General features: G+C 41.1%; 2 protein-coding genes and 1 long non-coding RNA gene across 4 annotated transcripts in view; 2 read left to right on the forward strand and 1 right to left on the reverse strand.

Moving 5' to 3' along the window:
* Window positions 1–11,898, forward strand: part of tspan17 (tetraspanin 17) — a 20,684-nt gene extending 8,786 nt beyond the window's left edge. Inside the window, exons 3-8 of one of the 2 annotated variants that reach the window (XM_061786623.1) lie at window positions 3,507–3,653; window positions 4,269–4,439; window positions 4,831–4,956; window positions 5,386–5,430; window positions 8,409–8,525; window positions 8,747–11,898. In XM_061786623.1, the coding sequence (XP_061642607.1) occupies window positions 3,507–3,653; window positions 4,269–4,439; window positions 4,831–4,956; window positions 5,386–5,430; window positions 8,409–8,525; window positions 8,747–8,812 (672 nt within the window). In that variant the 3' untranslated portion in view covers window positions 8,813–11,898. The other variant, XM_061786624.1, reaches the window with a different exon arrangement.
* Window positions 11,899–24,215: 12,317 nt separating this feature from the next.
* LOC133484312 (uncharacterized) lies at window positions 24,216–42,769 on the forward strand. The gene is made up of 3 exons (XR_009790364.1): window positions 24,216–24,284; window positions 24,672–24,837; window positions 42,022–42,769. It is a non-coding gene; the product is annotated as an uncharacterized LOC133484312 (long non-coding RNA).
* Window positions 42,770–44,657: 1,888 nt separating this feature from the next.
* mchr2b (melanin concentrating hormone receptor 2b) lies at window positions 44,658–50,705 on the reverse strand. The gene is made up of 2 exons (XM_061786622.1): window positions 50,117–50,705; window positions 44,658–45,693 (listed from the first exon to the last, which is right to left on the reverse strand). Exons 1-2 carry the CDS (start codon window positions 50,509–50,511, stop codon window positions 45,054–45,056), a joined length of 1,035 nt encoding a protein of 344 aa, XP_061642606.1. The 5' UTR covers window positions 50,512–50,705; the 3' UTR covers window positions 44,658–45,053.
* Between the last annotated feature and the right edge of the window lie 21,384 nt (window positions 50,706–72,089).

Genomic DNA, 72,089 nt, shown 5'->3' on the forward strand with positions numbered 1-72,089 from the left:
TCTGTGCAAATTGCCTGCACCTGAGTCCCTTTGTGGAAAATCTTGCATACATTTAAAGGGATCAGGCTGAATGATGAATAGCAGGTACTGGACTGGAATAATGGTTGATTTGCATCTCAGGGTCTAAAATAATTATTTTCATCACAACTGCATTTAAGCTATGTAGTATGAATTTGTTATTACTCAGTATTTAAACTCTCATGAATGCTGTTTTTTTCCTCACCATTGCCTAAAATACCAACAACGATGAAAAAAAAAATAATAATAATACAAAAAAATCGGAATTGGTCTTTGAAGTATAAGATTGCCACTTCCTTTGCATTAGGAACAATTACAAGTCTTGGGTAAGGTCCGCGAGCCACTATTTTGATAAAGATTGACCTTTGCATGTTTGCAATTATAAAAATCTTAGCAATTCATTTTTGTTCTCCATCTGGGGAGGCTGATGTATACATTAGGTTCATAGTCTATCAGCAGCAAAGATTATTGTCATTTGGATTGCTTTTCCTTGTTTTGCTTGCGTGTGTTTGTATCAGTGCATGATATTTTAAGGTGATTGTAATCAAGGTCTCTTTCTTTTGTTGACGTCACACATTTCTCTCACTCAAGTAATTTGAATTGATCATATTATTGGAACCTTATTGTTTGTTAAACAAGTCTTATAGAACTCATAATAATTTTAAAAATACCCAGTGGGATTCTCTCTGGTTGTCTACCTCTGTTGCACAGGTACAATATGGCCATTTAAAAGAGGACGTGTAGTGGATTTTGTTTTTTAGCTTACCAGATTTTTTTTCACAGCATTAGATACCTCGGCTAAGTCTACCAGAAAAATTAGTCGATTCTTTTTTTTTAAGCGTGGGAGCAATAAAAAAAAAATAAAATACAAATTTTTAAGAAAAGCATATTCGCGCCGCCTGGAACCAATTTTTGCCGCCCGGAAACATTTGGCCACTGTCCATGTTTACCACACGAACATTAGTTGCAGACGGACGCACTGTTGGGCCAGTGAAAAACATTGCTAAAAAGGAGAGGAGTGTCTGTGATTTATTTATTTATTTGTTTATTTTTACAGTAGGCTGTTTAATGTACATATAACATGATGTATGAGTGAGCTAAATGGAAGTTATTTTTATTTATTTTTTTACGGAAATGGTAATCGCTAGCACGCAAATGCTAACTGTTTAGCAAAGGCTAATTTTGTTGTCTCAAATTCTGTACAGAGTTTATACCATACACTCCGTACCAAGATATGTAGTGTAAGGGGAGAAGTCCAGCCCTCATAAATGAGAAGAAAATGCATGTTAGTAATTAAAAAAAAGAAAAGAAAAAAAAAACAATTTTTTTTTTTTTATTGGGGGCAATTGCTCAAGTACTCTACGAAATAGCTATTGGATAACCAATTGTAAAAATATTTGATAGTGACAGCTCTAATCTTATGTATTTTATACCAAAATAACGTGACACACTAACATCACAAAAACTCACAGAGTCTGAGTGTGAAGACATACTACGAGAAGAAAACATGGTAGAGTGTGGCCCATTTGGGTAGGATGTGCAAACAGGCATTGGAAGAAACCTGTGAACTGTGCTGCTGATAAATGCTGTTTTGTTACGCAGCTTTGGCAGCTGAAGTGAAGCATGCCAGTTAAAATAATAAAACATGTTTTATTCCAAAAGCAACCATATTCCCTTATTTATTTGTTTACACTTTTGAGTCTTATCTATTTCATAATTAGAATTGTTATTTCTCTTTGAGGCGGCACGGTGGACGACTGGTTAGTGCGTCAGCCTCACAGTTCTGAGGACCCGGGTTCAATCCCCGGTCCTGCCTGTGTGGAGTTTGCATGTTCTCCCCGTGCCTGGGTGTGTTTTCTCCGGGCACTCCGGTTTCCTCCCACATCCCAAAAACATGCATTAATTGGAGACTCTAAATTGCCCGTAGGTGTGAATGTGAGTGCGAATGTTGTTTGTTTGTATGTGCCCTGCGATTGGCTGGCAACCAGTTCAGGGTGTACCCCGCCTCCTGCCCGATGACAGCTGGGATAGGCTCCAGCACGCCCGCGACCCTAGTGAGGAGAAGCGGCTCAGAAAATAGATGGATGGATTTCTCTTTGACATCCCACAGAAAAAAGTTAGGACATCTCTAGACTTTACACCGATTTTATCGGCCTGATCGGTATCGGCCGACAATTAGCATTTTATGCTGATCAGCTGATCGGCTTTAATGTCATAATTCGCCGGTCATTGATCGGCTCCGCAAAAGAAATTTACTCCGCGTCGCCATCGTGCACAGTATATTTGAATCCAAAAGCTAGTTTATTTTTAGCCTTGTCGCGTGTCTTTTGACATAGTACAGTAAATATCTGGCGGCCAATAAAGTTATTAAAAAAAATAAATAAACATGTCGGCGGTGTGGGACAGACAACACTTCTGAGACACACAAAACGTAATGCCCGGATCAGACTACAAAACAAATTTGCTCTTACACGATTGCACTAGGCGGCACGGTGGGCGACTGGTTAGAGCGTCAGCCTCACAGTTCTGAGGACCCGGGTTCAATCCCCGGCCCCGCCTGTGTGGAGTTTGCATGTTCTCCCCGTGCCTGCGTGGGTTTTCTCCGGGCACTCCGGTTTCCTCCCACATCCCAAAAACATGCATTAATTGGAGACTCTAAATTGCCCGTAGGCATGACTGTGAGTGCGAATGGTTGTTTGTTCCTATGTGCCCTGCGATTGGCTGGCAACCAGTTCAGGGTGTACCCCGCCTCCTGCCCAATGACAGCTGGGATAGGCTCCAGCACGCCCGCGACCCTAGTGAGGAGAAGCAGAAAATGGATGAATGGATGGACGATTGCACTATGTCAGACTACTGCAATAAAATTTTGTATTCCGATACCACCGCATCCCGTTTTTTACAATCATTGGGCTTTATCTTGTCAACTCAAATGTGACCGGATACACTCGTTACCGTGGCGACGACAACAAGAGTACATCGCGCTGACTGTACTATAAGGACCAAATGGGGAAAAACGTGTGTTGATGGTCACCGGTTGGTTTGACCTGACTGATTAGAATACACGATCTGACTATAGCAGTGATTTCCAACATATTTTACAATTGAAAAATCTCACAGCACACCAACAAACAAAAATGTCACAAAAAGTGGATACATTAATTACTGTATGTACTTCCTGCCATCTAATAGAAGACCATTCATTTGTTCTGTCGGTCACTGTGCCTCACTGGCATAAATAGATGAACAAACATACATTATTTATTGTAAATATGATTTTTTTTTTTAGCAATTAAGTACACAAGTATATACAGTAAATTAACAGGTCATTTAAATAGACACATTGCTCCATCTTGTGATCGGTTCGGTGATCGGTTATTGCTTTTTTTAAACTCTGTGATCGGCCCCAAAAATCCTGATCGTATAAAGCCTAGACATCTCATTTGATTACAATATCATTTTCACTGTCTTTTTGTCTCCTCCTCCCTCAGGGCGTGCTGTCCAATCTTTCATCCATCACAGATCTTGGCGGTTTCGACCCTGTTTGGCTCTTCATTGTTGTCGGCGGGGTCATGTTCGTCCTGGGCTTTGCTGGCTGCATTGGAGCACTACGAGAGAACACACTCCTGCTTAAATTTGTAAGCTGCCTTGTGACTTTCAAAGGCCACACACACCAGTCTAACCACTTGAGACCTCTTTGCAAGAGCAGTTCACGAGCAGAGCAGAGACTTTTGAAGTCACGGGTGTCACTGTGACTCACTTGAAGTGAAATGATGGTTGCATCATACAAAAAAAGTGCTGTCTTGTTGCCACACATCAAAGAAATGTGGATCCAAGCTTCCAAACATTGCTCTGTGACTTTTGGTGTGGGGAAGAAAAAAAAAAAACGGAACTGTTTTGAAGCCCAAATCAACAACTACATTTCCGGGGATGTATTTTTGTTCAGCTGACACAGACAAACCTGCTGCTTACAATTCTGAGTAGCTATTACCGTTAGCCGATTTCCATCAGCAGCAGTAAGTCAGCAGTCAGAAAGCGGAACTAATATGGTTCTGCTACATTACTCATATTCCTGTCTCCACCTACATTTGCTGTGAGGGGATGATTTAATGCTACTGCTGGGACTGGCATTTTGCCAAGAAAATTGAGACTAGTCTTCAACAAGACCATCTCACTAACAATGCTAGTAAAATAATATTAAGTGGTAGCGATTCTCCATGTGTACTGACTCTCTTGTGTGCGACCTTTTTTAGTTCTCCGTGTTCCTTGGTTTGATCTTCTTCTTGGAGCTCACCGCAGGAATCCTCGCCTTCGTCTTTAAGGATTGGATCAAAGACCAGCTCAACTTCTTCATTAATAACAATATCAAGGCTTACCGGGATGACATCGACTTGCAGAACCTCATTGACTTCGCTCAGGGATATGTGAGTATCACCCTGCTGCCTAAAACTAGTGTCCATGCAGATGTGCTCCTGCTTTTCTGGTCTTGTTTTGAGGCAGATGTTCTAGACCGAGGGCGCCAGGTTGCTATAAATGTAGAAATTAATGTAATTGTGTTTATCCAATTTTATGTGGTGGCAATGTTGAGATAATTGGTTCCCATCTGTAAACAATGGGCTTGGTTACTACATAAACCTGATTAGCTTGTCTCGTCTGTTATCTGTAGCCACTATCTTTCCACATTAGCTGCCAACCCATGCAAGCTGTGCCTGGGCTGCCTCTCGGAGCCTTTTCAAGACTAGATCAAACAAAAGCTGTGTCAGTTGGTTGTTTGCTAATTGCCGGTTACATTTCTGCCTGGTGTTCTATTCTTAGTGGTCATGCTGTGGCGCTCACGGGCCCGATGACTGGAACTTGAACATGTACTTCAACTGCACTGACCAGAACCACAGTAGGGAACGCTGTGGTGTTCCTTTGTCTTGCTGTGTCAAGGACCCTGTGGTGAGACAATGAAACCAATTAATACACCATAGATTTAGTTTAGTTGCCCCTCTGAGGTCAAACACAATCTATTCTGGAATTAACCTCCAATTTGTTAATTTTTAGATTCAGTTTAAGATAATAGTGGTAAGTGAATTAATCACTTAGGTTATAAATCTATGATTAACTGCAGGCAAAATAAGAAATGTACAAAACATAATTACAATAAAACATTTACTCTTCGCTTGGAGTTTCATGACCTCAGGGTATTTCTGGACTTTAGGTGTCTTTTTCCTGAAAATTTGGGTCAAATTCTGAATTGCACAACTTTATTGGCATTTGACTTTAGAGTTTCAACTGATTAATATATGATTTTGTGTTTCCTAAGTCATGCAACTGTAAAATTCCTGTAAGCAGATGACTTTTTTCCCCTTTTGTTTACCTCAATAGGGCGTCATCAACACACAGTGTGGATATGATGTTCGACGTGAAGAGGTAGGTTTTTTTAGATGTTTTGGGGTTTCTTTCAACCTGTTTTTTTCTTTTGACTTGACTCTGCAATCCTGATGGGTATAGTAATCGATTAAGTGATTGTTAACAATTCTGTCGATTGTGTGGAACAGTTTGTTGTGAAACCTTGTGAATCAATTGAAAAAAAAAAAATGCAGTACTCTGCTGCAACCAGCAGCAGCACAGTTGATTCAGTCACAACTCATCCAAACCAGTGGTTCTGAACTGTTGTCACACCAGGGCCAGCATTTTCCTATTGTCCACATGTGGCAACTCACTAATAAAAGTTAAACATCCAGTAACTATTTTTTTTTCTAAATACATTATACATGTCTGAAGTGCTGAAAACGTGCAAAGACTGAGAACACTTGGTCTCGGACTGGCCGGACTCTGGTTTTTCCGTTGAGACCATCACTGATCTTGCTATTCTTTAATTTCATTAATGTGGTAATAAGGAGAGGCACATACAAATACCTTCAATTCATGTTACTAACCCCCCACCACCTCCGTAATGACAGCAACCTTCACGGTGTTGTGGCTGAGGGACACCCCTCAGACCCCCGCACACAAGCGTAAGTGAAAGGTGCGAGACGTACAAAACTGAGCGAGGAGAGCCCAAAGCAAGGTTTTCACTAACTCAACAGTAAGTAAATTTGGCTTCCACAACCTCAAAGACTTCATATGTAAAACAACATGCAAAAGAAAACTTTCTGCAGTTGCAAATTCTGTGGTCTTGAACTCACTGAAACGGTGAGGAAAACATCGAACTTTAGCTGGCATCTCAAAAGAAAACACACACAGGCGTGGTAATGTTAACTGTAAGTAATACCTGCGAATCTAATTTTGTCTTTCTGAGATGAATAGTTCTGGAAAGGGGTTTTAATTTCACCTTAAATTGGTTTTATTTAACAGTATTATACTTTGCCTGTAGCTTATGCCAAATTAACAAATTGGTTATTTTTTTCCTCTTTGTACCGTTAGCAGCACTGGTAAACTTTTTTTAACCTGTCCCGTTCAGCTGCATGGCCTAGCAGAATGGTCGATCTGTATGCCTTTTGTGCTGGAACAGTTTTGCTGTGCAACAGGGGAGTTTGAAATACTCCCTCTGCTTATTTTTAAATTTTTTAATTATTATATATATTATTATATCTTGAAACTCACCGGGTGTGAACATCATGGTTTCCACTCCCACCCACTCCCGGTGACTTTCTTGTCAAAGTTCCCACCCTTGCTCGCTCCCGGTGACTTTCGCTCCAACCCAATGACGTGATTAATGGTGAAATTTATTCCATCCCGCGGGACCCACGAGAATCCCGAAAAAAAATGTCAGCCACTAGTCCTCTATAACATACCAATACATTTCAAACCCACTAACAAAACATAACAAAAAAAGCTGGTTCATCCCAAGAATATATTCCAGGGAAGCAAACTCAGCAATGTTGTACACAGACCCATGTCACAGCATCAACAGGCGGCTTCTTCGGGTGCAGAATCAGCGCTTCATTAGCATCTGAAGAAGGGACATTTCTTTTAGGACGACAGTCCATAGTCCAAATTCTGAATAGGGAGGATCGCTGGTTTGAAAGAGGTGTAAAAGAAGGCATCTGTAAAACAAGAAAAAGCCATCTCTAAACAGAGGAGGTGGTTTAAGGCATCACCTATCGTTTGCCTATAACAAAGTTCTCCTGACACCTCTCCCCCCAAAGATCGCCTCATTCAATGGGAAGAGTGGCCTTTTGGAGCTGTTTTGCCACAAGACGAGTGAACGACTGACTGGTATGCAGGACAGTCGCTTCACCAACCACACTGGGCAACAACACCCTATTGTTGACCACCCCAAAGGAACACACCTACCGAGGAATAATTAGATTGGATTAAAGGTGATATGTCTTCAATAAACAAGAACAGTCCAGTTGCCTTGATTCAACCTTTGCGGATCTGATGGATAGCACGGGGCAGACCATTTTTTTGCAGCAATCACAAGCTTCTGAGTGAATATGCTCACAAGGTTGAGGTGATTGAAATGACTTGAGCAGACAAGGGTGAAGTGGCAGGTCATTTTAGGTTTTACTGGGATTTGAATAACTAATATCAATATCAAAATAAAATTCAACAAAGAGAAATGCCCAAAACATCAGGAGCACATCACAGCAGAACTTGAGAATCTACAGATTTAATTACCCAGGCTCCTCTGCACGCTTCCTGCCTTAATAACAGATTTTTCCTCTAGCAGGTATAATTAGCCTCCCATTATAGCCTGGAGTGCAGCCTTACGCCACTCTGTAATTGGCAATCGGCTGGGTTATGCCAGGCCGCTCTCTTGTGTGTGGGTGTGGCAGTCCGACAGATTGCTTGTTGCTAGGCACACTGCGGCACGGGGAACCGCTGGCCACTGAGTAGGTATGAATTGTGTGTTTACGCCCTGGTGAATGATATTTTGGTGGAGCTATCAGTGATTTGCGGCTTGTTTATGGAGAGACACGGCGAAGCCAGCAGTATGACCCAATGAAATAGCTTCTGAGAAAGTTAACCACCTGAACAACTAGCTGCTTTTTAAAATTGGCTACAAAGTAGCACCCTTCATCCAATATTGGTTAAAAGATATTGTAAGTTTGTGCTTGTGAACAGTAGTTTTCTAATGTGATGCAGCACTTTTTATGTCCCGTTTTTCCGATTAGTGAACACAGTACTGTCAGGCAGAGGAAGCAGCCTCTTTTGGTTTGTTGAGGCCTGACAGTGCCCTCTGTGAAACACGTGTTCTAATGGAGAGAGTGACTCAACCATCACTCACATTTTCCTGTGACAGAGGAGTCAAACGTTCTTTTCCATGTTTGTTTAGTCCTCCTTTAGTCATAGGTCAGAGTTCAGCAGGTTGTTGTCCTGTCAGAGCAGATCACTAATGTGCTTTTATGTTTTTGGTGCCATCTAACTGGGCCTTTGTTTTTCCCTTTTGCGATGTATAGAAGCTGGATCAACAAAAATACATCTATACCAAAGGCTGTGTGGGGCAGTTTGAAAAGTGGCTGCAGGACAACCTTATTATTGTTGCTGGCACCTTTGTCGGGATTGCACTTTTACAGGTAAGGTCATTTTGGTTGTGCATTCATGTAGCTTGAACACCAAAGGTAAATCAGTGGCCAAGCTCACGTTAGCGGGCTGTGATTTTGATTCATCACTGCCACCTTGTGGCAAGATCCCCACCGTCGAGCAATTCCCCGCAGAGCAGCACAGTCTGTCCCTTTTTTCCCCCCAATATGACCGTCCTTAATTCTCTTATTTCCTGTGTGGCTTTCCTCTCCAGATTTTTGGAATCTGCCTTGCTCAAAACCTGGTCAGTGACATCAAAGCTGTCAAAGCCAACTGGTGACTGGGGAAGAGGTGTGAGGAGTCTCGTCCCTCAGAACCCCTGCAGGTCTTTGAGGCAGCCCTCCTCTCTGATGTGTAACTGCACTCTGAGCACATCCGCAAAACTGCACAAAACTGTTTCTTTGTTTGGTAGAGTGTGGGAAACTGTCAGAATTGAACATTTTTAAAACAATATCTTGTTTTCCCCTCAACTGGGATATTATGGAGATCCTCCTTAATGAAGACCCTGCACACTTCTTTTCTGCACCGTTTCATTCTCAGACAAGTGTGTTTATGGTGAAATATTGCACAATAATGCTTGTCAGATGGTAGATTAAAAGACATGGAAGGGACTACAAGAAAGGAAAGTGACCCCTTCCTTTAGGTGAAACGTTACATTGTCAATACTCGCTGCTCAGCAAGGGACCTATCACTGAACGCGTGGATTACTCAGTCGTCTCAGTGGTGACCCCTGAGCTCTAGCTGGTCATGCCTGGCACTTCAGATGTTTCGGGACATTTAAAGCCCAAGTCGAAATGTAAAAAGTGCCATTAATTTCCAGTGATTGTCCTCCTGTTTGCAACAAGCCCGCAATACCTCAGGGCCTGTCTTAAAATCAATTGTGTTGGCTTTGTTTAAAACATATTTCTCTTTTCGTCCATGTATGGTGAATTATATTGGACGTACTTTATGCAGAGAGACATCAATTTAGGAACTGATAATGTGATGGGGATGGCCTGGTTAGTCACCATAGACTTTTTTTCTCACGGCATCCCTCAGGCACATGGGATTGCTGGTTTGGGGCCTTTCACCACATTTGTTTTATGCTTAAATTCTAACTTCAACTATGTGTTTTAGCTTACATATTTTTTCTTTCGTATAAATATGTAGAGAGATTTTTTTAATCCTGGGTTTATTAGACCAAGCAGTTGGTAACAAAATGGCAAATTTTGAGTCTGACCCAATAATATCAGTAGCCCAAAAGCAAATGTTTTCAACTTTTTAATTATTCAGGAAGATATTAGTATTAGCATTTCTAGATATGAATGTACTGTCCCTTTTAATTTAGGGAAGCATCAATTTATGAGAGAATGAACGTACTTGTAACAATATATCCTATTTATCATCCATGCAGTCATGTCATTGTGTTTGGGCTGGTTTTAAATGGATACGGTAATAAGTTACATTTGAATATTGTCAATATGAATGCTGCTTGAACTTGAACTAGATTATTACAGTGTAATGCATATTGTCATTTTACCATGTTATTGGCCTCAGGCTAATGAATTATACAGATTATTTGTTTCAATTTGCACCTCACTCATTTATGTCTTGCCTCATCTTGTCTTGAGTTTAATTTGACTGCTTGTCAGCAGACCATCACGGCACGTGGATTGTCATCATGGCGAGATGTTTGTGTCTCTTTGCAAGTAATACAGTGCACTGTTACCATGTTGGTGGGATGCACTCAAGTATATGGCCAAAAAAGAAAAACATGAAAGATGTTCTGCCTTGATATTCTGGGAGCAGCACAGCAACACTTTTTGCCTGTGGAATATGTATATGGATCTTCACTCTGTCATGCAGTGTGTACATGTCACAAGGCACGCTTGCCTACGCACCCGTCTTTGGTAGCCTTTCATCCGGTTGTATTTTTGCACGGTTTGTTTGTTTCAGCAACAAGATTAAGTAACAGCAAGTTACTTGTTTTCAAACTAAATTCTCTCAACCATGGCATTTTTCTCGTTGCTGATAAATGTTTTTTTTTTTGCTTGGAGGGTTGGTGTCATCAGTGGGTAAGCGTGAGAGAACACAGATTCACCGTTACCTTCAGAGCCAATGTAGATTTTTTTTTCAGTGCATCAAACACAGCTTGTAGCACACCAAATAATTCAGAATTTGCCTGATGTGACAGTGTTGTATTTACTTTCAATAACTTCCACAGACCAGCACCCCCCTCCCCCTGCCTTCCTTTGTTTGATCATCTTCAAAGTTCTTGACATGCAATGCAATAAATCATTAGTTGTTTTGTTCAGAAAGCGCTTGAAAGTGTTTGCTCAAGGGTTGAAACCCCCATACCTCACATCGCGTTTGAGTGTGGTAGGAGAGCTTGTTTGTGTCTGGATAAAAAGAGGAACTCTTGGGGAATTCTTACTTTTGATAAATGTGGCAGTGTGGAGTGTCTAGCACGAGGCATACAGGCTATGGGGTTTTCTCTAGATGGACAGATCATGCTATATAATTGTGTAGCAGTGTTTTCTGAATTCTCTAAAGTTGTGGGTGACTTATTTTTTTCCCCCTTGCATATTCTGTCTTTGTATGCCTTTTAATATAGGAGGGCCCGGGAACAATGTGCCTTCTATTTTATCCTTTTATTAAATTGGTCTTGCATGAACTAGCTTGTTAATTTTCAGCTTTCCCGGTGGGTATTTAAATCATTCCCATGGAGGAGCCATATGCATCCCATGAATGTGTAAGTGTGAAACAGCATGGACCTAGTGCACGTTCCTCACGCCACATGTTAGCTTTATGCAGTGCACCGCAAAAATGAGTAATGTAAATAGGTTTTGTCAGTGGTATATGTGTGTATATATATATATATATATATTTTTTTTTTGGTCAAGATTTAAGACTGTGGAAGCAGTTGATCATTCCGTTCCTTGCGTTTCCAGGCATTGACATTTTTATTTTGCAAAGAAGCCATTGTCCTCCCATGCTTTTTAAAGTCTCTTCAGGCAATGGGTTATTAGAAACGGGAACATCATCATCAGGGGCATACCTCAACGGGGGTCAACCGAGGCCACCTTCGGGCCTGATCGGCATGATTGTTGTTGTTAACCACAGAAATTCACGCGTCAGTAATCTATTGGAATTTGGTCCACCTCATGATGGTTTTTCAATTTAGACAAGACTCATCCGGTCATAAATATTTTTTGGCTTGCAGAAACTGAATATTCTAAACACGGCTTGGATTAGGTGCACCACCTTCTGATGGCTTTATAAAGAAATCCTGTCAGCAAATATGAAAACTGTGGGACATGGTCTGTTACACTGTATATTGTGTTGAAATGTGCTTTTTTCATATATTAAAGGATTTGTATCATAAGACCTACCTTATGTGTTTTTTTTTGTAAATACATTCATCAAGGGATTGATTGTCTTATGCTTGACTATTTCACTAGTTTAGTGCTATGTCACTGGTTTTGTACGCTAAATACGCCACAGTAAGTCACACCATTATGTACACCTAAATATTCATGGTTTACAAGCAACTTCTGTGGTATTTTAGCAGCTTTCTTTTTTTCTTTGAACCCAATTAAGAGTTTCCTTGGCAGTATGTTTTGGATCATTATCCTGCTTAAATTTCCACCCTTGTTTCATTTTCATCATCCTCGTAGATGGAAGCATATTTTTGTCAAGAAATGCCCATTGGTCCTTCAATAATGTGAAGTTTACCAATACAATTTGCTGAAAATCAGCCCCACACCATCATGTTCTCACCTCTGAACTTCACTGTTGGTATGGTGTTTTTAGGGTGATGTGCAGGGCCATTTCTCCTCCAAACGTAGCGTGCATTGTGGCATCCAAACAGTTCAATTTTGCTCTCATCATACCATATTCTCCCAGTATTTAACTGTCTCGTCCAAATGTTTTTCAGCAAACTTTAAACAAGATTTAATATGCTTTTTTTTAGCAATGGGGTCTTGCAGGTTGAACGTGCATACTGGCCATGGTGGCGGAGTGCATTACTCACTGTTTTCCTTGTGACAACAGTACCTGCTAATTCCAGGTCTTTTTTAAGCTCTCCACAGGTGGTCCTTGGCTCTTGGACAACTCTGATTATTCTTTGCACTCCTCTGTCAGAAATCTTGCGAGGAACACCTAATCGAGGCAAATCTATGGTGGTATGATTGGCTTTCCACTTTCGTATTATGGCCCCAATCGTGCTCACTGGAACATTCAGACGCTTAGATAAACTTTGCTAAAAAAAAAACACCGGAAGGATTCCAAGATGGTGAGAAAGTCAACCATTACTGCAGCCCTCCACCAGTCGGGGCTTGATGCCAGAGTGGCCCGACGGAAGCATCTCCTCAGTGCAAAACACATGAAAGCCGGCATGGAGTTTGCTATAAAACACCTGAAGGACTCCAAGATGGTGATAAATAAGATTCTCTGGTCTGATGAGAGAGAACTTTTTGGCCTTAATTCTAAGCGGCATGTGTGGAGAAAACCAGGCACTGCTCATCACCTGTCCAATACAGTCCCAACAGTGAAGCATGGTGGTGGCAGCATCATGCTGTGGGGCTGTTTTTCAGCTGCAGGGACAGGACGACTGGTTGCAATCGAAGGAAGGATGAATGCGGCCAAGTACAGGGATATCCTGGACGAAAACCTTTTCCAAAGTCCCCATGACCTCAGGCTTGGCCGGAGGTTCACCTTCCAACAAGACAATGACCCGAAGCACACAGCTAAAATAACAAAGAAGTGGCTTCAGAACAACTCAGTGACTGTTCTTGAATGGCCCAGCCAGAGCCCTGACTTAAACCCAATTACATCTCTGGAGAGACCTGAAAATGGCTGTCCACCAACGTTAACCATCCAACCTGACAGAACCGAAGAGGATCTCCAGGGAGGATCCCCAAATCCAGGTGTGAAAAACTTATTACATCATTCCCCAAAAGACTCATGGCTGTATTAGCTCAAAAAGGGTGCTACTACTAAATACTGAGCAAAGGGTCTGAATACTTGTGGCTGTGTGATATTTCAGTTTTTCTTTTTTAATAAATCTGCAAAAATTCCAACAATTCTGTTTTTTCCTGTCAGTATGGGGTCCTGTGTGTACATTGAGGGGAAAAAATAATCAAATGATTTTAGCAAATGGCTGCAATATAACAAAGAGTGAAAAATTTAAGGAGGTCTGACTACTTTCCGTACCCACCGTACTCAAAAGTTAATTTGCTAATAAATTCTTTAAAAATCAGACAATGTGATTTTCTGGATTTTTTTAAATTGTATTTATTATTATTTTTTTTCTCATTTTGTCTCTCATCGGTGAGGTATACCTATGATGAAAATTACAAAGTGGCTGATGAAATACTTTTTTTGCCCCGCTGTATGCACCTCTAACCAATGCCATTGTTATGATTTGCAACAATTAGTTTGCGATGGTCTTGGGATACCTTTTTGCTCTTACCCATCATGAGATGTATCTTGACTAATACCTTGGCAATGAGATCTTTTTGTAGACCATCAATTAGGACTGAAGCAGCTGATATTCATTTGCACTGACAAGGGGCTGCATTGCTATTTGATTATTGATAGAATTTAGGTGTTGTCTTGGCTTTCCATGCCTTTTTGCACCTCCCTTTCATGTGTTCAATACCTTTCCCGTATCGTTTCACATTAACACGCTAACCAGTCGTCCACCGTGCCGCTTGTACTTAATCCAATAACATAAATACAATGGAACCTTAGAGTTGAACATGATACATTCTGAACTTTTGTCCCCGTAATGGAAATTTAAACAGTCTGTTCCAGGGCCAAAGCGTAAAACCGTTCTTAACCGTACAGGCCATTTTAAAGTAACATTTTAACCTTTTTAACTCTCGCACAAGTGTAAAAAGAAGTGAACTGTTTTCCAGTAACTGCTGCAGTAATGTAAAGTGGGAAGATTATTATGCGTCTGGGAGGTAATATAAAATACAAAATAAAATCAAAAACAATGATAACCAGTTGATCTCAAAAGGTTCAGAAAATGAATGGATGGATATTAGTGATTTAAAAAAAATAATCATGTTACGAGTATTTGGAATATAATAAATGTGATTAGAAAGTAATTAGGGTAAAAGAGGTAAGCTGTTTATTGAGCTCCAGAAAGCATTCAATGCCATAAATTACGATATATTGATTTAAAAAAATAAAATAAAAATTGGAACACTATGGGTTTAGGGGTGTTGCCTTGAATTGGCTCAGAAGCTACTTAACAACAACAATAAAAAAGGCAACAGTTTTTGAAGTTGAGTGAGCATAACTAAATGCTTGGATATTGTGTATGGCGAGCCACAGAGGTCAATGTTGGGAACAAAATTCTTCATCTTATGTAACGGTTCGCTGTAATTGAACATTGTGTTGTTTGCAGATGACAAATATTCTGGTTAGTGATGCAAAACCGCATCATATCTTAATCGCTCAGATAATTACAAGTAAAAACACGTTTTGATTTAAAAAAAAAAAAAAAAAAAAAAAAACCTTAATTAAAAGGACAACATGGTATTTGGAAATTTTAAATCAAGCAACCAAGTAAATGTACGAATAGAGTGTATAAATATAGAAAAAGTAAAGGAAATCAAATTCCTCTGTGTAACAATTGCCAGCAAAATCTGATGAAAATCTCACATGGGCAACATAACCAATCCAAATTTACAAGAAGAATTCCTGTCCTGGCGAGAGCAAAACATGCCGTCAACCAGGGGCGGGCTGGGGTACGATGGAACCGTGGATTTCCCTGGTGGGCCAACGGGCCGGTCTGGGCCACGAGTCAGAATTAAAAAAAAATATGGGGTAAGTCTAGCGCAACGCCCAACAGCTTTCTTGTCCACTAGGAATAGGTGTTGGGGGGGGGTGCAACTTGGTGGTTGTGATAGGCTACACTGTACCAGTGTTCATGTATCACTGCTGACGCTGATCCAATCAAATACAGACCACGTGGGTATGTCCCACCCATTTCCTTGGGATGATAAGACGGTCACCTGCCAATCACTCAGTGCTTACTTGTACATAGCGAACCAGCGTGAAAAGATGGAAGAAAAAAAAACCCACCATGAAAACAGAAAAGAGGTGCTGAAAACCCGAGGGATTAAAAGGAAAAAAAAAATCAATCGAGGAAGTGGCCGCAACACATACAGTATGAAAATTTCGGATTTATTTAGTGGTCGTTTGGGTTTAGCAAGACAGGTCCGTTGCCAGAGCCAGCACGAGCAACCCGTTACTGTCTTTGGGCTGACTTTCAAACTAAATGAATATGGATGAATAATTGGCAGCAAAATTGGCAGCATGTTACAATGGAATTGTAAGTTTAAGAAGTAAATGGCAAGGGGGAGAAGCTGTTGGAAAGTCTGCTAGTTTTAGTTTGCATTGGTAGATAGCGCCTACCTGAGGGAAGGAGCTGGAAGAGGTGGTGACCAGGATGTGGAGGGTCTAAGAGGATTTTGCATCCTATTGTCTTAGTTCTGGCAGCATGCAAGTCCTCAAGGGTGAGTAGGGGGGTACTGACAATTTTTTCTGCAGTTTTGATCGTCCGTTGCAGTCAGAGTTTGTCCTTTTTTGTGGCAGCACCAAACCAGACTGTGATGGATGAACACAGGACTGATTCGATGACTGCTGTGTATAACTAACTGCCTCAACAGCTCCTGTTGCAGACCATGCTTCCTCAGAAGCCGCAGGAAGTACATCCTCTGCTTGGCCTTTTTGAGGGTGGAGTTGATGTTGGTCTCCCACTTCAGGTCCTGAGAGACTGTAATTCCCAGGAACTTGAAGGTCTCAACGGTTGACACAGGGCAGTTGGACAGTGTCAGGGGCAGCTGTGGCGAAGGATGACTCCTGAAGTCCACAATCATCTCCACAGTCTTGAGCGTGTTCAGCTCCAGGTTGTGTCGGCCGCTTGCGGGTGTCAAAATTAAAAACTCAAAGTCACTGGTTGATCGCAAGTGCTGGTGATCGTATGCTAATTTACTTTGGGTACTGACTATTTTTGATGTCGCAGGCAATAATTTTGGTCAAAATAGCCATGATTGTCACGAGCCAATACAACGGCAGTCACTGGCATCCAGTGCGCCACGGAATGGGACGGCTCTTATCGGTCCAGTTTTTTTCGATATCGGATCAGTTTGACATCTTTTCCTATATCGTTTCAATAATTATTACTCCCGATAGTTATCATGCATCATTCCCTAACATACAGTGGTTCCTTGAGATACAAATGCCTTGACTTACTTTTTCTTTTTTCTTTTTGAGAAACGAAAAATTTGAGAGATGCGTGCACTTCAGACCCCCACTGCTAGATGGCGCCAACAAATTTCACAACATCCGGCCACCATCAATTCACCTTGGTTTCTTTGCAGTGGAAGGACAATATCAGTTGGTAGTTGTAATGCACCATTTAGCTGGTTAGCCAACTGCCAACAGAAGAACAAGTACAATTGTGTTTGGTGCTTGTATTTTCTGTTAGCAGGTTATGTGGAGAGCAAATGTTATTACTGTATTTACAGTACAAAACTGGTGAGTGCAAACGTTCTTAGGAAAAAAAAAAAAAAAAGAATTTTCTGGAACAGATGAATTATATTTCCATTCATTTCGATGGGGAAAGGTGATTTGAGATAAGTCTTTTGCGATATGAAAGTGGTCACGGAGTGGATTAAACTCGTAGCTCAAGGCACCATTGCATAATATGATACCACAGGTACCTTGGGGCTCATCTATCCAAGGACCTTACCTGGACCCGCAGCACTTTCTGTCTGGTCAACAAGGCATACCAGCATCTTTACCTTTTTAGGAAACTGTGACATGCCAGATTATGGAGCTCTGCCCTTAGGAGCTTCTACAAATGTGTGGTGGAGAGCACCCTGAGCATCAGCATCACGGCGTGGCACAGCAGGTGCTCAGCTGCAGTGATGAAGGCAATGCAGAGCGTGGTGAAGGCAGCACAGAGGATTTTGGGGAGCAGACTTCCCACCACCATATACATTCACCAGCAGATGCAGAAAAATGTCTCTGCATCAACAAGGACTCCACCCACCTCGCACACCTGATCTTTGATCCTCTCCTCTCAAGCAGGAGGCTGCGGAGCATCTGGTGTAGGACCACCAGGCATAATCAAGGACATTAGAGTATGTGTGTTTACCATCGGTGGCCAAGGATCATGAGATGGGCTGCTTTTGAAAAGTTGTTAATCGAAGAAAACATGTCTGATAAATACATGAAAATCATCTGAGAGTTTGCCTGAAAATAAAAGGCCATCTGGGCTCAGAAGTTCACCTGACAGTAGAACAAAAAAAAAATCAGTCTTGTATGTATGGTGCTGTGGCTCTAATGTTGTGGTTTCTTTCCTCGGAATTATTTGTTATCCAAGGTGCGCCTGATAATTTATAGATTTGGTGGTGTACCTGTGAACATAAACCAAGCTGTTTTATAGCTGCAAGGACAGCAGCTTCCATTCAGATTGCTCCTGTTGATTTGATTTGAGCAGACTATCTCTTTCGACATTATCTGTCCAATAAATATGCCTTTTGTTTTTATATGTGCTCAAGGAAACAATGAGGGAAGTTAGTTACAAACTACCTAATTGAATAATGTTTATTAGCCACAGCATGATATAGCTGCTGCTCCAATTCCTTACCTGTTCAGCAAATTCATCCTTTGTCTGCCGTACATGTTCTTTTTGTATTTTGGCCTGGTGCACCGGGTGGTGTTTTTGCTACCTCACTCACTCCAACAAACCAATCTCACACCGATTTGTTATCTGTAGTATTTTTATATGCTTAAATTCTTGGCCTTTTCATTATTAAATGGTTCAGCCTGCTTTATTATTAGATTTTGGTGAAATCTAAGTTAAAAACTGCATCTTCTTGCTTGTGGGTATTATGTTTGCTTGATTTAATGTTTTTACCGGCTCATCTGTCTTGTGGTTGACCGAGCATGCTGATGCTTTAACAATGTTGAGCGCATAGATCACAATTTCAAAATACATCTTTATAAAAGATCATGTGAGGGTTCACGCTCATTTGTCGCATTTGATTCATTTCTTAAGGTGATGATTTATGAGGTGTAAAGGGAAGACAATATATCATTTAACTGTTACTGATTTGAGATGAGTAATAGTCTAAGGATTATGATCACCCTTTTAATTGAAGATGATAGTTTTCAGTGATGTTTAACCGTACTGCTTCCGGACAGCTTCGAAGAAATTCTGGTCTACCATCCAACGTCTCAGGAGGGGGAAGCTATGCACCATCAACACTGTGTATAATGGGGATGGGGCGCTGCTGGTCTCGATTTGAGACGTTGTGAGTCGGTGGGGAGAATACTTCAAAGACCTCCTCAATTCCACTGACACGCCTTCCCATTAGGAAGCGGAGTCTGGGATCTCTGAGGCGGGCTCTCCTATCTCAGGAGTTGAGGTCAGCGATTTTGTTAAAAAGCTCCCCAGTGGCAGGACACCGTGGGTGGATGAGATACGCCCGGAGTTCCTAAAGGCTCTGGATGTTGTGGGGCTGTACCGGTTAACACGCCTCTGCAACTGTGGACTTCGGGGACAGTGCTTCTGGATTAGCAGACTGGGATGGTGGTCCCCCTTTTTAAGAAGGTAGTGTTCCAACTCCAGGGGGATTACACCTCCCTGGTAAAGTCTATTCAGGGGTGCTGAAGAGGAGGGTCCGTCGGGAAGTCGAATCTCTTATTCAGGAAAAGCAGTGTGATGTTCGTCCTGGCCGTGGAACAGTAGGCTAGCTCAACACCCTCAGCAGGGTCCTTCAGGGTGCGTGGGAGTTTGCCCAACCATTCTTCATGTGTTTTGTGGAGTTGGAGAATGCGTTCTACCGTGTCCCTCGGGGAGTCCTGTGGGGGATGCTTTGGGAGTATGGGTTACCGAACCCCTTGATATGACTATTTGGTCCCTGTACGACCCGGGTTAGCGTTGTGCCAGAATTGCTGGCAGTAAGTCGGATTTGTTTCCAGTGAGGATTGGACTCGGCCAAGGCTGCCCTTTGTCACCGATTCTGTTCATAACTTTTATAGAAAGAATTTCTAGGCACAGCCAATGCTTAGGGGGGTCCGGTTTGGTGGCCTCAGTGTTGCATCAATGCTTTTTGCAGATGATGTGGTTCTGTTGGCTTCATCAAGCCGTGATCTCCAACTCTTACTGGAGCGGTGGTTGGGATGAAAATCAGCACTTACAAATCTGAGACCATGGTCCTCAGTCAGAAAAGGGTAGCGTGCCCTCTCCAGGTCGGGGATGATATCCTGCACCAAGCGGAGGAGTTCAAGTATCTTGGGGTCTTGTTCACGAGTAAGGGAAGAACGGAATGGGAGGTCGACAGGCGGATCGGTGCAGCGTCGGCAGTGATGCGGACTTTGTATCGGTCCGTTGTGGTGAAGAAGGAGCAGCTCTTAATTTACTAGTCGATCTACGTTCCTACCCTCACCTATGGTCACAAGCTTTGGGTTGTGACCGAAAGAACAAGATTTCGGATAAAAGCGGCCGAAATTAGTTTCCTCTGCAGGGTGTTCGGGCTCTACCTAAGAGAGAGGGTGAGAAGCTGGGTCATCCGGGAGAGGCTCAGAGTAGAGCCACTGCTTCTCCGCATTGAGAGGAGCCAGATGAGGTGGTCTGGGTATCTGATTAGTATGCCTCCTGGATGCCTCCCTGATGAGGTGTACCGGGACGAGACCCCAGGGACGACCCAGGACACACTGAAGAGTCTATGTCTCCCGGCTGGCCTGGGAATACCTCGGTATCCCCCTGAAAGAGCTCAATGAAGTGGCTAGTGAGAGGTAAGTCTGGGCTTCCCTGCTAAAAGTACTGCCCATGCGACCTGACCTCGGATAAGTAGAACAAAATGGATGGATGATAGCTTAAAGTGACCAAATGTTTTCTAAATGTAATGTGTGTAGTTATTACACTAAATATATGACTTTTTGTACTTATCGAATTTATTTTCCTGTCTTTAAATGTCAAATTGGAAGTTAACGATACTTAAAACCTGAATTTTTCAACAAAAATCTATCTTAATGGGAAAAAAAAAAAACAATGATAAAATAATAATGTTACCTTGTGTAGACACCTTAAGGGATGGTTACCAAGTAATTCATCCTAAAATAATGATTAGAAATTTATACATATTTTGGTAAATATTTGGTTGCGACACCTGACTTTTTGTTGTCGGTGATGTTAAAAATGAGTTAAATCAGTTAGAATGGTTATTTAATAAATGAGACTTGTTCAAACACATTGTGCCTGGCTTGTTACTCTGGACCTTCTAGGTGGCTGAATAACGAAACATACAGTACAGTTAGGGTTACAAATCTGGTATATAAATGGGTAAAAACGGAATTGCATTTTGATTGACTACTAAAAGCAGGATAAATGTTAGCAAGCCAGATGTAAATACAACAAATAATAAAAGCATCATTCCTACTACTAAATCATTTGTCGTAATATTAACTGTGCATTGCTTTACATTTGAATCTACTGAATGTTAATTTCCCATGGGAGTGAACACTTCCAGTGTTGGAAAGCGAGCCACAGCCTGACATGCAGACAGACCCTAACAAGTAGCCCTGATAGAATTCTAGCAACAACAGATAGCGAGGCAACTCCCTGTGGGTTTCCACAAGGAGAAGGCCCACAGTAGCCTTCAGATAAGGCTCTTAGCAAATGATTTTACTGATGCCTACTGGCTCGGCCAAGCTGTCAAAGGCTCCCATTCACGAGCTGGTCATGTTACATCTGCGTCATCCAACATGGCCAAACAGACATCACATGACAGCATTCAGCTTGTCAGCCTATTCATGTGCTTGCAACACATGCACTTCAAGAAAATAACGATCCTCTTCATTTCTACTCTGTAATTAGGTTGCAGTAAAAACCTCCTTTGTGCGGTAGAGGTCAAACATTTTCAAACTCCTTGAACTTTGCGCTTTTCCATTACATGATCCTAAACAGTGGACTGTAACACCACTGAAGTCATACAATTCAGAATTCTCGATATATTTTTTAGAAAAAAATATGCCTCTATATTCTCATTAAGATATTTCTTTGGATTTTTTTTTTTGCGCAATATTATTGAAAATCAATGACTAGTCTCAAAAAGTGTTAAGCAAAGAAGAACATACAGTACACCCAAATTTACGTGCTGTGAGCAGACTCAACACAATATGACTACAGCTAGGGGTGCACGCTATATGCGGTAGACGGTATAAATTATATTAATTTGGCCTACGGTAGAGATTTGGACACTACTGACGAATTGTGATAACATTTGCTATTGACGTCACCGAATCTGCCTCAGAGTGCCAATGGCTTCAAGCACAAAGACCATGGAGTAGAATGATCTGGTTACAAAAAAAAACGGTGCTACATCACTCAATGATTTGAATTTGGTTCGGATTTAGAAAGTGAGCAGAAAAAATGTGATATGCAAGTTGTCAAGTGACAGTGCCTGCAAACAAAATAACAAGCAATGTTTGTCATATCAAATCCAACTTTATTTGTAGAGCACTTTCATGCAATGATTTGCATCGTAAAGTGTTTTACATGATTAAAATCAATCCCCTCTCACTCCTCATCCACACAGACACATACAGTACATGGGCACACGTACATATACACTCACACACATTGATAAACTAAGAAAATAAATGATCTATGGCCGTGCACAAAGAAACCAAGTGGTAAACACCATCTCAGGGAGCCGTCTGCACCCAGAGCAAGAGAAGACCATGGCCACAGAACACCAGCATTGAGTGTGGTGGGACAAGGGGAGCTATTTGTGGCATTTTGTAGTTTTTATTTGTGGCATTTTGTAGTTTTTATGTTTTTTGACAGTGGCCTCTTGGAAAAGTAATTTCAGCCCTCTGTATATTACACATATATTGAGGACTGACAATAAATCATACCATACCATACATCATCATTTGTTAGCGAGGTTAAAGTTCAGTTGTTTTACTTTGACCTTTTATACTGGATAACTCCCTTTTTACATTTGTGTGAAAACTAAGAATTTTTAAAAAATTGCTTTTGTGCCTTGTGTCATTCAAATTTAATCAGAAGACACGAAAGTAACGTGTTTTAATACACTCTGCTCCCTCGACTCTCTCTGGAAATGGCAGTTTTTAAAATCTGGGTTTCTATAATCGTGTGCAAGGTATTTTGCAAAACCAGGTCAAATATGTTCTTTTTTTTACAGAACAATTCTTTGTTTTATGTCAGAATTAGTTTTGGATCCAATTGAATGCAAAAGGACCACTGCAAATCATCCCATATATGAGTAGCCAAATTTTTACACATTGAGAAATTTATCCAGTGGGGGAAAAAAATAAATAAAAATATATATATATATATATATGTGTATATATATATATATATATATAGTACCTGTTGGATTAGAGGAGAACTGATATCCTGCTTGAAATTACAAAAGTCAGAAGCTATCCTTTGACTTTTCTTAGTCTCACTGCTTATAGTTGTATTTTTGTAAGAATTGGCATTAAGTTTTGTTGGTCTCTTGACAATATTTTTGGAGAAGTAAGCCGCCTACTTTTTTTCTTTTTTTTTAACCCCCATAAGGATACATTACAGACTATAAGTACATCCTGGATATACTGTACCAATATCTTTTGTCCAAAATTGAAGATATTAAAGTGTTAAAGCAAATAAACATATTTATTATTTAAATCAACAACCGACGAGAATCGATGAGAATTGATTAGGATAAGCAGTATTGATAATGGAATCGTAATTGTTAAATTCATATCAATTCCTATCCCTACTTGTTTGACAGTTAAGAATGTGAAAATCTTTTAAAACGTGACCTGTACAGGTAATATAGGGTTTACTATCGCAACAGTTTGACCCTGAAATAGATTATTTCTATTTCAATTATTTCCTGATGGAAAAAACGATTGCCTTTGTCGTTTATGGTTCTGCCATAATTGTTCTGTCGTATTCCAACGTCTGACTTGACCTATCTGTCATGTTCCTAACAGGCCTCATTGCTTGATGGCCTAATTGAATGAGTGGCCACAATTATATGGCAAAACAGAGATCGAATGTAATCCATTGAAGGAAAGATTATGGCCCAGGGAGAAAACTTTGTCTGCCAGCGACTCAGCACGAGGAGTGTCCTTTGGGGTTAAAATGAAGCAGGAAGCGGATCAGGACAGATCGTAAGTCACCAGAGTGCCTCTGCTTTCCAGACACAATCGCAGCACAGCCATCTTAGCCCAATATATATCTACACTGTATATTGCAACTGTGTTTCGAAGGTGCTTGACAAGAGAAGCAGTGTGCATGGGTTTGCTGCCTTGAACTTGAACACATTTTTCCATGCATGCACCTTTCTGGAAGACATCACAACAGTTGCACTGCGTACACTAAACCCTCGCCCCCATAGACTCTCTTAGATTAGGGCAGGGGTATCACATGTACGGCCTAAAACAAAAACTTGCCTGACGGGCAGAACAATGCCTGCGGGCCGGATTGGACCCCCTGACGAGCCGGTTCTGGCCTGCAGGCATTGTTCTGCCTGTCAGGCAAGCTTTAGTTCATTTATACATATAGACTCTTATTCTCAAACTCATGCTTTTATTTTGACACAAGCACCATAGAACCGGACGTGCTGTGAGTCGCAGGATGTAATGAAGATAATGATGATGATGATGCACGAAGCGAAGATAGAAAAGATCAGGCCGGTGGGGCTTGCCTCCAATTCATATACAGTGTAAGAGTGAGACTTTTTGTGAAGCAATGCCAATATATCAACCATATTATATATTGTTTGTTGAGTAATTTCATGTTGGGTTACATCAGACAAGCAAATCATGCGAGTGACTAGCTGTTGCTGAGACCTCTGACAGGAAAAAGCTGAAAGTCACTTCTTCAAAGTTACACGTAGGCTACAAACTAATTTGATGCATGCTAATAGTTGCAGACTAATGCTAACCTCATATAGATTCATTTTTTTGTGTTTTCATCTTTTTATGGCAAGCTACTGAATGACTATTAAATAATCAGCTAATTTCAGTTTTGTATTTTGCACTTCCTGTGAATATGTATGTTCTTAATAGACATGGCTAATACATTTATTTTGTTCTTCTTTTTTTTTTAGTGTTACTCTGTCAGTCTGCCTGTATATATTTACAAGGCAGGGGGATAACTACACTTTCATTCTGAAAAGTGGCAGCAAATCCGGCCTTGCCTGTATGGAGTTTCCATGTTCTCCCTGTGCCTGCATGGATTTCTCCGCGGACTCTGCTTTCCTCCCACAATAAAAGGTAATTCTTCTCTCTCTCTCTCGTCTCACATTCTAAAAACATACATGGTAGGTTAACTGTGAAGACTTTAAATTGCCCATAAGTGTAAATGTGGGTGCGAATGACTGTTTGTCTATCTGTGCCCTGCGATTGGCTGATGACCAGCTCAGGGTGTACCCCGCCTCTCGCCTAAAGTCAGCTGAGATGGGCGCCAGTACGCCCGCGACCTTAGTGAGGATAAACGGTTCGGAAAATGGATGGTTGGATGGATATTTTGCAGCTTCACAGCCTGAATAACTGCTAATTTGATGCCATTTATTTACATTTCTAGATGATGAATTGCATCAGCTGATTGTCTGCCTTCTCATCTAAAACTCCCCTCTGAACTACATTCCCTTCAATTAAAGTTACCTTTTATTAAAGTAAATTGACATTTACCTTTTTATAAGGCATTAGATATCTACCATACTACATTCTTTAAAGGTCTTCATAAAATTAGATAATTCTGCTATTTAGTCTGAGGTACAGGCTAACCTTTAGGTGTTCAATTCAAGGTACGGTTTACCTCTCATTGCCAGGAATGAGGAGAATCACCGTCAATGATACTGTCCAGTGTGTTGTACACTATGGCCACACTTCCAGGTGATTTAAAGGCAGACAAAGATGTATTACTTTGTCTCACACAGCAGAACAGCTCTCAGCTTCTAACGTACATGCCACGCTTCCATCCAAAACACACAAATTTAGATGTTCTCTCTGGATGCTTAAATCAGTCTTTATGTCTTCCAGAGCCGACAAATTAAACTGTAAAAGCATGAATGGTGTTAATGAACGGGTAATGATCACGTCGCTGGGATATTTATTGATCATGTCCACTGTGAAGGAATCAGCTAATGGCACCGTGAAACAGCTGAACGTGAGGCTGTAAAAGTCCTGACACGTTGTGTACCAATGAAGTTTATGCTGCGTCAAATGTGACCATGGTCCGATGCTTATAAACCCATCAACCCTTGATACTGTATGTCTTCATGCAGGCTTGCATAACAGATATCAATTATTGAGTACACAGCTGAAAAAGTCATCTTTTTTAGGTTTAAGAAAGAACTCCTAACGTGATTATGAAGGAGCATGGACAAAAACATATACTGTAGTACGTCAAGAACATCACCGGACACTCATTTACTTGCTGTGAGAGACAATGCACTTCACTGATGGCTCACAATTTCATTACAGTACAGTACTTAGTCTTTATTGTAATTTCCAATGACTAAGTTGTCTTTGTCATGTCTGTACATGAACATTTGGGGAACCAGGAGGAAGTCATGATTCAAGATACTAACATTTACATAAGCAATAAGCAAATAACAGCCATTAATATTGAAGAGGTAGATACGACATGACCCTTTTGAGCTGTGTGCCTACGGCGACGCCAATAATGCCCAAGCATTGCCTTTGATGGGAACGTCGCGCCTGCCAACATGGCCGCCACATAGTCACGTTGGTTAGCCGGATCTAGTCTTCATATCTGTGACAACAGCGGCACAACCCAGAAATACAGTTACCAGTCGCTGTCTGGTAATTGCGCCAGTCAACAACAGCTGCCAATTCTGGAACTACGACTTTGTCCGTTAGAAAGGGATGTTTTCAGTTCTAACCAGACACTATTTTCTGTCTGTTAAATTTGAAGTCCGTTGGTTCCGGGTCCTTTAAATCGAGGTTCCACTGTACAAGTTCAACTCCATGTTCATAATCTACAGACCATAAATTCACAGATAGTAGGTTTTTTTTTTTTTGTTTTTTTTAAATGTGTTTTATGTGTAGGCCTACTGGAACTGGAGTTTAAAGTAAAAAAATAGAGAGACAGACTGACAGACGCTTCATTCATCCACAAGAGAAATCCATTTGAATTCAAATAATAAGGACTATTCAGGAGACTTGCAAAGAAACCACAAGGACCAAGGCAAACTGGGTGAAACTAATCACAAAGCTCGGAACATAAACACAAAATTGCAAAGCGATTACATTTCTGAGTGTATTGGGATGCGAATCAACCACATTATATAAGTCTCCTTTAGTTCATCTGACACTGTTTAAGTGCCAATTGTAGGTGCTCCTGTGTTGCTTATCAACAGCAATTAACAGTGTCCATGTGTTGAACAAGTGTTTTTTATGAAGTGAGATGATTACACTTGCTGTTTGTTTGTTTGTTTTTGTTTTATCTTGACCTTGTGACTAACTGAGCACGTCTTAATACAACCACAATTCCAATGAAGATGGGACGTTGTGTTTAACATAAATAAAAACAGAATACAATGATTTGCAAATCATGTTCGACCTATATTTAATTGAATACACGACAAAGACAAGATATTTAATGTTCAAACTGATCAACTTGATTGTTTTTAGCAAATAATCATTAACTTAGAATGTTATGGCTGCAACACGTTCCAAAAAAGATGGGACAGGTGGCAAAAAAGACTGAGAAAGTTGAGGAATGCTCATCAAACACCTGTTTGGAACATCGCACAGGTGAAGATGCTAATTGGGAACAGGTGGGTGCCATGATTGTTTATAAAAGGATCTTTCCTGAATTGCTTAGTCATTCACACGCAAAGATGGTGCAAGGTTCACCTCTTTGTGAACAAGGGAGTGAGAAAATAGTCAAACAGTTTAAGGACAATGTTCCTCAATGTACAATTGCAAGGAATTAGGAATTTCATCATCTACGGTCCATAATATCATCAAAAGGTTCAGAGAATCTGGAGAAATCACTGTATGTAAGCGGGAAGGCTGAAAACCAACATTGAATGCCCGTGAACATCGATCCCTCAGGCGGCACTGCATCAAAAACCGACATCAATGTGTAAAGGATATCACCACATGGGCTCAGGAACACTTCAGAAAACCAATGTCAGTAAATACAGTTCGGCGCTACATCCGTAAGTGCAACTTGAAACTCTACTATGCAAAGCAAAAGCCATTTATCAACAACACACAGAAACGCCGTCGGCTTCTCTGGGCCCGAGCTCATCTAAGATGGACTGACGCAAAGTGGAAAAGTGTTCTGTGGTCGGACGAGTCCACATTTCAAATTGTTTTTGGAAATTGTGGACGTCATGTCCTCCAGGCCAAAGAGGAAAATACGTAAAGTTCAAAAGCCAGCATCTGTGATGGTATGGGGCTATGTTAGTGCCAATGGCATGGGTAACTTACACATCTATGAAGGCACCATTAATGCTGAAAGGTACATACAGGTTTTGGAGAAACATATGCTGCCATCCAAGCGACGTCTTTTTCATGGACGCCCCTGCTTATTTCAGCAAGACAATGCCAAACCACATTCTGCACGTGTTACAACAGCGTGGCTTCGTAGTAAAAGAGTGCGGGTACTAGACTGGACTGCCTGCAGTCCAGACCTGTCTCCCATGTGACAATGTGTGGTGCATTATGAAGCGTAAAATACGACAACGGAGACCCCGGACTGTTTAACAGCTGAAGCTGTACATCGAGCAAGAATGGGATAGAATTCCACCTACAATGCTTCAACTATTAGTGTCCTCAGTTCCCAAACGTGTATTGAATGTTGTTAAAAGAAAAGGTGATGTAACACAGTGGTAAACATGACCCTGTCCCAGCTTTTTTGGAACGTTTTGCAGCCATAAAATTCTAAGTTCATGATTATTTGCTAAAAACAATAAAGTTGATCAGTTTGAACATTAAGTATCTTGTCTTTGTAGTGTATTCAATTAAATATACTTTGAACATGATTTTCAAATCATTGTATTCTGTTTTTATTTATGTTTAACACAACATTGTAAATCGAACTATGAAATCGCACGTAGGTTTAAATGCAGTTGAAGGAGTGGTTAGCATGTTCGCCTCAGTTCTGAGGTCTACCCGTGCTTGTGCGGGTTTCATCTGAACCTGAACAGGGTAGGTTGTATTTTAAAAACTGGATGGATTTTTCAGTAATGTCTCACAGTAGAAAGTGACAAATAGAATCACAAATGATCTTCCATAATCTCTCCTATCTCTTCAGTCACGTAGTCGAGTGTTTACTTTGCTTCCACCCTCATGTGGGTCTATTAAGATCAGGTGTCCGTGATGTCAAAACAACAAATCACCTTTTGTTGATTTAGTAGAGCCAAGCTGCTCTGCTCTCCTCCAATTATGGTACAGTACATGTATGACAGTGGCTTATAGCTCATTATACAGAATTCTACGCGTGCCGGTGTTTTCCTGCTCTCATAGCATCATTTCAGCTCAAAATCAGTGCTTTGAGAGAAGCATGGATTGAAGTAGCCAACAACTGAGCAGAGTGGAGCATGAATCGAGTAGGATTATTTTCATTGTAACTGAAGAAATCACTTCACAAATACTTTCCAAGTAGTGGCTCCACTGAGAATTTGACATTTACATGTGAAACAATGATCTGAGGCAAAAGTTTTTCTCACATCACATGGCACTTGGTTCACAAAGCGCATAGAAAATACATTATGCTTTCATGGCTTTTTTTGTCAGCCACTATCATGCGCTGCTTGACCTCTTTGTTACTCGCAGCACATTTTCACACTGCTCTTTCATGCTGGGAATATCAGTGCTGCTCTCATTCTTTATCATCCTTAGCCTGATGGATAAGTAGATGACTAAATGGATAGATGTATAGATAGAAGGCCAGCCGCTGATACATTTTAAAGCCTGATGTCCAGGCGGACAAAAGATTTTCAAGACAGTTTGTGGAGCAGGTCACAGACAGTTTTGCTGAACGTCATCCTCTGCCTGATCAGAGTCTGGTGTATTAGTTGCAGGGTGTTGTCCAAGATGGACAGGATGCAGATGCAGTAGTTTGCCCAGCAGCGTCCCCTGAAGTCCTCCACCAGGTTTTTATGTAAAGATTTATGTAAATGTTGCTCTCAAGATTCTTAAAGGCTCATTGTAATCAAAATTTACTGCTTGACCTTTATCTGTTGCATGAACATTAGTCTCTTTCATTCAGAGGTTATATAGTACAGAAGTGTTCCATAACACTAACATCAGTGCTGATATTATCAATAGCATTCTGTCCCATTTGCACATCCAGTGAACCTCCATTTATCGCACGTAATGTTCTGGTATGTTCCAGACCACCGGCAATAGGTCAAAATTGTCAATATAGAGAGGCCATTTTTAAAAACCCTTTTAAACAGTTGAGCCAGTAAAATAGTCATACAGACAAAAAAAAAAGAAGAGTTTCACATCTACTGTATACATGCCTGTAAGTATTAATATATTGCCTGTCTACATGTGTTGCTGCACCCTTTGGGTTAAAATATCTGTTGCTTAAAGTGTTCTAACATCCCTAAATAGATGCTGTTCGTTATTCTGCCTCGAGCAATTCCCATGTGTTTTAAGTACAAAACCTTTGACAGTAAACTTCAACTGGGAGTGGCATCTTTTTGAAGACCTCTTCACTGCCATCATTTGCCAAAGTTTTGCTTGGAAGTCAAAGCATAAAAATCAACCGAACGACGGCTCATATCGCGAAAATGTCATGTCGGGTCATTTGAATCTCAAGGCATCACTGTATATTTAAATAACAAAATGTTAAACCAAACCATATAATTTTATCTAATGAACGTCCGCTAGCTTAATACTAATTTGAAAAGCAATGGACAGGTTAACGTAAATTTGCATGGTTATTATGGTAATTATTAATCCTCAGACAACTGCTATAATGTAAAGTCATTGCTGTATTTTGTTCCTAACTACAGTAAATATGTTTAAAGATAAGTGCTGAAAACCTACAAAGACTGAAAACAATTTAGTATTGAATTGTTGGGAGAAAGCATTCAACTGGTTTTCACCATTTCAGTTGTCTGTATTTTTGGGGCGGAGCTGAAAACAATTGCCAGTTAGTTAATTGGCCTAATAATACTGTAACTTCCATCCCATTTCTACCACTACAGTGTTCAGTTTAAATCTGTGATATAGGGGATAGGGTGCGCGAACGATAAACTACGAAAAACACCACCACCAAAACAGTAAAATGTTTGTAAAGAAAGATGGGTAAATTGACTTTTTTTAAACACATCAGCCAGGCCTCTCATCTCCTTGGCCTTCTTTTGGAAACTTATCACAACAGGTACAACTTGTCCACAGGAATCAGTGTGAATTGGATTGTGTGTTTCATTTAATATTTTTAGTCAACAGTAAGCTGCCATGGTTTTTAAAGTGCATGGGTACACCGCTATCTACATTCGCGGTATTTGATTGGCAGTTAACAGTTGAGTGGTGCGTGGTTTCAGTGCATTCAGGAGACGAGCGTTGAGAGTGGAGACAATGGCTTCATTTTTCACAAATTTTAAGACCCATTTGACATGTTTTGCAATGTTTTAATCATTCTAATTTTGTGGGGTTGTTAACAACGCTCTTCTCCATGGTTTATCAAATATACAACATATCGTTATTTTTGCATCACAATGAATCAGTCCGCAGTTCACTGGTCGGATACAGTCGACGACCGGTCTCAAGTCTCCACCGTCTTTTTGTTGCTGGATTGCTTAGTTGAGAATTGGGAAAAACACATCTTTTCAACTCTTGGCCTCAGCAGGAATCCCTTTCAGCAAGACAAACAACCCAGTGTCTGACTGTACTCGTGAAAGCTAAAGTATGTTTTTGATCTGAAGTTAAATGTCAAAATCAATGTGTAGATTGTGTTTGGGTATTGCTGAGAAATGTCATCAACATTAGGGTAGATGTGAAATGGGAGATGGTTCCAGCAGGATGTATAATGAGGAGCCGCTAATCAATATGCCTCGCACATGTGCAACACTTTGTTAAAAATACTGCTGACAAAGTCCTATTGAACTTTAAAATAAAATGTTTTTTGCACTTTCTGGCTAAAACAAAGGCTCAGCTCTTTTTATCATAAACACACTCACACCTTTTTAATACATTCATAACAATTATGTTTTGGACCAGGCTTTTTGGCACGTAACAGATGATTTTATGATTTTACCGTTATACAATAGCACAATCAGGATGGGGTGGCAGAATAGACCCACCTTCCGCTTTATTTTAGCGGTTTAGGATATGTTTAGAAGTAGCAGCCCTTTTCTGCTGAATTTTCAAGGCTCTAAGTATTCGAATGTTCAACGTGATTATACAACATTGTAGATATACTGTAGCCACAGTTTTTAATACTTGGTTAAAGATTCTCAGTCAATGTCTGCCCAATGTCTAGAGCCAATGAACATGACCAATTTATGATTTTCATTGGTCCCTGCTCCCGTTGTTTTTAATATGCATCTGACAATAAAAATCTTGAATATTTTTCATATTAGGCACAAATAGCAGTGACAAAAGCAGTCTTGACTACACTCCATATGTAAATATATTATATACATATAATGTAAAGGCAAGTTGGATTTAAATTTAATTATTGAGGAATTTATTGTTATGCATGTACAAATGTTTTACAATAAAACCTTACAGAACATTAGTCTGGATGTTGCAGGCTGGCCAAAAGTTGCGGATACACGTGTGCATGGATTTGGGTCCCATTCAGTGATATGGGGCGACAAGGACAGCCACCCGACGGTGGCATTCTTCATTCACCCCTCCCTAGTTCAATATGTAGTTTAAATGTATTAGTTTCGGCATTGAACCGACAGCTGGTTAAAAAAACGGTGACGGCATCTCCGTGACCAGACATGCATGAGCCATTTTTTATACTGACACATATACAACCCCAATTCCAATGAAGTTGGGACGTTGTGTTAAACATAAATAAAAACAGAATACAATGACTTGCAAAGCATGTCCAACCTATATTTAATTGAATACACTACAAAGACAAGATATTTCATGTTCAAACTGATAAACTTGATTGTTTTTCACAAATAATCATGAACTTAGAATGTTAAATGAACAGCTGTTAAACACCTGTTTGGAACATCCCACAGGTGAACAGGCTAATTGGGAACAGGTGGGTGCCATGATTGGGTATAAAAGGAGCTTCCCTGACTTGCTCACAAGCAAAGATGGGGTGAGGTTCACATAGAGAGTGCATGACAAAATAGTTGAACAGTTTAACGACAATGTTCCTCAACGTACAATTGCAAGGAATTTGAGGGATTTCATCATCTACGGTCCATATCATCATCAAAAGGTTCAGAGAATTTGGAGAAATCAGTTTGATCAGTTTGAACATTAAATATCTTGTCTTTGTAGTGTATTCAATTAAATATAGGTCGAACATGATTTGCAAATCATTGTATTCTGTTTTTATTTATGTTTAACACAACGTCCCAACTTCATTGGAATTGTGGTTGTATTAAGACGTGCTCCAGTTAGTCACAAGGTCAAGATAAAACAAAAACAAACAAACAAACAGTAAGTATAATCATCTCACTTCATAAAAAACACTTGTTCAACACATGGACACTGTTAATTGCTGTTGATAAGCAACACAGGAGCACCTACAATTGGCACTTAAACAGTGTCAGATGAACTAAAGGAGACTTATATAATGTGGTTGATTCGCATCCCAATACACTCTGAAATGTAATCGCTTTGCAATTTTGTGTTTATGTTCCGAGCTTTGTGATTAGTTTCACCCAGTTTGCCTTGGTCCTTGTGGTTTATTTGCAAGTCTGCTGAATAGTCCTTATTATTTGAACTCAAATGGATTTCTCTTGTGGATGAATGAAGCGTCTGTCAGTCTGTCTCTCTATTTTTTTTTTTTACTTTAAACTCCAGTTCCAGTAGGCCTACACATAAAACACATTTTAAAAAAACAAAACTACTATCTGTGAATTTATGGTCGGTAGATTATGAACATGGAGTTGAACTTGTACAGTGGAACCTCGATTTAAAGAACCCGGATCCAACGGACTTCAAATTTAACGGACAGAAAATAGTGTCTGGTTAGAACTGAAAACATCCCTTTCTAACGGACAAAGTCGTAGTTCCAGAATTGGCACCTGTTGTTGACTGGCGCAATTACCAGACAGCGACTGGTAACTGTATTTCAGGGTTGTGCCGCTGTTGTCACGGATATGAAGACTAGATCCGGCTAACCAACGTGACTATGTGGCGGCCATGTTGGCAGGGGCGATGTTCACATCAAAGGCAATGCTTGGGCATTATTGGCGTCGCCGTAGGCACACAGCTCAAAAGGGTCATGTATTAAGTATTGAAAATGATGTTTTAATTTTTTTAAATTTTGTTCTAGTACCTTTAAATTAATCTGCATATAATGGTTGTAATTTTTTAAAATAAATTGTACTTTAGTTATACCTCTAAACCAGTGGGTCTTAACCTGGGTTCAATAGACCCCAGGGGTTTGGTGAGTCATTCTCAGGGGTTCAGCAGACATTAAGATCACCCCACTCACATACTTTGGGACAATACAACAACACTCTCAACCTTTTGGTGTCACCAAATTGCAGCATAACCTCTTATTGCCAAGAAAGCCCTTGAGATAGTCATACCATTTGCTACAGCGTATTTTTGCAGGCACTCCTTTACGAAGATAGTAGACTTAAAAACGAAGAATAGGAATAGACTTTGTTGTGAAAATTGTGGCTTCAGTACATCCAACAAGGTAAAAAAACAAACAAATAAAAAACATTGCTCTAAAGTTCAAGTTGAAAGCCTACACAGTTGAATGACAGGTGTGCATAAAGGCTAAAATAAATAAATAATACTTCTGGACTTAAGTGTCTGTGCACATGTGAGTGTGTTGAGTATCAGACACTCCACAGGTGAGCTTGCAACTCTTGTCATCACTCATTGTTTCTCACACAGTAGGCGAGCAAACGGGTTTGGGTGTGTTGATTTTTAGGTGCCTTGGAGCGCCAGAGAAGCATCTGATCAATATTCATTCTCACTTGTTTCTTTCCACATTACTATCTCATATAGAGCTGCTCAATTGAGTGCAGTAGGAAAACATTGTTCATTTAGGTGAACTTAGTTACAATTTTTGAATTATGAACTCAAGTAGTTCATTTTTGGAACAGTGAACTGAATTTTGAACTAGTTTGCGTAGAAAATGAACTTTCCCAACACTGACAATTGTGCCATGATTTTGCATGGTTCAATAAAAAGGAATATGGTACAGTACTTTGTATGTGGAGCTTCAAAACCTGATACAGGGTCACAGTTTTTCCTTTGCATTGCGCTGGTAGATGTGTGGTACCAATTGCTACAAGTACGGTGAAGAAGTGCGGTGGGTATTTTGCAATTGCACCGGTTAAGCACTGATCGGACATTGACATCCACATTGATGAAAATTGCATTGCAAGAAATCCAAGCTCAGTCTTTGTTGACGTACAGGAAATAAAGGAAATCATAGACATAGTGAACAAATGTAAGCATAAAACATGAACTGACTGATGGAATTATCAGGATACTTGTCAGGAGAGTCATTGAAAGTATTGCAAACACTGAGAACGAGGAGCGACACTGGAGTCAAAAAGGGAACGAGGAATAGTGTGGTTTACATGAGGCAGGTGGACCGTGGTAGCACTTGAAGAAGCTGCAATACTTTGGCGAGGACTTCCGGGAGCAGCCAGGCTTCTATGCAGGTGACGACGAGGGCTGATTGGTGACAGGTGCGTGGCTTGAGGAAGGTGCCGAAAGAGAGGGGAGGGGAGAGAGAGGAAAGCGCCCTCCAGGCTCCAACAACAGTACTGCAGGGCAGTTCATGACACTTATCTTTAACAACCAGAATATTTCCACAAAATGAGGACACGAAGAATGCAGACCAATGCAACGGTAACGGTTATAGGAGTATGGATTATTATGCTGGTTTTACAACACTATATGTAGTTGGTGTTTTCCCCTCAGCCAAATCCTACTCTGCCCTGTTGTACATGAACCACCACGTCCCAGTGTCTTTGCCTCTGTTGCTGCTTCAAGTGTATTCCATTTCCTCCCTGTTGCTTGGGCAGACGCAGCACCTCAAATAAATGGATCCTGGGATTCTGTGAGGGTCATCTACAGACTTGCTTTGCCACACTTGTACTCCTCTATGAGGCTAGATATCGGCAGAGAGAGGGGTCCATCCCCACACAGGCTCATGTTGCTAAGAAATCTCCTCAGCCAAAGCCACTTCTTCACTTATGCTTTCACAAATCTTTCCAGTCGACTGGCATGGGATATTGTGAACCTCATTGATGGAAAAGGGAAGCAGTCCAAACTGGAAACATCAGAGTTTCAGCTTTACTGGAAGAGCAGTGTTCATTTGTTTGAGGTCATTGATGGTATCCCGGCTCAATTGTTTCACTTGATTGGGTGTGTGTGTGTGTGTGTGTGTGTGTGTGTGTGTGTGGATGAGTGGTGGGTGCGGGCAATGATTTTAACTGTGTAAAGCACTTTGAGATGCATATCATCGTATGAAAAATCCTCCATAAATAAAGTTTGATTGATTGGTTGAATGCACCTTGGCCAGTGATGAACTTATGAAGGAATGCAAGTGTTTGATGAACTGTCAAACTAAACTACTAAATGCCAAAATATAAGGAGAAAAAAAGATTAAAGTTGATTTGTTATCGAATGAAATCCAGATACAATGTTTGTTAGATGAATCCATCTTCTTCAAGTGGGGAAGCTGCATGTTTACAATGACTTGACAACTGAAATGGAAAAGGTAACATCGGTTCAAATGTAAAGCAATTCCCAAAATGGACGAGCTTCATCTATTGCGATATTAGCCATTCGAACTGAGGACTCTGCATCTTTTTGCACAATTGTTGTTTGTTGTTGTTTTTTGTTAATGTCTTTATGTCTCCAAAGTGTTCTGTAAATTGACTGTCTGTTGTACTAGAGCGGCTCCAACTACCGGAGACAAATTCCTTGTGTGTTTTGGACATACTTGGCAAATAAAGATGATTCTGATTCTGATTCTGATATCAGTACAAATTGAATAACAAACGTCTCGCCCACCCCCTCCTCCGGCTAATCGTGATCAGTACTTTCTCGCTCTCTGTGGGGCGAGGGGTATTGATGCGAATCAAGAGAAGTTTGTAAACATGTCAACACTTCCTAAACTGTCTGGAACAAAGGCCAAAAAAAATAAGAAAGAAAAAAAACATGTTTTGTTTGTCCCATCAGCGGGTTGCTGCAGCAAGTCACTCACAAGATTTGTTTGACAGTGAAGAACAGTACAGATACATGAGGGAAATTAAGGACTGTTTTTTAATAGATTTCAAATTTGGTGACATGTTATAAACTGAAGACTGTATTTAAAAAAAACAACAAAAAAAACCACTTTGATTTCTTTTTTAAGCGTATGTAAATTGCTGATGGGGGCGAAGGGTGGGGGATCTCTCCTAGGGTGCCAGATTGGGAAGAGCCAGCTCACACGTGGCCCTAATGAGGACAAGCGCTGTAGAAAATGGACGGATGGAAGAAGCAAACAAGATCTAATCTCAACCCCTCAGGTTTTATTGAATAATGTCGACTTGAATCAACTAACAACAACTGCATAGATTCAGGGTAATATAGAAAAGGAAGTTTACATACTTGTGCTGTAATGCTACAGTGTTTCCATCCCTTTATCATCAGATTTGGCAGCAGTGTTTCAATTGACTTTGTAAATTTACTTGAGATTGCATGGAGTGCATGTGTTGACTTCAGCTGCCTCCTGACATTTTTCACAGCCTTAATGGTACTCATTGAACATAAGCAGAAAATGGATTGATTTTACAGCCTTTGAATTGTTAGTGCACATATATAGTATGTTCATGGCGTTGAGGAAATAATTATGAGAGCAATGCTAGTTGTTGTTTGTAGCAACAGAGAGGGCATGACTTATGATTCCAGGTTCATGGACCTATTCATAAGTGCAACAAGATGGTCCTTTGAAGCTAACTGTAAACCAACACAATTGTTAGGCTCCTGCCTCTTTTAGTGTTACTGCAATCACTGAGGGAAGAAGTATATGTTTTCCACGGACAAAATAATAGAGCACTGTGATCTCTTGAACTGTTTAGTGCATTTATTTGCATGTTATACAGCAGAGCAAACATCCTAACATGCATTCATTCTTTAAACCATACAGACCCTAACTTCACCCATGCCTACATTTGTTTCTGTAGCTCGTGCTTGGTCTGATAATATGGAGAAGTAAACAAAAGACAGACAGAGTATAAATCTTGACGCTTTACACAACTCTTACCCACGCTGACAAAATACTATAATTGTAATAGTTGGAATTATAGTCAAATTCATCCCTCACTACACTGACAGTCAAAATCATTGTTGCTGTAATGAAAAGCATTTCTCCAAATTACTGTATGTGATCCAGCCACCCCCCCACACCTCCCTCCCTACTCTCTTTCATTAGCCACAAAGTGTCATGAGCTGCTTGAAAAGTGAGTTGGAATGTGTGACTTCAAAAATGGGAAAACAAACAGATCAATGTGATGACTTTGATAGGCTTCAACTGCACCACGGGGTCGTCATGTCATCTCCACATTGTAATGCAGCACAGCTGAAATGTAATTGGGAAAAAAACTCTATACTGTACACGAATGGAAGCTGGGCAGCCAAGACATGCTGTGAAATGAAGACAAAAGACTGAGATAAATTAATATACAATTGAAAATTCATTAATATAAAATTAAAAATAAATGTATATTTGTACACATATATGTGTGTGTGTGTATATATATATAGAGAGAGAGAGAGAGAGAGAGAGAGAGAGAGAGAGAGAGAGAGAGAGAGAGAGAGAGAGAGAGAGAGAGAGAGAGAGAGAGAGAGAGAGAGAGACATATTAATGTAGCATGATCAACATTATCCATGTGTTAGTCTTATTAGTTGAAATGTGATTTTTAAACAGGCTATTTTCAGATTTTTCAAAGGCGGCATCCGCTCGACCCATCTCATTTTCCGGTTCAAACTGAGAACAAGTGCATTGTCACAATGACATCAAACTTCACAGAAAACAAGAAATATAATAGTACATCACGGACATGCTGTATAGTTTTCTATCGCGGTCGAATCTTATGTATGTGTGATTTTCCACGCTGCAATCGAGGAATATTTTCATCTTTGCCAGAACCAGAAAAAAAAATCTCATCTGAATTAAAACATTAAAAAATTAGGTGGTAAAGGGATTTCCCAACAATGCAATCTGAAAAGAACAAGGATTACCTGACGCGAAACAATGACAAAACGTGATTTTGGTGGACTTCTGCTAAATCGACATGCCCAAAATCCAGCACAAAATGGAAAGCAAATGGTGTTTTTCTGCATTTAGTAACAAACTTACAATATTGGTAGCGGGAGCGTCAAGTGATAACGGAGTTGCATGAGGTCAATCCTCAAGTACTTGATGATCGCTGACTGATAATGGATTTAATAAGAAGAACAGGACAAACCTGATGAGCATAAATCTCGCAGCGGCTTTGTAACTCTACATAATGAACGAGCCGCGATAACCAGGAACACCAAAACGATACAGGCAAAACGGTCTCAGCACACAGTACTGATAAACCGATCATATGCCAAGATGGACCAAAGCTAGAAATCCCACAATACCACATTCCACAAAGAGTACAAATTTGTCGCAAAGTTCAGATAAAATCATAAAATCATTACAAAAGCCGGAGAGCAGCGGCAGCTAATTAAGATAGGATAACACCAGCAGTTGATTACAGAAACATTGTGAAAGCTGTAAATAAAGTCCCAAAACATCTGATAGCGACAACCAACAATCTCAAGAGGGCAGGAGTGAAGCGATCACAGGGTTACACTGGAAGTGACAAACTACTTATTAAGAGGAACAGGAAGGCTGAGATGAATTTTGTGAGAAAAGTAGAGACGAGCCTCAAATCCTCTTGGGAAAGGTTTTATAGCCTGAAATAAAGATTAACCTTTACCAATGTGATGGAAAGGCTAAACCTTTGAGAAACAAAGGATCTGCTCATGATCCCAGACTTACCAGCTCATGTGTGAAACAAAGTGGTGGTAATGTTCTGGCTTGGTCTTGCATGGCTATTTCTTGGATTATTTCATTAATCCTCACTGATGATCAAAAGTCATCAGAAACAAATTGGGTCTCATTTACTTTTAAATGCGTGGATGTATCCTTACTCTGCGTACAAGTTGAGCATATACGCAAAATCACTGTCAGATTCATTACACTTGCGTATCGGCCAATTGTCTTCGCACCACCATGCGGATGTTAATCAATCAGGATCCATTCCAAATGACGCACTCGTGCCCAGGGCACTCCACACTGCATAAACAGCTATTTTCCTATAAAAGGGCATCCGTTTGACACATTTCAGCCAATGCGCAAAGGTTGAAAGTTGCGAGACATGGCCCCAACATGTTAAAGTAGAGAATGCTGCACACAAAACATGCATAGAAAAAATACATTAAGAGCCGAGAAGGAATAAACATTGCACAAGTTGTTAAAATGGATAGTAATTGATAAATATAGCACAGCAAAGAGGCAATTGTCGTGATGAAATTGATTAAATTGGTGTTGGAAGCCTGCGATTGACTGGCAACCAGTTCAGGGTGTACCCCGCCTCCTGCCCGGTGATAGCTAGGGTAGGCTCCAGCACGCCCGTGACCTTAGTGAAGAGAAGCGGCTCAGAAAATGGATGGCTGGTGTTGGAAGCGAGTTACGTTACAAGCAAGCCAGCGCTGATCTTCTTGGCAGTTGATTGTCATCTCATACATACAGCATTTACAAGCATGTAAAAGTAATGAGAAGTGTCCTTTTCACGGTTAGGACATTAGGAAATTGACCAGGAAATTCCCGATTTAAGTTTTTATCATTAAAATGATTCTTACTATTTTTATGAATGACTGTACGCTGGGCATTTTGGGTCAAAGATGTGTGTTGGATGTTTTTTTCAAAGGTGATCATTCTGCGAATGCATGGTCTGAGGATGTTCTAAATTTGTTCACAGAGTATGAAGAAAAACAAGTCACAACATACTGGTAAAATGCAGAGTTGTGTGTCAAACGAGCGTAGACACGATTTAAGCATGAATCTGTGCACCACGGTAAGTAAATGAGGCCCATTGTTTCCCAAGACAGATGCAACAAAACTGATTGGGTGATCATTCATTATGCAGCAAGATAATGGTCTAAGACACACTGCCAAAACAACAAAGGAGTTTATTATTCACACTCATCATTATACACGCAAAAAGAATCGGAAGGCTTGATTGGATTTTGCAAAGTACAGAGATGAGCCACAAACGTTTTGGAAAAAAGTTTTCTGGACTGAAGAAACCAAGATTAATCTCTCCCAAAGTGATGGAAAGGCCAAAGTATGGTGAAAGAAAAACACAAAAGCTCATCTCTGAAGCATGGTGGAGGTAATGTCATGGCTTGGACTTGCATGGCTGCTTCTGGAATGGCCTCACTAGTCTTTATTGATGATGTAACACATGATGTTAGCAGCAGAATTAATTCTGAAGCCTACAAAACCATTTTGTCTGGCAATTTACAGAAAAATGCATCCAAAGTAATCAGGAGAAGCTTCATCATGCAACAAGACAGTGACCCGAAACACACTTCCAACACAACAAAATACTTCATCAGGGGGAAAAAGTGGAAGTTTCTTAGACTGGCCAAGTCAATCACCGGACCGTAACCAATAGAACATGCATTTTACCTCCTGAAAAAGAGACTTAAGGAAGAAACCCCCAGAAACAAGAACTGAAAGAGGCTGCAGTAAAGGCCTGGAAAAGCATTTCAAATGAAGACTGTAGTGAAGTCAATGAGTCACAGGCTTGGTGCAGTTATTGCAAGTAAGGGTTATGCTACCAAATATAAAAAGGTTTTTCACTTTAAGTTAATTAAATCATGTCTATTCCAGTACTTTTGCTCACGTGAAAAGTGGGTGGCTTCAAACAAAAGCTGCTCCGTCCCAAGTGGTTTAACACATTTACATGTAAATACCATGAAATAAAAGCTGGAATTCTGAACTTTTGTCTCATATTCATCTTTTGATCTGAAACCCAAATATCTGCAGTATACAACAAAAAGAAAAGGAATTGACCTTACCGTCCCAACACGTTTGGATGGTACTGTAATTCTACAGCAATGGAAATATCCCCACTGTTCCAATACATTTGGAGGGGAGTGTACATGCCAGTCAATGCACACCATATGAGGGATTTCATGCACTGTTTTAAGGGTATATGTCAATTTTATAAATATATATATATATATATATGTATATACCCCTCCTAGAAGCCGTCAGGGAAGTCTGGGCGTCCCTGCTAAAGCTCCTGCCCCTGCGACCCGACCTCGGATAAGCGGTAGATAATGGATCGATGGATAGATGGATATCCCGATCACCAGCTCTTCCAGCTCCTTCCCTCAGGTAGGCGCTACCGATCAATGGAAACTGGAACTAGCAGACATTCCAACAGCTTCTTCCCTCTTGCAATCAACTTCTTAAACAGCTAACCTACAATTCCATTACAACATGCTGGCAATTTTTTGACTTGAGTTTGTTGTCACATTTCTGTGGGGCCAATTATACGTTACTCATGCACTCACTGTAGTAGTCTCACCACGCTGCACTATTTGCATATCTGTTGTTGACCAATACTGGCCACTCATGCCAGAGTAGCATCTGCTCCATTTGCACACTGATTGAAGAGTATCTGCAACATTTGCACAATCAACATTGTCCCAGATTATCGCACTACTCGCTTGAAGTCTTGACGCCCTTTGCACAATGGTCATTGCACCGGACTATTGCAATATTAGTCATATTAGTAAAATGCTCCCTGGGTGCTTCAGCTTCCCCCTGCTCCAGTGTGTTCCACTAACATGTGTATGTGTTCACTGTGTTGGGTTAAATGCAGAGAACAAATTTCATGTGCATGCATGCATGTTCATGACAATAAAAAGTGATTCTTCTTCTTCTTCTCCTCCTCCATCATCGCTTTTTTTTTGCCTGAATTCCTGCATTGAATCAAACACTGATAGCCTAAATAATTCCAATTACCTTTGACAAATTTTGAGAACATGGTAATAAGAATTTCCTTTCTGCAATGCTCAGTTCTCCACTGAGGCATGAAATCTTTTACGTGTGGGGCTGAAAGCAGAATGAGCACTTGGCCCTCCTATGGTTATCTGGAACCCTTAGGTCGGGGCTCTCTTTGCTTGGGATCTTCATACTTTGACCAAAACTTTGTTGAACTCAACTTAGATTGAATTTTTGTGTTTCATTTGCACAAATGCATCACTCCAATGACACACGATAACAAGCAATAATAGTTTTCCAAATTGATATGACCTACATGTTCTAGAAATGTTCATCTTTTCATTGATGAAGCCTTTCACCATTTTAGTTGCTATTGTATTCCCATGGCCCCCTTGTCACAGATATGACACTTCAATACCTAAAGTATGAATAGAGTTCCTGAGTGGAGTCTTTCAGTGAAAATAACACGAGTATTGCCACAATTAGCAACATTGTCTAAATGAAGTTTCAAGTTAGTAGACTGTTAGTTGGAAATGAATTCACAAAAAACACTGAAAGTCGTACTTTCCTATTAGCCATTTGATTACGTTTTTGATTCAATGATACTTAGATACTGTTGTTTTCTACAATACATCATATCGCTTTACTGTAGCTTTACATTGCCAGTGGATCAGTTTTTAACTTCCATCGCTGCCAATAGCGATCTGGACCTTTCTCTGCATCATCTTGAGATGTTTATCATTGGCTTTATTTGGTGTCAACCCAACAAGGAGCCTTGCCTACCTGTCTAACCTCTATTGGAACCTTCCATTGCGCTGCTATTTGCAGTCAAGCCGGACGGCTATCAGTTGGTGGCAAACACTGGTTCCTCCGCTAACATGGCGCTCATGAGTTATTGTTAAAAGCCCTTGGCTCCACTGAAAAGCACTGTATAAATCTAAGGTCTTATTATTATTATTATTATTGCTGTTATTATTATTAATAGTCTCATGCAGCGTTGAATGAATACAAAGTGGTTCTTCTGTTGTCTCCTCAGTAATTACCAGTGAATCTTTGTGACAATCTTTCTTCTCAAGTCCAGTGGACGCAACAATTATTTTACACCAGCTGCAGCGAATGTACTCAAGTACAAGCAGAATATTGTACAAAAGAGTAATGTGAACTCATTAAAAAAGATTTGCTGTTCAAAAATGTTTCTCTTGCTCATTTTTGTATTAAACAGCTTCGAACCACATTTTTTAAAATCAGTTTTCCTGATCACATCCCCAAAACATGCATGGCAGGTTGATTGAAGACTCTAAATTGCCCGTAGGTGTGAATGTGAGTGCGAATGGTTGTTTGTTTCTAGGTCCCCTGCGATTGACTGCCTCCTGCCCGAAGATAGCTGGGATAGGCTCCAGCACTCCCGCGATCCTTGTGAGGATAAGCGGCTCAGAGAATGGATGGATTAATCAACCATAAACAGCCAAAGAAACTATTAATGATACCAAGAACTACAAATAGTGTTGACACATGACCGCTTTTAAGTGAAAACACAATTAAAACTGTGCTATGTAGCTTCTTCTTCTGTACCCTAGGCTGGAATTCTGCATTACAACACCAGGCCGTTGTTGTTTCCTACATGGTCTCCCATCCAAGTACTAAGCAGGGCCAACACTGCTTAGCTGCTGAGATCAGACGAGATCGGCATTCTCAGGGTAGTACGGGGAAACAGCATCTATACAACTACAAAACATATTAACCTTCCCCTGGTCACATAAACTCCCTAACTGACATCTTTATTAATAGTAACATGATATCATAATTAACTAAACAACTACAACCCCAATTCCAATGAAGTTGGGAGTTTGTAGTGTTTTCAATTAAATATAGATTGAACATGATTTGCAAATCATTGTATTCTGTTTTTATTTATGTTTCACACAATGTCCCAACTCATTGGAATTGGGGTTGTATATGACAACTAAATTGTTTCAGCATTTGAGCAAGGACATGTTGTCTTGGCAAATATCCCACGTTTTTAGTCAGACAGAACGGAGCTGAATTTGTTCGATTATGACATCCTTAAAGTCACATTTGAGCAGTACCTCTGCATCGCTTCTTACATAGTTTGCATGCTTGGAAACCAGTGCTAACATTCCCTCGATAAAGACACATGTTTTTCCTCTCTCACTGAACATGACTCTCTTAGTATGGTTTCTACTTATGCACATTTCACAGGCAACATTATCTTGTCCATTTGAACAAACAGCAACATGTCTATATCTCTATGCAGAAATGTTTGTTACTAAATGGCAGTACAACGATAAGTGGGGTTAGTAGCCACACTGGAACCCTCCATTTTGACCACAGTCACCTTGGATGAGTGTTGGGAACTGTTCAGCATGTTTCTGCGACAAAGACGTTCACGGTAATTTTGGGCAAAGATGAGCAACATAAGTGGGTTAATGCAGCTATGGGAGTAGCTGAGGCAGATACTGATGTTGTAGGCATAGATAAAGGTGACGGTCGGGGAGTTGTTGCTCAGGTTGATCACCTGGATGACGTGGTACGGCGACCAGCAGATCAGGAACAGAGCGATCACCATCAGCACCATCTTGGTGGCCCTTTTGGCCCACACAGTCTGCTTGCGTTTCACCCGACGGATGGAGCTGAACACGTAGTAGAGCGTGAGCGAGTAGAAGGTGCTGATGATGATGAGCGGGATGATGAAGCCCAGGATGGACTGGTAGAGGGTATACCAGTACATGTCCTCAGGTCCGTCTAGGTACATCATGCAGATCTCCAAATGTTGTCTCCGTACAACTTTCGCATACATCATGACCGGCACAGTGAGGAGGAAGCTGCCAATCCACACCAGCACGTTGATGATGATGGTCCACTGAATGGTCCTCCGCTCTGAGGTGGGGTGCACGATGGCAATGTACCTATGGGTAAGAAATTATATTTTTAGAGTCATACCACAATCTGAAACGCAGGCGATAAGCGGAATGTTGCTAGACTTGGAATGACCAACATTACTTTAATCCCTGATACCTCACTGAAGAAAATCTGAGGTGGCTTTTATGTGATGTACTCTCAGCACATAATTTGGCCACCGAAGGAATAAATGGAGTTAAATATAGAAAAGAGCACACAAATAGGATTGGCACTAAATCGATAACAGACCTCCACCAAGACCGCCAATCCCAAGCATGTTCAGCAAAATTCCCATGTAACACATAAAGTTGAGCTCCCTCACTGCCCCAGTGCTAGTAGACTGTAACACCCAAAAGCGAGAATAATATGGTTTTAATTCATCCATCCATCCATAGATGTATTTTCGATGCCGCTTATCCTCGTTAGGGTTGTGGGTGAGCTCGAGCCGATCCCAGTTTAGGAGGAAGGGTACACCCTGCAATGGTTGTACCATCATAGGGCACATATGGACAAACAACCATTCACACTCACATTAGAATAATTTAGAGTCTTTAATTAACTTAACATGCATGTTTGTGGAATGTGGAAGGAGTACCCAGAGAAAATCCTCGCAAACACGTGGAGAACATGCAAACTCCACACGGGAAGGCCAGAGCCCAGATTTGAACCCCCAACCTCAGAACTGTAAGGCAGATGTACGTACCACTCATTTACCATGCAACCCTTTTTCATTCCTATATTGGCACTACATACAGTACAGTACAGTAGCCAATACATAGGCTACTGTAATGCTCATGTTTTTTTCACAACAAATCCCAAATATTAATTCAACAGCAAAAAATTTCATTCAGTTTTGGAGCTACTCAGCCATTTAAGAAATGGTCAAAATGGTCCCCTGTGGCGTACCCAGGGCCAATCCCTACCCCTACAAGTGTTAATTCTGATGCACGACTACAAGTTACTTTCCCACCAAATCTATCTCTCTCAAGTGACTTTGGCTACAACGAATTTCTTTTTTTTACGACTACAAGTTACTTTTGTACCAAATTTACCACACTAAGCTTGGAGTGAGTGACGTCATGCATGCTGGGATCGTGACATCTATGATCCAAGCACTCTCCTACTTGTCAAAGGACTCGCTCATCTATTAAGGGTTAAGAGTTGGGTGAAGTGAGCTGCGGTTTATTATTTTGTGTGATCTATCCATCAAAGTTTGTCTATGCTTGACCATGTTTTGAAAAAAATTAATTTATGTAGGCACGGACACAATGATGTAGTAATTGTTTCATTGATCAAGAGCCCTTATTTCGATTGCGTAGCACTGATTATTGTGTCTTGAAGCAATTGGCAAAATGTAGTGCACTGCTTGTTTGCAACTGGTGTAATGTCTAAATAAACCAACACGATGTCCACTACGTGAAGAGGAGGGCTATCGATGCCACGGCACAACTTTTTTTTTTTTTTTTAGTTTATCCCCTGTCATTCAAGGAAATTTTGTCAAATAGCCAACACTAACTTAAATGCTAAAATCCAGATACAAATGTCTCAGACACTTCATCTTAAGCATAGAAAATTACCTTTTATCTGATTAATAGAAGCGACACAGCACAGCAAGCTAATTAAACACACAGCTCGGAGCTACACAGGCACAAATAGCTCCCTTGACCCTTCGTGGAGGCCATTGTTTTCTACCAAAACTCACTGAGTCATCCGACACATTACACTTTGGAAGTATGTTAATTTCTTAAACCACCAAACCTGTAAGCTGTCGCTGTCTCAAAAAAAGCAAACAAGGAGACCACTGGTGAACTAAACAACAGATGGGTAGCTCAGGGGGAAAAGCAGCAGCATTGTGAGGGAGTACAATAGCAACAGCCTGCATAGTGCAGCAGTACAGGGTATGGATATGAACCAAAGCAAAGATGCTACACTAGGAGATGCAAACCGCTCATTTGAAAGAAGACTAGGAAGGCCAGAACAGAATTTTTCAGAAAAGTACCGATACGTGTACTACATGCCAGCTATGCGAGCTCCACGGACATGGTTGATGTCAGCTGTATTCCATTCATAAATAATTGAACAGCGGACATCAAACCTTATGATAACCTCATTGCACCAGCTCATTCTGTATTTAATTAGGGTACCCGCTCAAATTGTTTGTCGCCACACCGGCCAACAGTACTGATAATACCCCAGTGTCGCACGGATCGCTGCGATAATGCATTGTCCTCTTCCGCACAAAGATGCAATCTCCATGCGAGACTGGTATTATGCCGGTTGTTTGTTTGTATGTGCCCTGCGATTGGCTGGCGACCAGTTCAGGGTGTACCCCGCTTCCTGCCCGATGATAGCTGGGATGGGATCCAGCACGCTCGTGACCCTAGTGAGGAGAACCAGCTCAGAAAATGGATGCATGTGTCCGTGCCTAGTGGGTTGGCTAGGGGGTGGTATTGGGTCGCTGAGGCCTCCTCCAGGTGGACAGTTGTCAGGGCGCCTCGGTGGGGCCGCCGGATCGCCCTTGGTCCCTTGGTGTGGGACGTGTCCCGTCCGGGCTGCTTTCGGGTGGACTCCTGTGCCCGATCCCCTCTCTTGATTGATTGGGTGGGGTCCTCAGCCTCCGCGGTGCAGGCACAGCAATTACGGGATACTTCTGTCACTCATTGTGCATGCAAAATGGTATCAATTCACTTGCATCCGTCCACAGGCACACACCCCTGGGACTTTTTTTCTGGGAGTGGGGCCACTCACTTAATGCGACCAATAACTCATGAATATGCGAATTGCTTGGGTATCCACTCACTCACACTCTGGTCCTGTTGACATTTAGAATTTACATAGCCACTCCCACCACACTTGAGTTGTACAGCCGGGTTCACATCCCTTGTCCTGTATGCTTATTCTCCTGTCCTTGTCCTGTCCTATCTTGGCTTGTCCTTCCCTCACAGGGTGTAGCACCACTGCCCAATGCAACACTCATATCTCGTGTTTCATTGTTCGAGATATGTAATGATTTACTGTTCTCATCTTGTTTACAATTAGTGATTTGTCTTTTTTCTCTTCGTCTCTCACTCCCCTCTAAAAACTTTGTTCTGTTTGACTGATCGACTCTGGTTCTCAATAAATATCAATTATATGCTTATTATAAGCATTGGATCTTAAAAACTCCATTGTGACACAGTAAAACTGTTCTGGCATAAAAGGGAAACAGATCCTCCATTTTGCTTGACCTGACACCCGAATAGGACAAAAAACAAAAAAACAAAAAATAAGAGGAGCTGCGTTGATTGGTGGCGAATGAAGTCGGCTGGAGACACACCGACCCTCTCTTAAATATGCTGGCTCATGGCGTCTGATTGTGGCTTTAATTTGCTATGATATACTGCGATGGTTTTACCACTATTATAGTCCCTGATGGCTTTTACTTCTTGCATTTCAGTTCGGCATCAGCATCACACACAATTTCTAGTTAATAATAATTGACAAAGCGGCACGGTGGAAGACTGGTTAGAACGTCTGCCTCACAGTTCTGAGGACCGGGGTTCAATCCCGGCCCCGCCTGTGTAGAGTTTGCATGTTCTCCTCGTGCCTGCGTGGGTTTTCTCCGGGCACTCCGGTTTCCTCCCACATCCCAAAAACATGCATGGTAGGTTAATTGATAACTCTAAATTGCCTGTAGGTGTGAATGTGAGTGTGAATGGTTGTTTGTTTGAATGTGAGTTTGTTTGTTTGATTGGCTGGCAACCAGTTCAGGGTGTACCCCGCCTCCTGCCCGATGATAGCTGGGATAGGCGCCAGCATGCCCGCGACCGTTGTGAGGAGAAGCGGCTCATAAAATGGACGGATGGATGGAATAATTGACAAAGAAAATCCTGGTGGCGCAGAATAGTATGAATTATGTATATGATTCAAATATGTGAATAGACTGTATTTCTTAACTTTTTGCCTTGTCAGTGATAATACAGAGCTGACATTTAAACTGATTTTGACGTATCTTGAACTGTGTTTTGCCTACAGTATATAAAAAGCATATTGCTGTGCTTGTTTTTGTGAAGTTGGTGCCTGTCTTCCTTCCATCTTTCTCTGTGGCCTTCAGTGGAAAAAGTTTGGACATCCCTGATCTAAAGGATTAACAATACATGTGTGATTTTGCTTTTTCTTTGGCTTTTTGTGTGTGTGGTGTTTATTTTTTATTTTTTGCAATGCTACCACAGTATCGGTAAGTTAGCATAGAAACGGCAACGGCGCATATTTGGCAAGCAGTACAGGTCTCTGTCCTGGTTGTTCGGTACAATATTGCTAAAACAGAATTCTGATAAAAGAAGAACACTTTGTTTAGTGTTGGTTTTATGTTGCTTCAAACGATTAATAAAGGCTCCTGATAACAGCAGCAGTTTGTAATTTCCAGTCCACTATTTAAAAAAATGAACTTACCGATCAATGCAGAGCACGGTAACAATTCCCACGGTGGTGAACTGGTTACTCACATCCACCACCACCACCGCCTTGCACATAAAGTTCCCGAAGACCCACTGCCTGTCTCTGACCAGCTGGTGGATGTTGAAGGGCATCACCAACAAGAAAAGCATGTCTGCTATGGCCAAGTTGAGCACGTAGACGTCCGACACCATTTTCTTCTTGCACCCGGCCACCGCATAAATGACCAGTCCATTGGCCAGAACTCCCACACAGCACAGGATGCCATAAATGGACGGTAAAATGTGCATGAAAGTGGTGATGTCGATTAAGCTTGTGGACAAAGTGGTTGCGTTCCAACCACATGACGGGTTGGTTGAGTTTTTTTGGCAGAAAATGTCCGTGTCATTCATCTTTTGGAGGTTAGGATCCTCCTTTCGCCAGCTGGTGCAAGTGCGCGCCGCGCGTCTGGAGCCGCCAAACTCTTGTCGGCTGCTCGCTTGCTCCTCTAAGCCGCCGGCCGGATGATGTGTGATGACAAACAGGCGAGGGCTATACTAACTACAGGAAGAGCGCCAGCCGCCCAGCCTCTGGAGCATGTCTTATATCTGGGGGCCGACAGTGGAGTGACCGAGGACCAGGAGGACTCTCAAGGCTCGTGCGCCACCAAGTAAAAGTTCCCTCCCTTCCAACATTACTGGCTCTGCCGTGAGGCAGCCAAATCAGCAAATAAGTCACGCTGGACTTACTCCAGTCAAGTGGTCCACAATTTGTAGGACATCCTCTTTTCTAATTCCATCAATTCTTTCTTTTTTTCTAAACAGCAATGTACAGTAGCCTTCCTTGCATTTTGTAAACAAACAACACAACAATACAGCATTTCATAATAACAATAATAATACTGTATAATAACTATGATAAATGTGTACTGTGCAGGGGAGAATAATAATTTCATCCATCTCTGTATTCTTAAATTTGCTCTCTTACAAATAAATTCTCTAATTTGTACAGATGTATAATTGATAATTACATAAACAGTATAGATAGATAGATAGATAGATAGATAGGCATCCATTCTCTGTACTGCTTATCCTCACTGCGGGTATGCTGGGGTTTATCCCATCTGACTTTGAGCGAGAGGGTGGGGTGGACTGGTCGCCAGCCACTCGCAGGGCGTGCAAGCACAGGGAGAGCATACATGTAAACTTCACACAGGGAGCCTAACCTTGGAACTGTGAGGTGTATGTGCTAATCACTCGGACACTGTGCCATAAAAACATAAAACAGAATTAGAGAAAGATGTAAACTTGTTTTATAAAATATTATTTCTGCATGCACTGTAATATTTGTGTATTGGGTGTGTGCCTTCTAGAGCCGAGGCCTATTGAGTGACATTTGGAGCAGGTTAGTTTGATGTGCACAGGAGTTGTGTCCTACAGCAGCTCCTTGCAAATTTTTTCATTTGGTATTTATGTGTTCGACTGCATGTCCAGTCCGCGTTATTAGGAATCCCAAGCGCGTTCCTGGCAAGACACGTCCCGCTGCAGCATGATTGGCTCCTGCATCGCGGGAATGGCAAGCTACGCAGATGTAACGAGTCCGTTACAGCCGATTGTCCATTATATAGAAGCATTTTTGTTTTTGGGCCATATTCTGGCGGGATACAGAAGCTGATCATAGTGCAGCGGCGCGTGTCCTGGAGTCAGTAATATTGGAGCATGGTGTCTCCTGGCAGGAATGCGAATGGGATTCCTAATAACCCGTCCGGTCCAATAAATGACCAAAAGTGCATCGCCAACTGTGGCTCACCTTGCCCAAATGCAAGGGAATTACAGTACCTTTAATTGATCCTTTTTCAACCACAGTGATGAGAGTTGTAGTATGTCACCAGGTTTGCATACAGCTCATGAGAGATTTTGGCCCACTCCTCTTTACAGAAATGGTAAATATTCAAGCCCAGTGATCCCTCATTTTTCGCAGTTAATGGGGACCAGAACCCCCCGCGAAAGGTGAAAAACCGCGAAGTAGGATTTGCCCCCCCCCCCCCCCCCCCACCGGAATTTTCATGTATGTGGGTACCAGAATGTTTAAAATATGTAAACAGTATTTATACTTTACATATTTGAGACAAAGATTACAACAGTACACGTATTTACTTAAATCCTTAATTATAAAACCTTATACAGTAACTAACATTCATCAATATTGCCTTCTGAGAGAGGTGAAGAAGCTTGCGTTGGTGGCTCCCACTTGACTCGTAAAGGCTTTAGGTTCACTCGGCGACTCTTCTGCCGGAGGCGCTGATGGTGTAGCTGGGGTTTTACCTTGGAGAAAAACATGGTGATGGGTAGAGATAAAATACAATATCCATCCATCCATTTTCTGAGCCGCTTCTCCTCACTAGGGTCGCGGGCGTGCTGGAGTCTATCCCAGCTGTCATCGGGCAGGAGGCGGGGTACACCCTGAACTGGTTGCCAGCCAATCGCAGGGCACATACAAACAACCATTCGCACTCACAGTCACACCTACGGGCAATTTTAGAGTCTCCAATTAATGCATGTTTTTGGGATGTGGGAGGAAACCGCAGTGCCCGGAGAAAACCCACGCAGGCACGGGGAGAACATGCAAACTCCACACAGGCGAGGCCGGGGATTGAACCCGGGTCCTCAGAACTGTGAGGCTGACGCGCTAACCAGTCGACCACCGTGCCGCCTAAAATACAATAAATAAGCTAAATTAAAAAGGCTTTTTTGAGCCTGCTCCTAAAAATATGAACGTTCCCTCAGCTCTGAGATGTTCCGGCAGGTTATTCCACAGATGTGGGCCATGAAACAAGAACGATGCCTCACCGTCAGAGTGTGTCCTGACTTTAGAAATGACGAAAAGGCAGAGCCTGTGAGGGTTCATAGGGTAAAAGCTTTTTCACACTGCATTTAGCAACACACATTGTGTATGTATGTGCTGCAAGGGCATGAGGACAGAACGGCGTGTCAAAAAATGTTCACTTCGGGCGTGTCATCGCGATGATGTCAGAAGGCGCATCCAATAGGAGAGGGGCTGGCCGAGTGATTTCAGAGTGCCAACAGCAATAAACCAACCAGCGGGAAAAGAGTTAGGGTTAGCGCCTTGGTGCTTTGTGCAACGTCAGTTGTCGTCTGTGCTTCAGGATAATGTACAGTAATCCTCTGACATGTTACAGTTGCTTTTGGGAGGATAAGAACCCTGAAGTATCTGCCAAATTGCCGGCTTGAGTTGAGGACGTCCAGCAGCCGGCACTCCCGAGATTCATAAAAAAGGTCATGGTGAGTTTTCCAGAACTCCAAAGCACTTCTCTGTTGTGTGTTAGCTTTGAGTGCAAGCACAGAACTTCAGCCTCATATAATGCAACAAGAAAAAGAAGAACATTGAAAAATCGGACCATTATTCTTTTCTGAACACCCATTTTTCACCTATATGACTCAAAGTGTAACCACTTACAGATCAGCTGGTAGTGTCGTGGCCATGTCACACAGTGACTACACTGTGCAAACTTAAAAGCACCTTGTATGAAGCAACTTTATGTTTGCATGATACTGTACTTTTGAAGTTGTCACAGTAAAAAACATACCCATCGTTTACGCACGTAAATATGACGGCTTCCGAGCAGAGCTCTTATGCGACGGTGATCTTGTTTCGAAGTACTTGTACCTTGTTTTATCAAGCGGTTGTTCGATGCGATCATGTCACACGGCTGATGAAATGTAGTGCACGTATACACTCAGTCGTAATAGATCACTTGTCTTCAGGTGTAAACCGTTGACCAGAGAGCTTCAATTGGAATGACAAAAAGGTATCCTTAGAAACCTAGCAAAAGCGTTACGTTACTTTGTCTCGGTGCAGTAAGGGCTAGCGCATTTTGTGGCACCAGCATAAGGTGTTGGCTCCGCGCGGCATGAAACACGTCAGTTCCGGCTCACACTGGCTCATCGCTGGCTCAACGTGGCTTATCGAGCCATATTCGACCTGCGCTACTCATTCCACGACATCGTGTATTTGTATGTATTTAGAAACGGCTTGTTGTTTTTGATAGTGGTCAATATGCAGTATTGTACATTAATACGTGTAAGTGCAATGATCCACATCCTAATACATGCGTCAGTCAAATAAAACATCTTAAGGTCTTGGCTCCTCGTGGCATAAATACGTCACTTCCGGCTCACCGCTGGCTCATCGTGGCATATCAAAGCATATTCAACCTGTTGCTCATTCCACGACATCGTATGTATTTACAAACAGCTTGTTTTTTGTGCTAGTGGTCAATATAGAGTATCGTATTTTCACGACCATAAGGCGCACCGTATTAAAAGGCGCAGTCTTAGTTACGGGGTCTATTTCTGTATTTAACACGTACATAAGGTGCACCTTATTATTGGGCGCAGGCATGGTAAAACATATGCTAGCTTAAAACATACGGTAGCATGCATGCACGCTAAAACAATGTTTTTAAAAAGGCAGCGGGAGCAAAACTTGAGTTCAGTTGTACTTTATTGAAGTATTTAACAATGTACTCACGTTATTTTTTGTTTCCGCGGAAACTCAGCTTCGTCTTCTTGACTTGGCAAAGCTCGTTTTCCTGCTTCCTCCACTTGCGAACCATGGATTCGTTGATCTTGAATTCTCTCGCGGCTGCTCGATTCCCATGTTCTTCCGTGTAACTAATAGATTGCAGTTTAAACTGTGCTTCGTAAGCGTGTCTCTTCGTAGGTGCCATTTTTGGGGGTCCTTAGCCAAACAGATGCACATACCGGAACTATATACCTACTGGGGCTGTGCCTTTAGCGTCCTCTGTCACGCGCACCCTTCCGCCTTTAACGTCTGCATGCTGTCCTCAGTCACGTCCGCCTTTCCTCTATATAAGCAGTGTGTCGGCAGGAAATGCTCCCAGTCAATGAAGCGGAGCGCTCATCGAAGTCACACAACAACATTTACAGATTTTGGAACTCGGTGCACACATAAGGTGCGCCGCATTATAAGGTGCCCTGTCCATTTTGGAGAAAATTTAAGACTTTTAAGTGCGCCTTATGGTCGTGAAAATACGGTATATGTATAATAGCAAGCATGCAAAATAGCTGCTGTTAGCCCATATGATTATACTATTTTTTTCTATATATATTTTTCTCTCCCTCGATACATCAGAGAGGCCATCATATTGTGACAGTCATTACTGTCCTGTCAAGTAGCACCAGTCAGTGTGACCCTGGGTGTTCAATGCCCAGGAAACTTCATGTCCTGCATTATACAGGACATACAATCTTTAATGATCTAAATTCCATGGGTATTGAGCACCCACTGGCAGAAACATAAATTGGCACCCCTGTGTGACAGTTCTGTTTTCTGAAGGAATTGCATTAACGGTCACATTTACATGGCTTTCCCGAAAAATAGTATTCAGTGATTTAGAGATATCGATGTAGCATATCATGGATATTATAGCAGCAATAATGGAGAGGAAATTGGAAAATGTCAGCAAATTTAATGGCAGGGGCATACAGAGGGGGTGGCCTTGGGCACCCAAGTGAGGGGAGCTTCCAAAAGTTGATCAGTGGGCATCCTTTCATAGAACTAACACTTTTCTAAAGAACCCCTAAAGAACACCATTAGTGTAGAAAAGTAATTAATAACTTGCATCTGAGAGTCATGACTGAATTTAAATGAATGACAGACTTTTTCAGTAAATATGTTCAGTGACAAAGCCTGTAGGTCACGATTCTGAAGTCAACTGCTGGAATGGTAATCCTGAAGGCCTCTGTCACTCTCTTCCTGTCTGAAATGCTGCCTCTGTTTCAAACTCTCTCTATTCATACATAGGCCTACATAAACGTGTAGGAGGCCTATGCCAGGGGTCATCAACATTTTTGAAACTGAGAGCTACAGTACTTCTTAAGTACAGTTAATGTGAAGCGCTACTCGTTTGATAGACTTCTGAAATTTGCTCGAACACTTTATTTATATAAAGCTCGCGGGAGCCAGTGTGAGCCGGTGATGTGAGCCGGCAGTGAGCCGCAGCTGAAGAGGAACTGACGTATTTCATGCCGCGATGAGGTGGCAATTAAGGAGCATGAAAATGAGAAAAGATACTTTATTTGACTGAAGCATGTATTAAGATGGGGATAATTGCACTCAAACATATTAATATATAGCACTGTATATTGACCACTATTTTTTTTAAAAGCCATTATTAAACATTGGATGCCCAAGCTATTCCGAGCCATTGGTGGGTCTCGGCATAATGAGGAATACCTGCTTCACCTACACCGTGTCTAATAAACAAATACTTACATAATGTCATTTTAATAAGTAACAATTAAATAAATACATGAATAAAATTAAAATACACAAATTCAATTCAATTCAATTAAAACATAAATTGTAACATTCAAACATGTAGAGAAAAAATAGTATAATCATATGGGCTAACAGCAGGTATTTTGGATGATTGCTATTATACATATACTGTATAATGACCACTATCAAAAACAAGCCGTTTCTAAAGACATACGATGTCGTGGAATAAGCAGCAGGTTGAATATGCCGCGATGAGCCGGCGGTGAGCCAGAAGTGACGCGAGGAGCCAAGACGAGATGTTTTATTTGACTGACGCATGTATTAGGATGTGGATGATTGCACTTACATGTATTAATATACAGTACTGTATATTGACCACTATCAAAAACAAGCCATTTCTAAATACATATGATGTCGTGGAATGAGCAGCGCAGGTCGAATATGCCTCGATATGCCACGATGAGTCGGCGGTGAGCCAGTCGTGACGTGTTTCATGCCGCAAGGAGCCAAGGCCTTATGCCGGTGCCGCAAAATGCGATTACATGTCACAGTTGCTCGCCTTACATTTCAGTATGAAATGCTTGCCGCTTTTGCTCTCGCATTTCTCTTATCAATTCGGCTTTGCGCTTCCCCCGCCAGTAACCGAGCTTCTCTTTACTTCCGCCTTTTCGGTGATGACGTAATCATGTTGTCATGCCTGTGTGTCTTGTGACCTTACATGCATGTTTTTGGAATGTGGGAGCAGTAGCTGTAATTGGAATGTGTGAACTGTGCACACCAGGTGGCATCCTCGTAGGGGGCGGCTGTTTGAAGAACAGTTTTACAATGGTCAATTGCCGCTTACATAGTATTTTGACCGGTTTTGAACTATGAAAAACTTTCAATAGTGTCACTAGTTGGCGGGAACAAATATGTGAACCCTTTGGAATGTCTTAAATTTCTACATAAATTGGTCATAAAAGGGGGTCTGATCTTCATCTAAATCACAAGAGTCTGCTTAAACTAATACCACATAAACAATTATATCGTATGTTTTCATATGTTTATTGAAAATAACAAAACTTCACAGGACAGGGAGGAAAAAGTAAGGGAACCTCTAGGCTACAGATTCTCCAAGAGCTAATCAGAGTCAGGTGTGAGCCAATCTTGAGTCCAATCAAAGAGGCAAGATTGGAGGTGTGGTTAAAAGCTGGTTTGGCCACTGTAAAACACACACCAGTTTAGAATGATCTGTTGTCAAGAAGCATTGCCTGATTGTGTACCATGCCTCACTCGAACGAGCTCTCAGAAGACTCAGAAGTTCCTTTTCTTCCAAAGAGTGACCATCCTGTAAAGATGACTGCAAGAGCACAGTGCAGAATGCTGAATTAGGTAAAAAAAAAATAATAATAATAATAAAATTTAATTCCTAAATTGTCAGCTGAAGACTTACAGAAGGCACTGGCACATAACAACAATTCCGTTGACGAATCTACCATACATGAAACATTAAACAAGAATGGGGTTCATGGGAGAACACCAAGGAGGAAGCTATTGCTGTATAAAAAAAACAAAACAAAACAAACATTGCATTGCTGCATGTTTGAAGTTTGCTAAAGAGCACTTGGATGTTCCACAGCTCTACTGGCAAAGTTTTCCGTGGACAGAAACTATAATTGTTTAGGAAGAACACACAGCGCCATGTGTGGTGGAAAAATAGCACAGCACACCACCAAAACTTATCCTGACTGTGAAGCATGGTGGTGGGCGCATCATGGTATGGGCGTGCTTTGCTTCATCAGGGCCTGGACAGCTTGCTATCATCAATGAAAAATGAATTCACAAGTTTATCATGATATTTTGCAGACGTTTATCATGATATTTTGCCATCTGTCCAACAGTTGAAGCTCAAAAGAGGGTGGGTGTTACAACAGGACAATGATCCAAAACACAGAAGCAAATCAACAACGAAATCGGTTCTAAAGAAGAAAATACGCGTTCTGGAGTGGCCCAGTCAAAGTCCTGACCTCAACCTGATTCATGTGCTGTGGCATAACCTCAAAAAAGCTATTCACACCAACATGCCAGGAATCTTGCTGAACTGCAACAGTTTTGTCAAGAGAATGATCCAAAATGTATCCTGATCTTTGTGCATGTTTGATCTGCAGCTACAGGAAATGTTTGCTTGAGGTTATTGCTGCCAAAGGAGGGCAAACAAGGGTTTACTTACTTTTTCCTCCATGTCCTCTGCATATTTATGTTATGCTCTTTAAAAATATGAAAATGCATACGTTTGTGTAGTAATGTTGCTAAGCTGTTTTTTTTTTCTTTGCTTTTAAATGCTTTTAATCATGTAAAGCATATTGAGTTACCTTGTGTATGAAATGCGCTACATAAATAAATTTGCTTTGCATTGTTTTAGTATTATTTTAAGCAGACTCTGTTTATTCTTGTGATTTATATGAAGATCAGACTACATTTTATGACCGGTTTATGCAGAAATCTAAGAAATTCCAAAGTGTTCACATACTTTTTCCTCCCACTGTAACCCAAAATAAATCTATCCAAGAACATTACTCATTATAACACAGTGATGATATTCACCAATGGCTCTTCTGTCCACGCTAATGTGACACCTGAAACACGTCCTACTACTGAGCACTTACTATTTTTTTAAACCTTAAATTCGCAGCAGGCATTTTTCCAACAATTTTTTACCTTTAAAGGCCGCTGTACTTCTTTGTCATGTGGCACAGAGCAGCAGACTTCTGTAGTCTTGTAATCTAATAAACACCAGTGAACTAACCTGACTCTCTGACCGACCCAATTGTGAGAACAAATCTGTATTGCACCACACGCACCACTGATTTGTGTCATGGAATTACCACTTCAACTTAATTGAAATGACCTACAAGAGCGCTAATGAATGATGCTTCCAAAAGAGAAGCAGGGAACAGCTTCGTGGCATTGCACCAGCTATAGCCATGCAATCTGAGTCTTGTAGTATCAGTTAAGCACTAATTCGCAAATTAAGATAAAAATTCTGGCACCTTTCAAAAACGGAAACCATCCAATTGGTGGACATAGAGTGTTAGACAGGATAAATTGCCAGATAACCTCTAACAGGGGATTTACATGTTTCAAAACTATCTAATCTCATTTAAAATAACCCGATTTCATGTGAATTCGGTTGAATGACTAAAATGAACATCTGCTATCACGTTTCTGGAGTCGAGACTAACTGATTAGCTTTTTGGCATGATAATGTCACTTTTGGATGATTTTGGAGTAATGAGAATACTGTACTACAGGAGTCACCAACTTTTTTTAAATTAAGAGCACCTTCTTCTGAAATGTTTATATTCATAAATAATGTGATTCATCTATGTCCAGACAATGATCATGTGAATGATTGCTCACAAAAACGATCAACAATGATTTAACAAGGTAAGAAAAGATAAAGTGATAGAAAAGATAAATATAAATATGCAACACATGTTTTGGAAATCTCTTCAAATGCTTACATCTTTAAATTATCATTTCTACAGCACTCCTAGGAAATCACAATGTCCCATCAATAGTGAGCTATGTTGAGAGCAGGCTTGCAAGCCACTCCAGTGGTCCTTGGGGGCTACCGAGTGCCCGCGGGCGCCATGTTAGTGACCCCTGTTGTAGTCCCTTGCACTGCAGTGGTCAGGTAGCACTAGCCCTAATTCTTTGTGTCACTTGAATAAAATTCAGTGGTATTTACGTCTCAGGGGGAGTCCAAATCTAATGGACCATATGCGCTGTAACTCATTAAGTGTTTCCTGTGGAAAGGTCAGATCACATAATAGTTTCTGCTATCAATACTTTACAATCGACTGGGACGCCATCTGACTGAAAAATAACCTCTGGTGTTAAATGTGACAACATGGAGATTTGTAATAGGTAGAGTTCACAATGACGTGCAGTGAGGTTCATGGCTGGTGAGAGGCACTGATATTAATTAATAGTTAATTTTATGAGCCAAACAGAGTGGCATATTTGGAATTAAATTAGCAGCCTGACATAAAAAAATGTTAAGCATTCTTTTTGCACACATATTTGACCATATATTGCGAACAGTTTAGAGAGAGCTTATTAGCAATTGCAATTTCTTATTCATTAAAAAGGCTACTCATGAGTGTTGTGCAAAAAAATAATTTTAATATAGACCTCTACGGAAATATTACATTCATATTTGACACTATTTTACTATCATGTACAAATATTGGAACAAAAAAGTTAAACAAAAAACAAATATTTCAGGTCAAAATCTACTTTTTAATGTGATTTTTGGAATTTTTGGCCATCGGGCACACCGTGCTCATGTCCGGTGTGCCGGTGTTCTGTCAAAACAAGGTTTTTGTCGAACCGCACTGTCCAGCGGTTCTGCACATGCGCAAGCCGAGCTATCAAATCAGGCTTTTCGTGAAAAAAACATACCCTATATGTTTATTTATTAAATATTTGACAGTTCTATTACACAGTTACACCTTATATCAATGTGGATAAAAACATTAACTTAATAAAGAACTCATATAAGTAACCAAGCAAATCACTAAACCTTGCTGCCATTCTCCGGCGACACAATAGAAACAAAAATGCAGAAACTTCCCAATTTCGTGGCGCTCTCTGTCCAGTATACAGTAATTGAAGCATGATAGCAGTCGGACAAATCTCTTGGACAAATTTTGTTGTGAGTTGTGAGTATGGCAGCACTCAAAAAGGCGATTATTTTGGCCTAAGAATAATCACTTCAGTACAATGAAACAAAGCATTTTCAAGTGCCTTTTCACTGCATACTCAGGCCCAAATTATATATATGTATCATATACTGTATCTACAAGTGCAAAGATGAAATTTATTGTATATTTAGACCCTTAAAACGGTCTTGATACCAAGGCAACATACTACATATTTAATCATTAAATGTTTGTCATTTTGGAGGTATATTCTTGTGCACTTTAGAAATAAATTATTAAGTAATTATTGCACAAAATTGGGTTTGTGTTTGGCATAACAAAAAACTGAAACTAAAAGGACAATAATTGGAGAGTTTATTTCATAAATCATAAATCATAATTAGTTGGGAATTGAAGTTGCTGTCGCCCGCAATTAAGCTGATTCTTTAATGGAAAATATACCCTCAAGGCTGCAGTATAACCTCAGCATGAGGATGTGATTTCATTTTCCACTTGTTCCCGACAAAACTTCAACTCAGTCACACTGGGCAGAGGCTGATGGGGTGTTTAATGCAGTCATGTAGGAGCAGGACTCCACTGTGTTCCGATCAAAAATGGGAGGAAATATCAGCGAGCATTCCCCATGCCGCCCTCAGGTAACATTTATTCATTCCCTGTGATCTTTTATTTCTGTCCTTGCTCCTGAATCTAAGGAAACACAAGCGTCATCATATAGAGAGCTCATCAAGCACACTCAGTGTCAAAGCAAGATTGCCCAGGATCCGTGATGAAATCTTCAACTTGCATAATCACAATGATCATACATACCGTACGTGAGTCCCCATACATTTTGCCTGAAAATAATAATTAACTGTAGCAAGTAGTATCACAGTGGAGAACACTACACTGTTACTAAGAATATGTTTCCACATAAAATGTTCTCATTAGTAGTGCTGAGATTTCTCAAATGTCTTTAACTTGTATCTTATCTAGGACCTATTAACTTCGCTTCTGGTTGCGTACATCTTGTAATTTGTTTTTGCCAGAATAAAAGAGATTTGTTTGACACCACTAACTGGCTAGACCAATACTAAGAACAATGGGAAGGCAAAACGTTAAGGTGATGAATCACTTTTATGTAGCAACGATGAGTTGTGTGATACGTTCCACAAATCACATTTTTTTATATTCTCAATTTTCATGGAAGTATAAAAAGGCATTAACCACTGAGAAAAAGAAAACTTTATCCTATTAAAACAATGCTTTGGGTAAGTCTGAATATCTTCAAAAGTAATTGACAAATCCAGCAACATTGTTGAATATGTAATCAAAGTTTACTGTTTTTTTCCAACATACTCTAAATCCAGAAGTGATTTTGTTGTTTTTGTTTTAAAACAAAAGAACAAACACTGGATTTCCTGCTGAAACTGACATGCTGAAACCCGGTCTGACACCCACACCCTCCCGACCCCATACCAGTCCCCCAGAAACCCTTGGATATGTATTAACGCCAAGCTAAATGTCAAGGCTAAGGCACGATATTTGGAGAGAATTAAAGAACTGATCGAACTCGACCCATATCAAAACACACCCCACCACTGGAATCCTGATGTAGATTCTGATCTGTCTTTCAGCAGTCATATCATATTAATCCTGATGTAGATTCTGATCTGTCTTTCAGCAGTCATATCATATTAATCACTACAACAGCCTTCTACCTGCTAAAGAACATATCCAGAGGGCAGGGTTACAAGCAGACCAGGCTTTGATCTCAAAGTAGACTTGACTATTGTAATGGTCTTTTAACTGGACTCCCCCAAAAGAGCATTAAACAGCTGCAGCTCATTCAGAACGATGTAGTTTAGGATTACTCCAATTCTAAAGTCTTTAGTTAGGATCCCAGTCAGCTGTAGAATAGACTTTTAAATTCTGCTACTGATTTATAAATCACTAAATGATTCAGGTCCTGAATACATTACAGAAATGCTAATGGAATATAAACCCAGTAGGGCTCTGAGAACTACAGACTCAGGTGAGACAGCGGAGCACAGTGTTCTAAGCAAATATGGTGAAGCAGCGTTTAGCTGTTATGTTGCACACAACTGGAATAAGTTTTCCAACAGAAAGCAAGTCAGCCTCATGTATCAATATTTTTTTAAGTCCAGGTTAAAAACTGTTCTTTTTCTTCTCATGCTTATCATTGAGCATTTTGGAGCGTTTCGATTTTTTATTGATTTTTCTTGCACTGTACATTTTTAGTAATTTTAGTCTCTTTGTTTTTAAATGCTTTGAAGCCGTCTTTTACTTTTCTGTACTTTTTGTGTGTGTCTTATGTCTTTTGCTCTTTGTTTAAAAATGATTTTAATGATGTAAAAGTAAATTGAGTTATCTTGTGTATGAAATGCGTTGTATCAATAATTTGCCTTGCCTTGCCTTGCTATTGCCTGACAACACACACAAATCATTTAACCTTCAGCTCACCCTGTTCTACAGGGGAGCCTTTGGCTGAAAGGCAACATAAATATTTTTAAATAGACCAGCTTCACATGATCAAACAGTGAAACTACACAGCACTGACAGCAGCTAGGCAAGTGGAAGTTGAAAAGCAAAAGATGCATGAGGACTACAGGCTAGCTCACCCTATGGATCTAAGAAATCTGTATACAGCACGCAATCTATTAAACACTGGTTAGAAGTCTGGGGGTTGTCCATATAGACACTAAAAATTATTGCTACAACGATGGATTTGTCTCCATAATACAGGGAAATAATGGAAATGAAGGCAGGATACAATCACTGATGTCTCATGATACATGAGCAAAGTGAGTCCAAGAGGAAGAAATTGACCTAAGGGATGGATGTATACTTCAGGGGGATGTCCCAAATATAAAAAATAAGAAGTTATTGGCATTCAGAATAAATCATAACTCATTTCCGTTATCGTGACATTTTATGCAGTTTTTCCATTTGTCAGGATTCAACGCCATGTATTTTCTATCATGTCCCATCTTTTATGTTAAATTCTCAGTTATTAGTACTGCCTTTTATATTCTCATGTCTGATTTTATTTTGTACTAATTGTTTCCTCTCAGGCGGCACGGTGGCCGACTGGTTAGAGCGTCAGCCTCACAGTTCTGAGGACCCGGGTTCAATCCCCGGCCCCGCCTGTGTGGAGTTTGCATGTTCTCCCCGTGCCTGCGTGGGTTTTCTCCGGGTACTCCGGTTTCCTCCCACATCCCAAAAACATGCATGAATTGGAGACTCTAAATTGCCCGTAGGCATGACTGTGAGTGCGAATGGTTGTTTGTTCCTATGTGCCCTGCGATTGGCTGGCAACCAGTTCAGGGTGTACCCCGCCTCCTGCCCGATGACAGCTGGGATAGGCTCCAGCACGCCCGCGACCCTAGTGAGGAGAAGCGGCTCAGAAAATGGATGGATGGATGGATGTTTCCTCTCATTTCAGAAACTTTACTTCTGGCAGGAACCTTGATATTTCCTCGTCATGTAGAAATAGTCTGCGTCTACCCCTGTCCTTTCTCAGATGGTCTTGTCTCCTATCAGGTCCTGAACCAGTCCTTGTTGTAAACCTGCTCCATATTTCAACACTCATTTCTCCATCTCTACCCTACTCTGAAAAACACGTACCGGATGCAGTGAACCTGATGTAGATTCACTGCTGCATATATCCACCTGGTTACAAATCATGAACACGAAAATATTCCATAAATATGCCTCACTCATGTAAATAAACAGGGTAAAAATAATGTAACATTAGTGTCAACTCATCCTTTTCCTGCATTGTGTCTCTGTTAGTGATAGCTCTATGTGCCAGCATGTACAGTATCTCTGTAATCTCCTCTGTTGAGCACAGTGATGCTATTGTAACACCAGAATACATGTGTATTTTATTACAGAAGGAATGCAATTTAACACAATATGTGAATTTGTCTTGCTGGATAGCCGAAGGAACTGCAGAAGGAAGTCTTATGATTGTCCAAAGACATTTGTGCCATCCTACAGTAAGCAGCACAACAAGGATGTGAAAACAAATGCTCCAGTCAGACTATCCATCCATTTTCTGAGCCGCTTCTCCTCACTAGGGTCGCGGGCGTGCTGGAGCTGATACCAGCTATCATCGGGCAGGAGGCGGGGTACACCCTGAACTGGTTGCCAGCCAATCACAGGGCATATACAAACAAACAACCATTCGCACTGACATTCACACCTACGGGCAATTTACAGTTGTCAATTAACCTACCATGCATGTTTTTGGGATGTGGGAGGAAACCGCAGTGCCCGGAGAAAGTTCACACAGGCACGGGGAGAACATGCAAACTCCACACAGGCGGGTTCGTGGATTGAACCCCGGTCCTCAGAACTGTGAAGCAGACGCTCTAACCAGTCGTCCACCGTGCCGTCCAGTCAGACTAATTTCATAAAAGTACCTGTCAGAGATGTTAGGAGTTGTTATTCAATCTATTATGTACCTTAACTCTGCTCACGTTGTTTAACGTCACTATGTTACTTGATACACAGGTAGGCCACGTTTGTGTCACATTTAGTTGACCTTATCACTTTATGATTCTTTTTTAGGATGTGCTCCTATCAGTTACATTTCTGCATTCTGGCACACTTCGCTGCAAGTGTATCTAAAAAAACCTCAACCTCAACTATTGTCCTCCATCTCTTCTCTACTAGGTAAGATACCACCTACATCCAAACACATGCTGAGACCGGTGTTCCTATGTTCAGAGGTATTCATCAGTAAAGTCAAGTCAAGTCAAATCAAGTAATAATTCCTTTGGCCTTTTCTCTAATCTCGGGGGATTAGCTGTGGAGTGGAAGGGGCTGCCCCCCTCTTCTCTGTGGTCTTCCTGTCAGTCGGGGTGAAATTTTGTTTGGTTTCTAAAAATGCTTTGAAAAGTTGCCTCATACCATGTTTAACCCACCTTTAACATAGATTATTCCTGACCAAGCTTTACGAAAGGAAAGAAGATACATTACCCATAATCCTTTACGGCAGCAACATTTAAAGTAACAGGCCACCGACGAAATTGACCAACTGTGTCATGATCTGTGTTTTTGTTGACTTTGTTTTAGTTTTGATCGATTAGTTTGTCTCATATTTAGTCACCTTTTCCTGTTAGTTTCATGTCTTTCTGCTCGTTTGGTTTTTGTCTCCAACCTGTTCTCATCAGTCCTCGAACTTGTGCCATCCAATCACCTCCCTCCAGCCACTCGTGTGTTGTCCAGGTGTTCCTCGTTGTCTCATCAATATGCTTGTATTTAGTTCCCTGGTTCCTTTCAGTCCTTGTCGAATTATTCTTGTCTGTTGCTGTATGTCTCGTTTCTCTCATCATATTTTTACCCCTGGTGTTTCTTTGTTACTTTAACCCTTGTTTTTTAGATGTTAGTTAATTTGGTATTTAGGTTTTTCTGTGAGCCTTGTTTGTCACTTTTGTGTTTTTGGTAATAAACCATTTTTTTAGATGAATCCTGCCTTGCCTGCCTGCTTTGCTGCTTTGGGATCCAACCTGTCGCAAACCATATTAAACTCTACACAAAGAAGCTTGAGAGTTTCACACTATGTCAGCAATACTCACTGTTGCGTAGTAACATCGGATAGGAAAAGTGGTGTTGAATTCATTTTAACAATGCAATCTTTTCCTCTGTTGATGCACCTATTCATCTCTCCTTGATCTGATGTTTTCCACAAAGGTTAAGGGAAGGTTGTATAGAGGTTAGGAGATATGACTTTCCAAGTGGCCCAATGAGTTTGCTTATGCTGAAACTGCAAATTATGGATTTACTACACCACTAGTGCCAACCCACACATTATTACGTGCAGTGGTATTGTGATTTTCAAACCAAAATTCCCTCTCATTTTTTAACAATATTTTCAGACTGTACCATCAGCATGTCATCCAAGCTGCCATTCCAACTCAGTAGACCTGAATTGTGTATTCTACAACCCCAATTCCAATGAAGTTGGGACGTTGTGTTAAACATAAATAAAAATAGAATACAATGATTTACAAATCATGTTCAACATATATTTAATTGAATACATGACAAAGACAAGATATTTAATGTTCAAACTGATAAACCTTATTGTTTTAGCAAATAATCATTAACTTAGAATTTTATGGCTGTAACACGTTCCAAAAAAGATGGGACAGGTGGCAAAAAAGACTGAGAAAGTTGAGGAATGCTCATCAAACACCTGTTTGGAACATCCCACAGGTGAACAGGCTAATTGGGAACAGGTGGGTGCCATGATTGGGTATAAAAGGAGATTCCCTGAATTGCTCAGTCATTCACAAGCAAAGATGGGGCGAGGTTCACCTCTTTGTGAACAAGTGCTTGGGAAAATAGTCGAACAGTTTAAAGACAATGTTCCTCAACGTACAATTGCAAGGAATTTAGGGATTTCATCATCTAGAGTCCATAATATCATCAAAAGGTTCAGAGAATCTGGAGAAATCACTGCATGTAAGCGGCAAGGCCGAAAACCAACATTGAATGCCCGTGACCTTCGATCCCTCAGGCGCCACTGCATCAAAAACCAACATCAATGTGTAAAGAATATCACCACATGGGCTCAGGAACACTTCAGAAAACCAATGTCAGTCGGCCCTACATCCGTAAGTGCAACTTGAAACTCTACTATGCAAAGCAAAAGCCATTTATCAACAACATCCAGAAATGCCGCCGGCTTCTCTGGGCCCGAGCTCATCTGAGATGGACTGATGCAGAGTGGAAAAGTGTTCTGTGGTCCGACAAGTCCATGTTTCAAATTGTTTTTGGAAATTGTGGATGTCGTGTCCTCCAGGCCAAAGAGGAAAAGAACCATTCGGACTGTTATGGACACAAAGTTCAAAAGCCAGCATCTGTGATGGTATGGGGCTGTGTTAGTGCCAATGGTATAGGTAAGTTACACATCTGGCACCATTAATGCTGAAAGTTACATACAGGTTTTGGAGAAACATATGCTGCCATCCAAGCAATGTCTTTTTCATGGACGCTCCTGCTTATTTCAGCAAGACAATGCCAAACCACATTCTGCACGTTTTACAACAGCGTGGCTACATAGTAAAAGAGTGCAGGTACTCGACTGGCCTGCCTGCAGTCCAGACCTGTCGCTCTTGAAAATGTGTGGCGCATTATGAAGCGTAAAATACGACAACGGAGACCCCGGACTGTTGAACAGCTGAAGCTGTACATCAACCAAGAATGGGAAAGAATTCCACCTACAAAGCTTCAACGATTATTGTCCTCAGATTAAATATCTTGTGTTTGTAGTGTATTCAATTAAATATAGGTTGAACATGATTTGAAAATCATTGTATTCTGGTTTTATTTATGTTTAACACAACGTCCCAACTTAATTAGAATTGGGGTTGTACATAATTACAAACAAAAACACAACCTCTTATGGGTGTGAGGGAGCCTTTTGCAACTGAATGGAATACAATATTAATGAGGGAGTTTCCACCCAAAGACTCTTGTTGACGGACACTCTGCAAGCCATCTTAACGAGTGTCGTTTTGCATTCCAAAAGAATGATACCTTTTGGGGTTTGGGCCGTGCGTTCAAGTTGGTGAGAATAAATACTTGGGTTTCCAGACCAAATGAAACAGCCTAGTGCTGTCCTACCTAATCTTGTGGCATGAACTGATGAAGCCTGCTTTGCTGAAAGGCAAAACATCTTTTAAGACAACCAGAACAGTCCAGTTGTGAGCAATTCAATACCCTGAGAATGACCTGGATGAATGAGAACATTAACAGGCAAATTTTGTGTCAAGTTTATTTGTATAGTCCTTAATTTAAAAAAGAGTCTCAAAGGGCTTCACAGGCCCACAGTTGACAAAGATTGACAACATCCCCTGATCTAAAAAAAAGAAAAAATCCCTATTGGACAAGGAAAAACTCAAACCCCATTTGGAGAGAAAAAAGAAACTGGGAAAAGGGACCACAGATTGATTGATTGATTGATTGATTTTGGTTGTTGCACAGTATTAGCAAACAATTAAAAAAAAACACATGGAGGGATCCCCCTTTCTGGATGACCAGGCTGCAGTGGGTGTCGAGTGGGCAACATTTATCACATAATATGGTGGTGTACAATGTTAATTAAGGTGGCAAGAGTCCATTTAAAGAGATGAAGCGCCGGAGGTAGATGCCTTTAGGAAAGTGGTTCTGCCTCAGGACCTTGCCTGGTCAGTCAGCAGCACCTCCGGGGAAGTGGTCCACCTCAGATTTCATCCCCAGTTGGTCGGTGCAGCATCCATAGAGCAACCGCCGCAGATTCAGTCATCGTCACCTAGCTCCCTCTCTGAGCAGGTGAGGGAGGAGTGAGAATTGGCAGTAAAACAGGCCTACATGTACTTTAACTAAATGCCAAAGTGTAAAAATAAGTCTTAAATTGAGATTTAAAAATTTCTACTAAGGTAGCTGCTCTAATATCTGCGGGTAGGGCATTCCAGAGTACTGAAGCCAGAATAGAAAATGCTGTAGAGCCTGTGAACATCTTTCTGACTCTCGGAGTCACCAAAAGACCACCGTGTTGAGAAGATAGGATTCGGGACGGAATATCCAGTACCATTAAGTCAGCAAGAAAGGAGAGTGCGAAGCCATGTAATATTTTATGAGTAACTAGCAAAACCTTAAAGGTCCCATATTTTACCAAACCAACTTTTTGTAGTATTTTGGATGTTATATTGGCTCTATGGTGGCTCAGTAAACATGTGAAATGTGAATTAAAATCACCACACAGTCCTGAGCTACAGATGTTTTTCTGCCGAGAGGCCTGAAATCGGGTCATTTGAATTTCTAGAGCTTATCTATGTCACTAGCAAAGATCTCCACCTACCTCTCTGCCCCAGGGCCAGCACTGTCAACAGGGTTGGGTCTTCTACATGGAGGCAACCAATCAAAGGAAAGCGGACGGTCTTACCCAAATATGGACAAAGTGGATACAAAACTGGGTCAAACAGAATTAACTGTCAGAGGGGCCTTTTCTGGACACTGATATGACAAAACCAAGATGTGTTTTTTAATTTTTATTAAATTGACTCTTTCTCGGATACAAGCGGCCCGAATTAGTTTCCTAGTAGGGTTAGGGTTACCACATTGAGAGGAGCCAGATGAGGTGGCTGGGGCATCTAATTTGGATGCCTCCCGGACGCCTACCTGGTCAGGTGTTCCGGGCACGTCCCACTGGAAGGAGACCCCGGGGACGACCCGGGACACGCTGGAGAGACTACGTCTTTCGGCTGGCCTGGCAACGCCTCGGGATCCCACCGGAAAAGGTGGATGAAGTGGCTGGTGAGAGGGAAGTCTCAGCCTCCCTGCTAAAGCTACTGCCCCCGCAACCCGACCTCGGATAAGCGGTAGAAAATAGATGGATGGATGGATGGACTCTTTTATACCAAGTCCATGTTAGAGAGTCACTCTATACAGGTCTAAATTGCCAAAATATGGGACCTTTAAAATTAAATCTCAAGTAGATCGGGAGCAAGTTGGCCAGTATCGGAGTAATATGTCAAAAGTCTTGCTGCCTTGTTTTGCACTAACTGCACTTTTAATACGAGACAAGACCAGAAAGCAGCACTTTACAGTAGTGGAGGTGAGACATAACAAATGCATAGATCTCTGCATCACTAGCTGATAGGATAGGCTGTATCTTAGCAATATTGCGAAGATAAAAAAAAAAATAAATAAATAAATAAATAAAGCAATTTTGGTAATATTCTGAATTTGCATTTGAAAGGAGAGAGTTCAGACACATACAATGTGACGCAATTAAAGAGGTTGATAGATGTATTGGTCATACGATTACACTCTTCAGGATATGTTGTGTAAAACATCTGCATTGCCCACCAACCAAACCACCAACTCAAACCAATGTTTTTGTTTAAATAATCATGTTGTTGCTGTGCCCACAAAGCGCTCCATTCAATCGGTACAATAGGGTCCTAGTTTTCATATCAGATGGAAAAAAAAAATTCCATTATGTGTCTGATTATGTTGTTACCACAGTCTGCTTTAACTCCTTTATTGTGGACTTAAATGACGTGTTTGAGCTTCTTTGAGCAGCCTCAGGGTGGTGCTTTGTATCTGTTATCTCATTAATGAGAATCAACACATTGCAGGTGGCCTCCAATTAGCCAGTTAAGGACATCACTGTCAGAACATTGATATAAGTGTGGTGTTTTGAGTCTACTCCATGCACTTCCATAAACTCTGACTTCATCATGTTTATTCCTCACACTCAGATAGAACCAGCGTTGGGCCTTTGAAAAGGTGCGGTCCCTCACATTCATGACTAGGGCACACAGTGTCCTCTGCTGTCCACTATGGAGCAGATGGTAGGTGCAGCATGGCTTGTCATACTTGCAGTGGCAGTTGTTAGGGGAAGGGAAAGACTTTGTAGCAGTTACCAGCTATGGTCTCATCTTTTTCCCCCCCTTTGTGTTCCATCCATCCATTCATTTTCTTTACCACTTATCCTCACTAGCTGACTCTGGGCGAGAGGCGGGGTACAGCCTGAACTGGTCGCCAGCTAATCACAGGCCACATATAGTCAAACAACCATTCACACTCACATGCACACCTGCGGGCAATTTGGAGTCTTCAATCAACCTACCATGCATGTTTTTTAATGTGGGAGGAAACCAGAGTACCTGGAGAAAACCCACACAGGCAGGGGGAGAACATGCCAACTCCACACAGGTGAACCTCAAATCCTCCTCAGAGCTGTGAGGCAGATGTTGATATTGAACGTTGGCCGACTGGTTAGCAAGCAATATGGAAAATGGAAAATTCCTTTGTGTGATACCTGGCCACAATCCTGTGTTGACAGTCTTCTTTAAAATGGACTAATCACCTGAATCAAGGAGGTCTATAAAGCACACAAGGGCAAACATTAAACTGTACGGTACCTTTCAGGCATTACAGTTCTTCCTGTGTGGCGTTGTCAT

The sequence above is a fragment of the Phyllopteryx taeniolatus genome, chromosome 10 (assembly GCF_024500385.1).
Source record: "Phyllopteryx taeniolatus isolate TA_2022b chromosome 10, UOR_Ptae_1.2, whole genome shotgun sequence".
Lineage (NCBI taxonomy): Eukaryota > Metazoa > Chordata > Actinopteri > Syngnathiformes > Syngnathidae > Phyllopteryx > Phyllopteryx taeniolatus.

Coding starts and splice junctions, on each gene's coding strand:
- mchr2b (XM_061786622.1), bottom strand. CDS start 50,511: ATGAATGACACGGACATTTTCTGCCAAAAAAACTCAACCAACCCGTCA. Junction 45,694..50,116: donor ACCGTGCTCTGCATTGATCG/GTAAGTTCATTT, acceptor TCTTACCCATAG/GTACATTGCCATCGTGCACC.